The sequence below is a fragment of the Brachypodium distachyon genome, chromosome 5, assembly GCF_000005505.3.
Source record: "Brachypodium distachyon strain Bd21 chromosome 5, Brachypodium_distachyon_v3.0, whole genome shotgun sequence".
NCBI classification, from domain to species: domain Eukaryota; kingdom Viridiplantae; phylum Streptophyta; class Magnoliopsida; order Poales; family Poaceae; genus Brachypodium; species Brachypodium distachyon.
The window spans coordinates 2987975-3058459 of NC_016135.3; the positions used below are offsets into that span (position 1 = coordinate 2987975).

At 46.1% G+C, this 70485-nt stretch overlaps 5 protein-coding genes, 1 long non-coding RNA gene and 1 other non-coding gene across 12 annotated transcripts; 4 read left to right on the top strand and 3 right to left on the bottom strand.

Annotated features, from left to right (window-relative positions):
- Positions 1 to 7494: 7494 nt before the first annotated feature.
- LOC104585273 lies at positions 7495 to 12247 on the bottom strand. Of its 5 annotated transcripts, none has more exons than XR_002961016.1 (4): positions 11810 to 12247; positions 11519 to 11570; positions 11119 to 11237; positions 7495 to 7768 (listed from the first exon to the last, which is right to left on the bottom strand). It is a non-coding gene; the product is annotated as an uncharacterized LOC104585273 (long non-coding RNA). The 5 variants fall into 5 exon arrangements; XR_732872.3 differs by having other exon boundaries at positions 11131 to 11237; positions 11810 to 12244; XR_002961017.1 differs by lacking the exon at positions 7495 to 7768 and adding an exon at positions 10476 to 10753.
- Positions 8235 to 10064, top strand: LOC100845257 (putative inorganic phosphate transporter 1-13). The gene is made up of 2 exons (XM_003580962.4): positions 8235 to 8784; positions 8886 to 10064. The coding sequence occupies exons 1-2, from the start codon at positions 8287 to 8289 to the stop codon at positions 9921 to 9923; spliced, it is 1536 nt and encodes a 511-aa protein (XP_003581010.1). The 5' UTR covers positions 8235 to 8286; the 3' UTR covers positions 9924 to 10064.
- On the top strand, positions 12227 to 15117 carry LOC100820972 (putative inorganic phosphate transporter 1-13). Its single transcript, XM_024455875.1, has 5 exons — positions 12227 to 12363; positions 12939 to 13005; positions 13075 to 13196; positions 13277 to 13859; positions 13998 to 15117. The coding sequence occupies exons 3-5, from the start codon at positions 13153 to 13155 to the stop codon at positions 15039 to 15041; spliced, it is 1671 nt and encodes a 556-aa protein (XP_024311643.1). The 5' UTR covers positions 12227 to 12363; positions 12939 to 13005; positions 13075 to 13152; the 3' UTR covers positions 15042 to 15117.
- Positions 15118 to 16561: 1444 nt separating this feature from the next.
- LOC100821271 (putative inorganic phosphate transporter 1-13) lies at positions 16562 to 18344 on the top strand. Its single transcript, XM_003580966.4, has one exon. It carries the CDS (start codon positions 16578 to 16580, stop codon positions 18285 to 18287), a length of 1710 nt encoding a protein of 569 aa, XP_003581014.3. The 5' UTR covers positions 16562 to 16577; the 3' UTR covers positions 18288 to 18344.
- Positions 18345 to 18629: 285 nt separating this feature from the next.
- LOC100823123 (UDP-glycosyltransferase 79) lies at positions 18630 to 22831 on the top strand. Of its 2 annotated transcripts, none has more exons than XM_010241375.2 (3): positions 18630 to 19646; positions 19761 to 20145; positions 21476 to 22215. In XM_010241375.2, the coding sequence occupies exons 1-3, from the start codon at positions 18963 to 18965 to the stop codon at positions 21544 to 21546; spliced, it is 1140 nt and encodes a 379-aa protein (XP_010239677.1). In that variant the 5' UTR covers positions 18630 to 18962; the 3' UTR covers positions 21547 to 22215. The 2 variants fall into 2 exon arrangements, with proteins under 2 accessions (XP_010239677.1, XP_003581017.1); XM_003580969.4 differs by lacking the exon at positions 21476 to 22215 and adding an exon at positions 22222 to 22831 and having other exon boundaries at positions 18668 to 19646.
- Positions 22832 to 32713: 9882 nt separating this feature from the next.
- On the bottom strand, positions 32714 to 50622 carry LOC100821883 (putative disease resistance RPP13-like protein 3). Its single transcript, XM_024455731.1, has 7 exons — positions 50336 to 50622; positions 48062 to 48376; positions 47518 to 47922; positions 34219 to 34570; positions 33918 to 34101; positions 33578 to 33809; positions 32714 to 33047 (listed from the first exon to the last, which is right to left on the bottom strand). The coding sequence occupies exons 1-7, from the start codon at positions 50371 to 50373 to the stop codon at positions 32714 to 32716; spliced, it is 1860 nt and encodes a 619-aa protein (XP_024311499.1). The 5' UTR covers positions 50374 to 50622.
- On the bottom strand, positions 39010 to 39148 carry LOC112269639. Its single transcript, XR_002961530.1, has one exon. It is a non-coding gene; the product is annotated as a small nucleolar RNA Z247 (small nucleolar RNA).
- Positions 50623 to 70485: the final 19863 nt, after the last annotated feature.

A 70485-nucleotide genomic window follows, 5' to 3' on the forward strand; every position in this document is an offset into this window, starting at 1 on the left:
TTGAAGGCTTTATTCTTTTCTAGAATTTTCCATTTCAGCCAAAGTTTCTACCTACGAACTTGAAACTGACTACTTTCCCCAAAAAATGTGCTCAGTTTTAGCTGAAATTTAAACATTCCAATCAAGAGAGCATTCATGGCTTGAAGGATTTATTTTTTCAAGCTTTCTAGATTCCCGGTGTGACCTGACTAGTGGGCCTTCCATGTTTTTTTTCCTCCCAAACGGTTGTTTGTGTAACTAACTGAAATGCCCGTGCGTTGCAACGGGACAACAAAATAAAATGATATACTCTCTACGACCCATATTACTTGTCGAAATGTTACATGTATCTAGACGCAAACATGAATACATCCATATTTTGACAAATTTGAGACTAATGATATGGGTCAGAGGGAGTAGTACAAAATATGGCACGAAGTGTCATCGACACATGACATCACCTCTTCCTTCCTCGATCCTCGTCCGTTCGTTGCCACGGCCTTTTAAATACACCACATATTATTTCATATTAATGCATTGGAGACACAAGCTTTTCCTAGATTAATTTATGACCTGCTCTTAAGTTATGCCCAATAGTGTTAAGAAACATAGCTACTGCACACCACAGATATATAGTGTCTTCAAGCAAACCTCTATATCTCAAAAGTCTGCAAAACCGATAGAAGAGTGCTCTATTCAACCTGAGCATATTCTTACAAGTTGTGCATCTCTCCAAAATTTGTTCAAATAATCCATTCTCATCCTATCCCGCTGGTCAATTGGCGCATAACTTCTTGCTCTTCTTTTCCTTTTTCTGGACTCAACAACAACATCAGACCATATAACCAACTTTGTGTGATTGGCCATGTACAACGGAGGACAAACAATGCTCAATCAATCACCATCTCTGAGCTCTCATCACAAACAAACAGCATGCACATGATAGCAAGAAAGCAAAAAAAGAAAAATAGAGCTGCAATCAAGGCAATGAATTAAATTAGCTCCAGAATACATATCCACATTGTTCATGCCCGGAATCATGCCATGAATGAACCCATTTAATTGTCATATGGCTTTTGTTTGCTACAAGAAATCATTGAAGTTAAATTTTGCACTCATAATCTTGTTCTGTAGTTCCTCAGCTTCTTCTTGACGCATCTACTTGCACCAGTATGTTTCATCATATAAATAAGACACGAGGACTTTTCATAAGAAGCTACTTACCACTTGTTGTGCTTGCTCAACAAAAGAAAGTACATCTCCCATTCCCAAGATAAGCTGGGCCATACGATCTGGATAGAAAGGCTCAAGATCCTCAATACGTTCTCCCTCGACCGACAAACTTGATGGGCTTTCCAGACACCTGTAGAGTTCGACAATTGTAACATATATATCATACTAACAGAAAGAACAAAAGACAAAAAAAAAATTGCTATTGTAGCCATAACACACATAAACACTGATGGTTTTTCTGCTATACTGTCAATTTTTTGAAGAAAAAACTATATTGTCAAAAAGATGCAACCCCTGAGAATAAGTAGAATGAAGTCATGCCATATGAAACCTCTCCATAAATTATATTATTTTGCATGAATTTGTGATGATGACTGAACTTCGATGCCTTTTTCCAGCAGACGAGGAATCCAGAAAAGGTCGCAACAATTATAGTGCCTTTTATGCAGTACCATAAATCAGTAGTTCTCTAGAGCCAAGAATTTCTATTTGGACGAAGCAATACCAATGGAAGCATTTTCAATCAGCCAAACATGGAAATTAAACCTGATCGAGCCATTGAATATCTTCATTGCACAAACAAAATCAATTTAAAGGGCATACTGGAAACGTGATTCCAATTAATTTCACGAACAGCCATGAGAAGGAACCTGCATAGGAAAGAAGTAGATTGATTTATACTGGAATGTCAGTTACTCAACTCAATCGTACAAATTTGAAGGGCATGAAACAATATCATAATCACCCTTACCTCTTTTTTTTTTGGAAGAAGCAGAGCACGGTTCCTCAGCCGCCGCTTCCTGCAGTCCGTCGCCGCCCCGCAGTCCCCTGGCTCCGCGAGTCCCCAGCCTCCACCGCGGGCCGTCCCCCGTCGCCGTCAATCGGGAGATGGGGTGGTAGACCGGGAGGGAGGAGGCATCAGGGTGAGAGGGACTCGGAGATGTGAGAGGAGGGGAAGGAGGGAGAGGGGCGGCATTTTTTTTTGTCGTGCATGCGGGTTGACGAGGGTCGCTGGCGAAGGGAGGTTGACAAACGACGAAAACGCATGGAGAAAGAAACGGTCCGTATTTTTTAGATAGGTATAGATTAGTAAGTTCAAAAGTTGTACCCACTCTGTTTGTAAATATAAGATGATTTAGATTTGTCCTAAGTCAAAATATTAAAGTTTGGCCAAATTAATAAAAAAATCTCTCAACATCTACAACTCTAAATTAGTACTGTTTACTGCGTCATTATGTATATCTTCATAATATACTTATCTGATATTGTAGATGTTCGTACATTTTTCTATAAGCTTTGTGAAAATTTAAGAAGTTTACCTTAGAACAAAGCTATAACATCTTCTATTTAGGAACACAAATTGTAGTTTTTTTGTACATGATGCATCAATCAAAGTGTAATCTATTATTTTATTTTATTTAGAAAGTCCCCAGTTCCATTTCAGAAAACCACGCATTAGTTCCATACGGTACAGACAGTCTTAAAAACGGAAAACGAAAGTAGCAAACTGCATCGATCTAGCTTATTGCACCTAAAACAGCAACAAGCTTACAGCGGCAACAGACAGATAGGGGGGACATTCATGCGTCCAGCACATCCAGCGTGGGCCTCTCACCCAGCTTCGAGTAGAACAGGCACACAGCTTTCAGCTTCTCCTGCCGAGGGAATTTGGGCTCAGGCGCAAGGACTGACACTGGGCTGGAGTCTGGAGAAGCTTGCCCTTGAAACGAAGCTGGGGTGCACTCCCTTGTCCGCAAGAGAAAGCTTGAAGCGGAACAGCTCCCCACCAGAAGATCAGGGCTCCAGCGAAGACCGGCAGTGGAGAAGAAGGCTGCCGGAGGAGTCCAGAAATGTGTTTGTACACACTCTGAAGTATGAACCTGTTCCAACATCCATGATGGCTTTCTCTCTAAAAAAAAAAACTGTTCCAACGTCCTCTCCTTGAGCAGCAGCTCCCATTTTTTCGAAGCACTGGCTAAATGCATGTGGAACTAAACAAAGATGTGCTCATATTTTTCAATTTTATGCTAAATACGAATTCTGTTAAAACAATTACTTGACAAAGCAATCTATTATCTATAACAATATATTAAATTGGAGTTGGTGGTGATGGTACAGACGTCGCGGTCCGTCACTTCACCAAAATTGCGAATCTGCCACCGCTGTCCCCACGTGTCTTTCAATCCCGGCTTTCACAGTTCTCAAGCGCAGAGAAAACACGTACCGAAAAAAAAACCAACAGAGCCCTCCTCGCTCCTCCTCCTCTCCTACAAATCTCACCGCCACCCCCTGCCCGATCCGGATCTCGCCCGCGGCCGCGGCCGCTCTTGGTCGCCCCCACCAGCTCGTGCGCATCGGCGGCGTCCGTGTGCGGAAGGCGGCGGCGGACCCGCGGATCTGTCACGCGCTCCGATCGCCGCCTCCACCGGCTCGTGCGCACCGGTGGCTCCCCGCGGGATTTGGACGGCGATGGGATGAGCCTGAGGCCGGGATGGCGGTGGTGTCGCACAAGGCAGCAGGGATCGCGTCGGCGCGAGCCATCGGTGGCCCTTCGGACGGGAAGGGGCGCGCGGCGACCAGTGACTGGACGCAATGTGTGGCAGCGCCGCGGGCATAGCGAACGGGCGGACAAGGCTGCGAGAGGGCGCAGGCGGACGGTGCACATGTGTACCGGGCGGCAAGTGGGAGCAGACGGCGCGCGGGAGTGGACGGGCGGCGGGAATCTACGGATGGAGGCGGTGCGCACAAGCGGACGGGGGCGCACGGCGGCATGATGTTCGGTGGCGGGATGAATCAGGATGGGGAGAGGAGGAGTTTGCACTCAGGGGGGATGGAGAGGATAGTAAGAGAGAGAGCGAGAAATTGGAAGAAGAGATTTGAGAAATAAAATACGGAGTAGGAGTAATAGGAGAGCGGAGCAAGAAAAAATATAGAAATAAGACATGTGAAAAAGAGAAAGAGACCAGAGTATAACTCACGAAAATAAACATATCATAATCGCTATATACATATGTGCTCATGAAACACAACAAAATTTAATTTGACGTTTTGATACAATTTTATAGAAGGCTAGAAAATCTCAAAAAAAAACAAGAGATCTGAACGTCAAATTTTTACCGTTAGCAGATCTCAACTGTTCAATAATACTAGCCTGATCCCACCCCCTGTTGTCGTCGTGTACCCATGAAAACAACTTACGGGAGGAGCAACGCGAAGCAAACCGAACCACGTTATGCCCAAGCGCCGCCGGCCGCCATACCTGTCTTCTGCGACAACCATGGAAACCCCCAGCCCCGATTTCTACCAGCACCATGTTCTTGCCCCCCCCGAATTATGCTTTCTACAGGTTAGATCCAAACCCGAGTTACCTAGCTGGCGTGATCCCAATTTGCGGGAACAGAACAGAGTGAAAGAGGTCTGGAAATCAGATGCCCAGGTACCCCTCGGAACACCTGTACTAGGGCAGAGGCCGGGTGTATTAAGCCTAATTGCTGATCAACGTCGACGGTCTTTTGTGGAAGCCATGGGTTCTGAAGTGTTGGAGCTATTAATTGCTCAGAATCCCCATGTCTTCTTCAGAGAACTTACACGTACCCATGCTTAGATGTGTGGAGGAGATTGAAGCTCTTTAGTGCACCTAGCTGTTGGTATTAGGATCCTACTCCTCTCAAACCATTGGCGTGGTCCTCTGATCATTGATGCAGACTTTGCAGCAACAGCAGTGCACACCATACCGCTCTGGATAAAGCACACATGGACAGATCGATGCAACCATGACATCAAGGTGGGCTTGCAGCTCTTCTCAACGTCATTAGTATCAGCAAAGTGAAAAGACACAACAAGATGCTGCTCAGGAATTGGCATTAAGCTGTGCGTATGTTTTCTCATTAATTATCAAGGTGCTCTTTGTATTAAGAGCAGTGGTTCTGCCGTTCTGGAACTAGGTTTAAGACTTTAATTATGTGATCTATCATTCATTCTTTTGTCAATGGTTTCTCCTCTTCCTTGAATTTGATTTATTTTTAGATAGCTCATTTTGTTCCCTTGAGAGAACCACACAAATGACCATTATGCAGTCGGCAGTCTTCACGTCTTCGTGTTTTTCTAACAGGAAAATATGTGTTCTTTTGCAGGATAGAAGTTCTGACATGTTTGTTTGGCTCAGTTAAGATACCTAGGACTGTACATATTCACTTCAGAATACTAACAATAGTAACTGATTTTGTTAATAGAATTGATGAGGTTTTATGTTCTGAACTTGAGAATAGTAATCCTTGGAACACTAACTCCAGCTGTAATTAATGTCGTCACTGCTAGCACTCGTGATAACATGGATATAGTTCCTTCCAATACCAGCATGGATGAAGCTAGCTTATATTACTAAGAAATTGGGAGGCCCTTGATCCGAGCACTTTTGCTTTCTCCACTAGGGTAGAAAAAGTTTCTATGGTTGGTTTATCTTGTATGTTGAATTTTGTTGACAGCTTAAGTTCTTAGAAAAAAAAGTTGTATGGCCGGTATCCTTAATGGAAATAATGTATTTCCGTATTTTCTTTCTCTTAAATCTACGGGCTAAATTTACTAATTTAGATTTTGCATTGGCCAGGACTCCAATATCTCAGGTACAGCCTAGCTAGAGCTATGATACATATGTACAAGATCACGAGGGGATCCTAGCACATGGCAGATCTATGTCTCCACCACTCGTAATGTCGGTTAACAAGACTTGAGGTAACTCGATTGAAGTTTTGCTCACTTCGGTCCATTGATCTAATACTATGTCCAAAAATTTGTCTGGCTTGCAATCTGAATTCTAATTTATATATTGATGTATGAGAACTTATGGACTTCTAGATAACTTTGTGAGGATAAAATGGAAGTATAATCAAGTGAAATTGAAACGTTTATGAGGGTCAATTCATTGAGATGAAACGCAACAGAAACCCACAGTCCATACATGGTACCTCTTATTACATAGATCTCTTATTAGGTGCATAAAAATAAAACATCACCTAAGATAGCTAGCTGTTGCGAAACAAACGTTAATTAAAAGTATATATTTAAAATCATAACACATACAAATGACACATATAGTCATATGTTTTTTAAAGTAGCATAATAAGCATTTCCACGTAAATAAGAAATGTCTTCACGATATTGTATTTAGCATTATATTTGTGGTAAATAGACCCCATTATTTGAAACAGATAATAATATGGATATCCACTATAAACAAAATTGTTGTCAGCGCTTTTGGATGCGCCATAGTGCTAGTTATCTCAAAAGTGTATGTCAAACCAATCACTACAGTCAAAAGGTTGCGGTACATATATGTACCATCTTGAATGCGTGACAATCGAAGTGACTTCTAACAAGTTAGGGGTACGTAGTCTTGTTAGGTGAATGAACGAGTAAAGATTGAGGATAAGCCACCACATCTGCTTGATATCACGCCAAGGAGTATGGTTGAAAATTAAATCATTTCGATGGTACCCAAGACAGTAATTTATTATTCTTAAAGAGAAAAAAAAGATCAGGCAGCAGCAGCCCCGGAGTTCCAGATTAATACAGTCACTGCAGAGTACTCCTGTGTATACTCGTTTTCTCAACAAAATACTACTACGATAAAAAAAGCCTCTATATCTGTTCTCGATCTCAGTCAACTGCGTAAGTACTACATTAATACTAGGATACGCCAGCCTTAATCGGAATCTGGTCTGATTCCGAGGATATACCCTCTGGAACACGTAGGATCTGCTATCCTCACCAATCATTTGGTCCATGGATACGATGAACAAAAAGCGACACCTGCCGTCCAAGACTTTGGAGTTTGGACGCCCGACGACCAGCTGCAATTTCCAGCCAACTTCGTAGCAGGAATAATCGATCGACCAGGCACGTAATTTTCAGTAGATCCACTAATAAATTACTCTCTCGAGCGATCGGTTTCACGGGATATCTCGAGCCTATCTAGCAAGTCCTTCCAGGCAATACATACCCCAGGTCAACCAGTCAACAAGTTTACTAGCTTGTTTTTTTACTTCAGAAAATGTTGACAGGAATGCCTACGCTCGATCTGTACCTTTTTCCTTTTTCCGTTTGGCTGTCTTTTTGCTACGACATTTTTACCGGACCGTCCACTTTACGTTCAAAAGAAAGGGTACAAGAGCATTTTTATTTTATCGCGAATCACACCATATATGAAATGCACCTGGGTATTGATGTTTATCCTATACCCGAATATCAATACCGTAATCCTCATCAATTAACAAAAACAAGTCATTTATGGATATTGTCTCCTCATCAATTAACAAAAACAAGTCATTTATGGATATTGTCTGTTAGCATGTGCACATCTAGTACATGGTCTTTTTGCTCTGCAAGGATTCAAGATAAAAGGAATACTTATGTATTGGGAAATTGTTGACTATTCAATGTCTGCCAACAAACACATCGCATCACGCTCAACAATTTAAACTACCAGCAAGATAACTCAATAGCAGTACAATCGCTTAAAGACCAAAGTCTGGTCCGTCGACGCCCAATTCTTCATTACCTGACCAAATATAACAAACAACCGAATAAGCACAACAACCACCAAAATGTCATCAACATTCTGGCATCAAGATGCTGTAAAAAAAATAAACATTCTGGCATCGATCACTGGTAAAACTAGCCATCCAACTATAGAACAAATATATTGTTGCTTCAATTTCTTGAAACAAATTGGCATTGTAAAGATAACTGACCGGATTTCATGACCATACTCATTAATTAATTCCTCTAAATTAAGTGGGTACAGCAATAAAGATAATTGGCCTTATGTTAGTGTCTAGTCTGCACAACCATGTATATGTGCTTACAAAACAAGTTAGACAATCTGGCAGCGACGTACTGCAACATATGTCTCTCGGGAGACAACCCTGAACTGTCTTAGGAGGATACCACTTAGTTAATTAAACCTTAACTGCATGAAAGCAGCGTAGCATTAGTTTGGGGCTAGCTAGATAGTGTATATTTACCCGGGGTCCCGGAGGAGGAGATGAATGTGGAACAGCAACCAACGGCAACACAATGGCTCAGCTGCGGGTGCTGCAGGCTCTGGACGTGGCGAGGACGCAGCTGTACCACTTCACGGCGATCGTGATCGCCGGAATGGGCTTCTTCACTGACGCCTACGACCTATTCACCATCTCCCTCGTCGCCGACCTCATCGGCTACAAGTACTATGCCGGCCGGCATGACAAGTACCTCAGCGTCTCTGCTGCCATCAGCAGCATCGCGCTGTGCGGCACCGTCCCGGGGCAGCTCCTCTTCGGCTGGCTGGGCGACAAAATGGGGCGGAAGCGCATCTACGGCGTCACGCTCATCATCATGGTCTTCTGCTCCCTCGCTTCGGGTTTCTCCTTCAGCAAGCGCACCGGCGCCAGCGTCGTCACCGTGCTCTGCTTCTTCCGCTTCTGGCTCGGCTTCAGCATCGGCGGTGACTACCCCCTGTCAGCAACCATCATGTCTGAGTACGCCAACAAACGCACCCGCGGCACCTTCATCGCTGCCGTCTTCGCCATGCAGGTAACTAAACTCATTAAGCAAGCCGGATTATTAATTTGCTTGTGATCCAATATTACATGGACCAACTGAGCTGACCCGCCTTAATTAATTTGCTCGGACAGGGGTTTGGTAACCTTGCTGCTGGGATCGTGGGCATGATCGCCTCAGCAGCCTTCTTGAACTCGTCACCCGACAACGTCGACTATGTGTGGCGCATCGTGCTCATGTTCGGCGCCATTCCGGCACTGCTCACCTACTACTGGCGCATGAAGATGCCGGAGACGGCGCGCTACACCGCACTCGTTGCCAAGAATGCCAAGATGGCGGCGGCAGACATGTCCACCGTCCTCAACATGCACATCGTCCCCGAGGAAGAAGCCGTTGACGAGCTCCCCGCTAGGGAGGAGGACCAGTACGGCCTCTTCTCCACTGAGTTCCTCCACCGCCATGGCCTCCACCTACTCGGCACCACCGTGTGCTGGTTTGTCCTAGACGTCAGCTTCTACTCGCTCAACATCTTCATGAAGGACATCTTCACCATAGTCGATCTGGTTCCCGATATAGCTGAAGCAGACAATAACCCACTCAGGCGGATGATCAACATCACCGGACTGCACACCCTCATCGCGCTCGCCGGCTCGCTGCCAGGGTACTTCTTCGCCGTCGTGCTCGTTGACCGCATCGGCCGTGTCAAGATCCAGCTGCTCGGGTTCGCCATGATGGCCGCCTTGACACTCGGCCTCGCCATCCCTTACGATAGTTGGCGGGAGCACAAGAACAAAAAAGGCTTTGCCATCATGTATGCCTTGATCTTCTTCTTCGCTAACTTCGGTCCCAACACCACAACTTTCATCCTCCCAGCAGAGCTCTTCCCAGCACGGCTCCGGTCCACGTGCCATGGCATATCGGGAGCCGTCGGGAAGATTGGCGCCATCCTCGGTGTGTTCGCCTTCTCTTTCATGGAAAAGGCGAAGTTCAAGACCTTGTTGTTTGTCCTTGTTGGGTGCAATCTGGTCGGGCTTGTCTTCACTCTCCTCTTGCCAGAGACGAACGGGAAATCCCTCGAGGAGATCACCGGAGAAATGGAAGAAAGTCAGCCTCCGGATGATGAAGCTGCAGTAGCTGCACCTCATCACGACATACGCACCGTGCCTATTTAACCGCTGTTTCTGAATATGTGCTATTGCTTTCCTTTTAAATGTCTTCTTCAGACTTTCCTGGGTGTGTGTATATCTGTTACATTGATTCATTAAAATATTATGAATTTGTGATTTCCGGAATGAATTAAGAGTTTTTGAACAGGTAAATCATGTTCAGATTGTTAGTGATAGATGTCTCGTGCATTAATTGCAGCTGAAATTTCTAGGAAAGTGTTTAATTTTAAATGGTTACAAGAAAGTTGAAAAAAAAATACTGATGACAAATCTGAGTAGTTAAATAACAATATACTCCATCCGTTCACAAATAAGTGTACTTTTAGGTTTTGTCCTAAGTCAAACTTTTCTAATTTTGACTGACTTTATTGGAAAACGTAGTAACACTTATCACACTAATGTGTATCATTAGATCCTTTTTGAAATGTAGTTTCATAATATATCAATTTGATGTCATATGTGTTGCTACTTTTTTCTACGAAGTTGGTCAAAGTTAGAGAAGTTTGACTTAGGGCAAAAACTAGAAATACATTTATTTGCAGACGGAGGAGCATAAACTATTGGAACTTCAAAAATATTTTCATTTTTCAACCTGAGTTGTGAATTCATTTCGCGTGGAAGCAAGCAAAATAGATGAAAAGGTAACAGGGGATAAAAGTCAAAGTCAACTGCAGCATGCTACACAGGAACTGACATGAATTTCTTTACGGGGAAAAAAATCTTATATGATCCATGCACGAGCGACCCAGTGTTGGACCCAGCTCCGGATCGTTGGTTCACCCGATCCAATCACGCCCGAATCCCAACTGCCACTGCTGGCTCCACCGGGTGGCGGCCTGTCACTTTCGGCGTCACTTATTAATTTGGCACAAATAATTGAGATGGGACGAATATGAACTATATGATCTAAGATATCATATAGTACACGATTCTGTTTAAACATGTATATTTTTAAGTCCGTAGCAACAACACACGGGTATTGTGCCGGTGTTGGAGAAGATATAAGTCCAAGGATTAAAGCAATTTCTTGTTATGTGACTTGTGTTCAATTCAAAGAATACCAAGTGCCATTTCATTGACCATCACTCACTACTGAAAACTGTAGAGTATGATTTGGACAGGAAAAAGACAGTAACCCAGACCCCACTTTTCAGTGTCAACAAATTGTAGACATATACTGGAGAGTGGAGATGAGACACACCAAATCAGTTACCTCGTAGCTGTGTATCCAATCAAATTTCCAAGCGGGTATCTTATAAATATCCCAACCAATCATCACATACATCATATCCTTTTAGGTGTTTCGAATGTTCGATAAACCTACATGAGCATACAAATTATCAGGCCTTTGGGTGGATGTAAGCTGAACTTAAATCGTTCAGTCTATGTTCAATAGAGAAAGAATGAAAAGGAACACATTGATGCAACAAAGAGAAATCATTGTGAGAGTATGATCATATGGATTGATTGGATGCCTCACACCAAGGTATCATTCTGAGTGCATGCATGACCACCAATTCACCAGGAGCATTTGCTTAAGGAAACTAATAAATTTGGAAGCGTGAAATCAGCAGGACACTGATTCAGATAGTTGAAATTACCTCTAGTGACTCTAAACGGCCTCATGGGCTGGCTTGGAAGTTGAACCATCATCTGCAAAAGCCAAAACAATTTAGTATGAACCGGAGTTACCAGCCAGGCATACTGTCGAACAAATAGAATGCTCCGGTGAAGGAGAAAAAAAAACTGCCTTTGTGGGACTGGGGAAGGGAAACCACATGAGTAACTGAGTAAGACATACAGTTTTAGGATGTTGGTGTTCAATAAAATCGGAGGATTTAGAACCAGGTGGTGTTCCATTTGTACACGGTTGAAACTGAGTAAATACATACGTGGAGAGGCTTGTGAGGATGGGGACGACCGTCGTGGCCGTGCTGAACTGTTGATGAGAGCTTCAATCGAACGCCGCTGCGTAGGGAGGCGCCCGCAGCATCATATACACAGGGATGAAAGTGAAACAACCCTTGGTAGCATCGATTCCGAACAAGCACGTCGTCGATCTAGACTGGCTGGGCTTGCTTGCCTGGGCGGCACCGTCGATGCCTCGATGGGGTTGGCTCTGCCGGTAAAGGTGGTTTTGACCTCGCTCCTAGGCCATAGGCCACGGCTTCTTCTCAGCCTCTCAGGACACGCCCCCGCACGCCGACGCCTTTCAAAGCTGGTTCTCGCCGTCGACTCCCACCATCCTTATCTATTCCACCGGTTGCGCGCCCGTCAAGGACGTTGGTCGGTACGTGTTCCTGTTTGTTTCACAGCTTTCCCACCATCCTTATCTATTCCAGTGACTAATGCTTAATCTTTTGCTCCTACGCCTACATATTGGCTTCCTGCATCCTTTGGTCACCGTCTATCTGAGCTTCCAGGATTCCCTCGAGGATAAGTAAAGGTCAGCCGATCTTTACCTTCATAAAAGTTGTTCCTGTTTTGCCGTTTTATTTAATTTCTTGGCAGGATTGCATCGCTTTCCCCACAAGCCTTTAGTGTTCTTAACAGCACAGTTTACTTAATTATACTTCTTTTACTGTTGACAGCTGTATACAAGTCCATAATTTCCTCCCTGTTTATATTTTGTTCAAGTGTAATACTCCCTCCCTGTTTATATTACATTTGGATCCACTGCATTGTAATTGAAGTTTTTTCACTTGAGATTCTTTTTTGAGGAAGTCATTTAAATTATGCCAATTTCATATCAGAACAGTTATAGCTTCTTTAGTTTCTTCATTTCAATTTAACCAACAGCAATAAAAGTTATAGAAACCTAAGTGAATTATCTAATGTGTTATTTGAAGCCTAGGCAGATAAGTTACAATTGCAGGTCGAGTATTTGGTTCCTTTCCTAGTCATTCTGATTAAACTGTACTTGCATGATTATTAACTGTACTTGCATTGTTTATTATCTTTACTGCTATAAAGATCTTAGTTGGTTGTGACAGTCCGTCCTTCTTTTTTTCTTTTATGCAGCTTGTGTTCAATCATTCAGCTTCGAGAATGTACAAGATAAACGGAGGAATTGTTTGTTTCGAAGAAGGTACCCTTCAAAGTCCATCTCCACATCATGTATGTTCCACCGGATATTCCTCATGTAAAACAAATGAAGTCAGAACCCATGTAGTACGGTTTCAGCATCAATCCATGGTCGGGTATATCAAGATGGAGGACAACATCACCTCGTACCATGCTTATTCCTCGAAGTTTCCTTCACAAGATCAATGGCATAGGGTAATTCAGCTTACTTTTTATATTCACTTTGCATCATGTATAAAATGTGTGCATCTCAGACCGGCCACATGTACGTGTAGCAGTAACAACAAGCAGCCTACTCCCAAGTTCATCACCAGTTCGTCCAAAATGCCGATATGGCATAGGCGGCCGACACGGACGCTGATGGCCCGGAAGCAGCTCAAGGTGCTCCATGCCCTGGACGTGGCCACAACCCAGCTCTACCACTTCACCGCCATCATGATCGCCGGCATGGGGTTCTTCACCGACGCCTACGACCTCTTCTCCATTTCCCTTGTCACCGACCTCCTCGGCCGCATCTACTACCACGACGGCGTCCTGCCCGTCAGCGTCTCGGCCCTTGTTAACGGCGTCGCTCTCTGTGGCACCGTGCTAGGGCAGCTCCTCTTTGGCTGGCTTGGCGACAAGGTGGGTCGGCGGCACATCTACGGCGTCACCCTGAAGCTCATGGTCGTCTGCTCCCTCGCCTCTGGCCTCTCCTTCCACCGTTCGCCTCAAAGCGTAATTGCCACACTTTGCCTCTTCCGTTTCTGGCTCGGGATCGGCATCGGTGGCGACTACCCACTCTCGGCAACCATCATGGCGGAGTATGCTAACAAGAAGACTCGTGGTGCCTTCATCGCTGCCGTCTTCGCCATGCAGGTAGGAATGCAAACCATCGAGATCCTGCTTATGGGTCCTGCTTCTGAACTAACCTTAAATCTTCAAGTCAAATTTTGAGCAAACCTTTTGAACTAGCAAGTCAATTAAACAGGATCCCATTTGAATCCTTGCATGTAGGGTTTAGGAAATCTTGCTGCTGGCATAGTCGCCATAATCGTCTCACGGGCGTTCAAGCATGCACATGGTTATGACGATGACCCACACTGGCATGCGGACTACGTGTGGCGCATCATTCTCATGTTGGGCTCTGTCCCTGCGGTCCTGACCTACTACTGGCGCATGAAGATGCCCGAGACGGCACGCTTCACGGCGCTCATCGCCAAGAATATCAAGCAGGCTGCGTCAGACATGACCCTGGTCCTTAACATCGACATCGCTGACGAGCATGAAGAGCTAGCCGATGTGCTGACCAGAGAGTACGAGTTTGGGTTCTTCACCATGGAGTTCCTCCGTCGCCATGGCCTCCACCTCCTGAGCACCACCGTCTGTTGGTTCATGCTCGATGTGTCATTCTACCAGCTCAACCTGTTCATGAAGGACATCTTCAGGGACATTGACTGGATCGGCAACGGGAGCACGATGAGCCCCCTAGAGCAAACATACAAGATAGCACAGAGGGAGGCTCTTATCGCCATTGTCGGTACGCTGCCAGGCTTCTTCTTCGCTATCAAGCTCATGGACAAGATGGGTCGAATCAAGATGCAGCTGCTAGGATTCACCATGATGAGTGTCTTCATGCTCGTCCTTGCTATTCCACAGGTGCTATGCAATGGAATATGGAATTCTCGCTATGGCCATATTTACTTTGTCGTCATGTACTCGGCGATAATGTTCTTCATAAATTTCGGCCCCAATTCGACCAGCTTCATCATTCCGGCAGAGATCTTCCCGGCACGTTTGCGGTCGACATGCCACGGCATCTCTGGAGCTGGTGGAAAGTGTGGTGCTATCATTGGTGTGCTATGGTTTCTATATGCCAAAAGGTCTCTCCCAACTACATTGTTCGTGCTAGTTGGGTGTAACATACTTGGTATGGTGTTCACATTCCTCCTACCAGAAACCAAGAAGAGGTCCCTTGAAGAGGTCACTGGAGAAAGAGGAGACGATGTGGAGCAAAGAGGCTTATTTTCTATTGTTCGAACACCTATGTTTACTGTATAATACCAATTAAGGATGTACCATGTGGCCTTGGATGTAAAACATGCAAGTAACCAAATTTTCTGCACATGGCACCAGATTAAACAATATGCATATATGTACAAAATATTTTTTCTATGTATTGATCATCCATGTTTTCACATTTTTGTTGTACTACAAAAACACTGTTTTAGGGGGGCGTCGATGGTAGAGGTTGTAGTGGTTAGTATGGAACATACACGAGCCCTATTGGTGAGGGTTGTCACACACTCGACAATTGACACGTCGATGGTTTTATAATAGGTTTGGTCATCGTGTGGACCGCAGACTTGCTCCTACATTAGGAGGTGGAGTGAAGGATTGATCAGTTGGTCTAACCGTAGCAGGACCACTTGAGTCAAGTTTGATGGTTTCCAACAAAAGAAATTAGTTGAGCAGGAGCGAGGTTCGATTAGGGGCGGCACCCTGGGCGCCCGGGGGGCATTAAGATTTTCCTTTGCTAAATTTTGAAAGATTTTAAGGATGGGGCTTCTTTTTTCATTTCAACTTCTATCTTCGTCAAAAAATTTCTATAGAGTACATCGGCCTTGGTCTTCACTAAATCTTGTGTCCGCCAATTGGTTAGACCCCTTGGACCTTCTCGACACTAGAAGCTCCATGCCGAAACGAACTTTGGATCTTCTAAGTCCTAGCTCCTTGTTACTCCCCGGGGCTAACCTTGGAGCACTCTGGACCTTTTTTCTTGAGATTTTCAAGTGAGAAAGAACTGAGTTACACACCTCATGTGGAGATTCAGGGTATGTTTGGACTGGTTTGAGCCCAAACTTGCCCTACCTAAAATTTGGCTAGTCAAAATAATTATATTGGTTAGATTTTGGACCAACTTTGAAAATAAATAAATAGAGCTGGCTAGAAGAACAGACTGGCGGGTGCCCACCTGGCTGCCGGTCAATAGAGAAAAATTCAAACAAGCCAGCAAGCCAGCATTGTTGTCGGGGCATGTGCCCCATCTTGCATGCCTTCTCAGAGTCTAAAAAAAAAAGATTGCCACACATTCACAAATACAAATTTCCACTTCATGAAATACAAGTTTAAACAAGTTGAGATTCCAGTAATTTGAGCTTTCCACTACTTTGAAGAGATTAGTCCGACAACTTTCAACATAAATCAGGTAACTTTGTGAATTTTAATACTGAGTACATTAATTAGGCTTGGAGCCTGGAATGACGTACGTGGTCGTAGACGACTAGGTCCGACCAGCTGACCTTTGTTGTTACCGTCCACCTTTTCTTGAAACAGAGCACAGCTAGCGATGTCAGCAATTTGCTCATCCACTGCGTCAGCAAACTCGCCACCCGGATGAGTTATTCGGAGAAACTAAAGCAACATGGGCTCGGTCGATCTTGTGCGTGCAGCTGGCAATCCCATTCATCATCGCGACAGTTTAATCACAGTCTTGTCATAAGAACAGCTATATATATGAACCGTGAAGCTCTGGTTTTGGGCAGATGAGAACTTGATTAATTGGGGGCCCGGTACGAAAAATCAAGCAACACAATAATGTTGGCAGCTGCATCGTCCACGACGTGGCCGGCGAGGCGGCACGCGTGCTGCAGCAGCTCGCTCTTCTTCCACCTCAACGGCGTCGGGAGCTCCATGCTGTACCGCGTGCTGGACGCCGTGACGTCGGCGAAATGCGAGACCGGGCGGCGGGCCCGGAAGCAGCTCAAGGTCCTGGACGCGCTGGACGCGGCCCGGACGCAGCTGTACCACTTCACCACCATCGTGATCGCCGGCATGGGCTTCTTCACGGACGCCTACGACCTCTTCTCCATCTGCCTCGTGGCCGACCTCCTGGGCCACATCTACTACCAGGGCCGAGGGAACAAGCTCCCGGGCTCCTTCGCCGGCGCCGTGAGCGGCGTGGCCCTCTGCGGCACGCTGTTGGGCCAGCTCTTCTTCGGCTGGCTCGGCGACCGGATGGGCCGGAAGCGGATCTACGGGGTGACATTGAAGCTCATGGTGCTCTGCTCCCTGGCCTCGGGGCTCTCCTTCCACCGGGACCCGGAATGCGTGCTCGCCACGCTCTGCTTCTTCCGCTTCTGGCTCGGCTTCGGCGTCGGCGGCGACTACCCGCTGTCGGCAACCATCATGGCCGAGTACGCCAACAAGCGCACCCGCGGCGCCTTCATCGCCGCCGTCTTCGCCATGCAGGGCTTCGGCAACCTCGCCGCCGGCGCCGTCGTGTTAATGATCTCCGCGAGGTTCAAGAACACGGCGGCATACGAGACCGATCCGCTGGGGCAGGCCGACTACGTGTGGCGGATCGTGCTCATGCTGGGCGCGGCCCCGGCGCTGCTCACCTACTACTGGCGGATGAAGATGCCGGAGACGGCGCGCTACACGGCGCTCGTGGCCAAGAACCTCAAGCTGGCGGCGTCCGACATGGCCGAGGTCCTCGACATCGACATCGACGCCGTCACCGACAAGGAAGACGTATCCCCCAGGGGAGGACATGAGTTCGGGCTCTTCTCGGCGGAGTTCGTGCGGCGCCATGGCCGGCAGCTGCTGGCCACCACGGTGTGCTGGTTCGTGCTCGACGTCGTCTTCTACTCGCTCAACCTCTTCATGAAGGACATCTTCGCCGGCATCGGCTGGTTCGGGGACGCCGACAGCATGGGCCCGCTCGAGCAGACCTACGCCATCGCGCGCACGCAGGCCATCGTCGCCGCCGCCGGCTCACTCCCGGGCTACGTCCTCACCGTCCTCTTCGTCGACCGCATGGGCCGCATCAAGATCCAGCTCATGGGCTTCGCCATGATGACCATCTTCATGCTGGGCCTGGCTGGGCCGTACAAGTTCTGGTCCCACCCAAACATGCACGCAGGCTTCGCCACCATGTACGCCTTCGTCTTCTTCTTCGCCAACTTCGGGCCCAACTCCACCACCTTCATCCTGCCCACCGAGATCTTCCCCACGCGCCTGCGATCCACCTGCAACGGCATTTCCGCCGCCGGCGGCAAGTGCGGCGCCATCATCGGCGTGCTCTGGTTCCAGTACTCTCGAACCAGCGTCCAGGGATCGCTGCTCATGCTGGCCGGCTGCAACCTCGTCGGGGTTATGTTCACGCTTGCCTTGCCGGAGCCCAAAGGGTTGTCGCTCGAGGACATCACAGGGGAGATGGACGAAGGGAGCGAACAGCAATCTGAAGAATCTGTAGCTGTCACAGCCGTTGATTCTGAGTTCATCCACAGCGTCGAAATCTTATAATCCACAGCTGCTAAGCAACATAGTCACCTCAAAATTAATTCAAAGTATTCTCAGCCAGCTTGAACAGCTAAGCTCATTGGGTTGGCGATACCTTTGAAGCTAACGTATTTCTTGGTCATTTATTAATTGCTTTATTAATTATTAGGATGGGCTTATTTGACTGATTTTTAAGCAAAAGGTTTAAAATAGCTGTCCGATTACTATCTGGATACCATCCCCACTCTCCGTTCTTCATCGCTCGTTCCAAGTCTTAAAGCACACACCGAATCCAACGGTTTAGCAGTCAACTGATTTGGAGCATTCTGTCCACCCACACCCACAGTGCACAGTCCACAGAGAATGCCGTCGACAAGCTGCAGACGGCGGCTGGCTCGGTTGCTCAGGCTGGGACACGTTAGCCTTATCAAGTACAACTGCTTCCTTGAACTTTCGGCTCGCCACCTCTCCGAATTAAACAAAGCAGAGAAGATCACACCTTAATTGATTGAAATGGAGACGGATTCCGTCCATTAGCAAAAGGAAGCAACGACCGCGGCGTCCATGTCCTGAGGAAGCCGTCGATGAAGCTGCGTGGCGGCTGCCGGCTGGCCCGTCTACTCCAGGTTGCACTGTACAAGTAACAACTGCTCTCCTTGCACTTCCGTTCAGCCCACTAAGCAAAATTTAATCAGAATAATGGAGACGAATTCCCCGTCCTCCGCCGAAGAAGGAAGCGGCACCGGCGGCGGCGCCCATGTTCTCCTCCTCGCCTTCCCGGGGGCGCAGGGCCACCTCAACCCGCTGCTGCAGTTCGGCCGCCGCCTCGCCTACCACGGCCTCCGCCCAACCTTCGTCACCACCCGCTACCTCCTCTCCACCGTCCCGCCCCCCGCGGGGCCCTTCCGCGTCGCCGCCATCTCCGACGGCTTCGACGCCGGCGGCATGGCCGCGTGCAGCACGGGGTTCGGGGACTACGGCCGCCGCCTGGCCGCGGCGGGCTCCGAAACCCTGGAGGCCCTCTTCCGGTCCGAGGCCGAGGCGGGGCGGTCCGTGCGCGCGCTCGTGTACGACCCCCACCTTCCGTGGGCGGCGCGCGTGGCGCGCGCCGCCGGCGTGCGGACCGCGGCCTTCTTCTCGCAGCCGTGCGCCGTGGACCTCATCTACGGGGAGGTCTGGTCGGGCCGCGTCGGCCTGCCGATCAAGGACGGGAGCGCTTTGCGGGGGTTGCTGAGCTTAGAGCTCGAGCCGGAGGACGTGCCGTCGTTTGTGGCGGCGCCGGACTCGTACCGGCTGTTCCTCGACGCTGTGGTGGGGCAGTTCGAAGGGCTGGAGGACGCCGACGACGTGTTTGTCAACTCATTCCACGACCTGGAGCCCAAGGTGTTTGCTGTTTTGCTCAAGTGAAATTTCATCAGAACCCTACTGGAGAAGATGTCAATGTTGAGTTCAAACAAACCGTACAAGATGTGACACATGCCTTCTTTGTCTAAGCAGGAGGCAGATTACTTGTCATCCACATGGCGTGTCAAGACCATTGGCCCGACTCTGCCATCGTTCTACCTGGACGATGATAGGTTGCCATCCAACAAGACATATGGGTTTGATCTCTTTGACAGCACAGCACCCTGCATGGCATGGCTGGATAGCCACCCCCCTTGCTCAGTTGTCTACGCCTCGTATGGAACTGTCGCTGACCTGGACCAAGCCCAGTTAGAGGAGATAGGCAATGGATTGTGCAATTCTGGTAAGCGGTTCCTTTGGGTTGTCAGGTCCGTTGATGAACATAAGTTATCAGAAGAGCTCCGTGGCAAATGCAACGAGATGGGCCTGATAGTTTCATGGTGCCCCCAGCTTGAGGTTTTATCTCACAAAGCCACAGGTATGAACTGCTAAACAAGTTTTATTTACAATTCATTGTGCTATGGTTAAAACAATGAAAAAGGGAAGCCCGTGTAGCTAGCAGAATTCCAGATATGAACACTATGCTGAATGTGTCGTCACCGCAATGTGAACAAAGTAAGGGGAGCAATATAACCTATCGCTGTTTATGTAAGGAATTGCAAAAGGCAGTGGAGGAGTTAGGATTTGAAGTTTGCCAGGGCAAACATCTAAATTCAGATCTTCTTTTTAGACTACTAACATGGATTCCTACCATAGTTCGAAATAGATTCAGTTTCTTAGGATCCAAATACAACTACTAACATGGATTCCTGCCATAGTGCTACTTGAGCCACTCATTGGCTGCCACGAAAAGGTCCCGAAATTCTAAGAGATACCTACAAATATGTGAACAAAAAATATCAAATTTAATCTTAGCTCAAGTGTGTATAGTTTGAGGCTTTTTTTATAAGATAGTAGTATACCGTTACATTGTGGTTGTATGGGGAACACAAGATGGTTGAGGTAGATAACCTCGACGACTCCTCATGGTATGAAAACATAGTATAATCTGCTTGTCATCAATTTCACAAATACCCCTTACTAACATAGCATACAATCATATCATGCAACAATTCATCACCTATCTTATTTCGAGAGTTGAGATGTTCGCAGTAGGCAGGTACCCTGCGGTATTGCAAGGCGCTTGGTGCTTGCTGGGGTGAGCGCCGAGTGGTCAAGCTGGACGTTGGTGGGTCTTTTACTTATATTTTGTCCCAGTGCATAGGCCCAGGAATTCTTCTTCATGTCATGCTTCGCTGCAGTCTGCGAAGCAGGCCTCAAACTGGAGAGCACTCATGGTGGTGATGCTGCATCATATTAATATGTTCACTAATGGTCCTTAAAAAGTATCAAATTTAAAAAATTGTGTTTATGTAGTTGTCATTTATCAAGAATGGACCTGTGGCCTCCAAGCCCTGGTAATCCCTTTTTTTTTCCAGAACTTCGAAAGTGTATTTTCAGGTTCCAAACAATTTGCTCATGCGCTTGTGGGGAGACACCATGAATCTGAAAGTTTTCACGAAGTAATATTTTCATTTGAAGCATGTACAGAAAACAAAAATGGAAAAAGGCAAAGAAAGGCTAGTATAGGAATTAGGAAACAGTGGTGCTCCAAATTGGTTGTCTTGCAGAGCTTGAAACATGTGTCCATTTAGAATTGCACCTAATATTTCCATATTTACAAGCATAACTTTAATAATGTTCTTGGAACATAAAAAATATGTCTTCTGGAGAGCACTGCATCTCAAGGCCATTATGGATTTTTTCAGTTTCGAGCTATAAGACAATGCCAATTATTTTCTTGAGGGAAGGTTTTGACAAGGTAACATTTACAATATGAATAAATGATTGGAAACTTCCAGATGCACTTATGTGATTACAAATATGAGCTATGATTGCCGAAAATCGTAGAAGCCATGTAGTCTGGGTAGAACCTGTCTTACTTGTTTTTACTAGTAGAACTCGAGAAGCCTGCAGGGGGACATGTATAATCACGAATTTTCTCATGCCTTCCTTAGACTGTCTTCACCTCTTATGTACAAAGAAAACTGTAGGGGAAACCCCGTCAGTATAGGTAGGAACCTAAATTTGCATCCGTAGGGACTTGAACCCGGGTGGTGGGGTTGTACATCCACTCCCACTTGTGTTCTCTTAACTTAATATACTGCTGACCTTGGAGAAATGGTTTGTAATGAAATGTTAACTGGATCCTACGCACAATGCCATACTGCCCTGGCTCCTAATATTTGGTACTACAGCATAGGTAAACACTGGAGCTCTGTCTCCTTAATTTCAAAAGATATATATTCTGCACCCAGTGAAGTAATGGGCAGCTTATAGTGATGTAGTCAAAGCTGTAGCAGCGTATGTCTTAAATCCATTTCTTTCTGACATACAAACTGTAAAAGAGGTGTATATCCTGCATATTTTGTAGTGAACATATTGAGTGAGCCTTTCTGAATAACTAAGATATAAGTAGAGATGATAGATATCTCGCTTCTGGTTTCATCAACAGGTTGTTTCTTAACTCACTGTGGATGGAACTCAACAACAGAAGCAATTGTTACTGGCGTTCCACTGTTGGCTATGCCTCAGTGGACAGATCAACCAACTACAGCAAAATACGTTGAAAGTGCATGGGGAATCGGTGTGCGAGTCCACCGTGATAATGAAGGAGTGGTTAGAAAGGAAGAGGTAGAGAGGTGCATAAGAGAAGTATTAGATGGGGAAAGGAAGGAGGAGTACAGGAAGAATGCTGCTAGGTGGATGAAGAAGGCTAAAGAGGCAATGCAGGAAGGAGGGAGCTCAGACAAGAATATTGCTGAGTTTGCGGCCAAGTATGCTTCAAGTTGATGTGAAAATGTTTCTGCTATGGAAAGATATAATTTTGTACCATCAAAGGGGGAGAGTGTCAATTTTTTTTTGTTGGCAGCTTTTTGCCTGAGGGACATTAAAATTGACAGCTGGAGTAACTTCGAAATTCCGAGATGTTGTATGTAATATCACACTTATTTGTGACTTGTGAGCATATTACCAGGTCTAGCATTATCTCTGTCCAATATGTGAATATTCAGGAATAAACATTTGTGAATATATCATTCTGTATGAATATTTGTTGAGATCTCGATCGTATTGCTGTTGCACTAAATTGCAAGTTCTTTAGTTTAGCCTATCAGTTAAGAAAAGAGTGAGATGAAGACATGCATGCAAATTATGCACTTCCATAGGATATGGACACAAGTGGAACTGAAAGAAGAGTGTTTCCACTTTTCACCTTTTATGCATGATGTTATCAAATTATTATATTTGTTCATTGTATAAAAAAGGAGAGTAGATTTCCTTTCTGGAATGATGCAATAAAGTCGTCAGAAACATGGAACATGAATCTATTATGTAGATGCGTGTTTATTGGTTTTCAGATGGGCTTATTGAATCTACATGGACAAAATCTACTTACTATAAACTCTATTTTCTATACTCAACAGTCAACACCACCGATGATTAGTCATTCACAAATTACGTTTTAATGCTTCAACATTTTTCCGAAATAATATTAATTTGGAGTCAAGACATAATGACCAACTTTTACTGAGGAATATTTGCAATCCAAATGACTTTCAGCGTAGATGCTACTGTATCATAGTGTTCAGAATAAAAAGAGTGTTCTAAAACAAGGGAAAAATCTTTTATTTATGTACTTTGTGTGAACAGGACACCAAATAATCATTTTTGTGTGATTTTTTTTTGCAGATTCTCATGCTTTATTTTATATTTATTGGAACTCTGAATGCAAAACCACTATCCAAAAAGGTGCTATGGTTTGTCTGTTTGGGACAAACGGTTTCAGATTTTCAGAAAGTTGAGGGTCCATTTTAGGGTTTAAGTCATACCAAGTGCCAAAGATTGAGTGTTAAGGATGAACTTTTCTTATAGAAAAATATCGCTTAATACTTAACCAAGATGAAACTGTTTTTTTTCTCTTAATACTTAACCAAGATGATGTTGAAAAATTAGGTATTTTCGATGAATATTTAATCCAGAAAATCATGGCTAAAAACATGTAGCATATTATGTCATGCAAACTAGACAAACTAAACAGCAACGCAAAGCGATAAAACTCGTCTAATTTCACGGCATGCATAATATAACTACTGAATAAAATCAACAAGAAAAAGCACATTACGTACGGTAAGGTGCCCTTCTCCTGAGTTGTTTCCTTGTTGATGAATTTGTTGAAGTCGGTGACGAGTCCAGCGGCGTCGATCTTCACGCCGGCTGCAGCAGCCGACCTGGCAACCTCCTGGGCAGCTGCGAGCGCCTGTGCTTGCATCTGGGCAGCAGCAGTCGCCCATTGTTTGATCTGCTGCTGTGCTTAAAGTTGAGCAGCCTGCTGCTGCCGAGCTTGAGCGGCAGGCTGAGCTGCAGGATTACCGTTGTTGACCATGGTGATGAAGAAGCCGACGAGGAAGGGACATGATGAAGCGAGCAATTGTGTAAAAACGCTCCCCAAAAACCTTATCAACCGTCTCCCGGGCAGGATCTCGAAGTTCGGGGTTCGGGAGGCCTGCTCTCCCGGCGAGCTGTGCACCCAGCCGGCAGGAAAGAGTAGCAGAAGGCAGCGAACAACGATATTGGATCGTGGGTGCAACGACGGATTTTTGGCGTATTCGTTCTGAGGCCGGAAACGTCTTATTATATAGGCACGCATGCGGACGTCGGTTTAGGAAACCATCAATTTAGGAAACCTTCAGTTTAGGAAACCAACCGACGTTGATTTAGGAAACTTTCGGTTTAGGAAACCAACGGACGTTGATTTAGGAACCTTCGTTTAGGATACCAGCCAACGTTGATTTAGGAAACCTTCAGTTTAGGAAACCAAAGTCAAATCCGCAATTATCGGGATTTGTTACGCGTCCGTAACATATTTCAACTGCCAAAAGAATAAGCAACGATCCGGACCGACCGACTCGATGAATGGGCTTTTGAGATTTTCTAGAAATTTAATTTAGTTTAGGCGTTTGCCTTATCCTAAATTCCAACAAGCCCCCACAATATCTCATAAGCACATAAGAATGGTGTTGATCCAAAACTCTGTTTTTGATATACAAGTGTTTCAGTGGAGACCGGTTAAGGTTGAACATCCACCTAAACAAATAGCTACATTCATGCACAACTGAACAATGGACAAGACCTTAAATTGTCAGTTTTCTGTGTTAGAGCTTCACTAAGTTGTTGTCTGGTACAGGGCTGCCGAAAGCTACCCTGCGGTGTGGAGCATATAAGTCATTCTCCAGGCCTTTTTCATGAGCTTACTAGAGACCACCCAAGTCTCATAGACTGCGACCAACAGTCAGGCTCATATATGTGTGTTCTTTCGAGACTACTCTGTAGGATAGTATCTCTCTTGCAAATTAATGCAACGCATCAGAACACATTAAATTGAACAACCTACCATACAACATATGAGAGTAATGCATCGTCAACGGAGTGGGATAAGGATTGTACACTCTCCTCAGTTATCCTATGACTTGTTTCCCAGGTCCTACTTCATGGGATCTCCGATCACATAGGCTGGTTTACCGCCATGGTAACTCACGTGGGTCGCAACTCCATCTCCCTTGATGCAGATTCTATCACATTCCTTGATAGACCCTTCGTAAAGGAATTTGCCAGATTTTTAGCCGTTGGGATATACCCCAATGCTATTATTCCGGAATTTTTCGTTGCTCTGAGAGATTTCAGACGTCTTCTGACGTGTCTTGATGACTTCATGTTGTCTTCAGAACTGTTCACTTTGACTATCACAGTTTGATTGTCACAGTTCATAAGAATTGCCGGTACAGGTTTTTCAACAATCGGCAAGTCCATCAAGAGCTCTCGAAGCCAGCCGGCTTCAACCGTGGATGTATCTAACGCTGAAAGTTCTGCTTCCATTGTTGATCTGGTTAAGATCGTTTGCTTGCAAGACTTCCAGGAAACGGCGCCCCCTCCGAGTGTGAACACATATCCACTCGTGGCATTTAGTTCATCAACATCAGATATCCAGTTTGAATCACTATAGCCCTCAAGTACCTTGGGGTACCCAGTATAGTGTATACCATAGCTCATTGTACACTTTAGGTAGCGCATTACCCTCTCGAGTGCACTCCAGTGATCATCTCCCGGATTCTTAGTGAACCGACTCAGTTTGCTCACAGCAAAAGAGATGTCAGGTCTAGTTGCGCTAGCTAAATACATGAGCGAGCCAATAATCTGAGAATATCTCAGTTGGTCTCTTCCAATTCTGTGATTCTTGCGAAGCAGAACACTTGGATCATAAGGAGTTGGAGAAGGTTTACAATCAGCATAGCCGAAACGGCTCAATATCTTCTCCACATAGTGAGATTGCAACAGAATGATCTCACCATTGTCGCCCCTCATAAGCTTGATGTTTAAAATGACATCAGCTACACCAAGATCTTTCATGTCAAAGCACTTCGACAAGAAAGCCTTAACCTTTTCAATCACTTCGAGGTCAGTCCCAAATATTAGTATGTCATCGACATATAAGCAGAGTATAACTCCCTCACCCCCACCATGGCGGTAGTATACACATTTGTCAGCTTCGTTAACAACAAAGCCGACAGATGTCAAAGTTTTGTCAAACTTCTTATGCCATTGCTTAGGAGCTTGTTTCAGGCCATATAGAGACTTTAATAACTTAGACACTTTGTCTTCATGACCCTTTATTACAAATCCATCTGGCTGTTTCATGTAAATTTCCTCGTCCAACTCTCCATTAAGGAAAGCTGTCTTGACGTCCATTTGATGGACGATCAGACCATATGAGGTAGCCAGTGACAGTAATACTCTGATTGTGGTCAATCGAGCTACAGGTGAGTAAGTATCAAAGAAATCCTCACCTTCTTACTGGGTAAAACCCTTGGCCACAAGCCGCGCTTTGTACTTCTCAATAGTACCATCGGGCCTAAGCTTTTTCTTAAATATCCACTTGCATCCTACGGTTTTGCACCCGTACAGACGGTCAACGACCTCCCAAGTACCATTAGCCATGATGGAATCCATCTCACTACGAATGACTTCCTTCCAATAGTCTGCATCCGGAGATGCAAAGGCCTCATTAATGGTTTTAGTACTGTCTTCCACAAGGTACACAATGAAATCATCATCAAAGGATTTTGCAATCCTTTGTCGCTTACTCCTCGTAGGAGCTTCATGGTCATCCTCCTCAGGAATCTCAGCAAGTATTTGTTCAAGATTTTCAATTGGGATGGCGGGTTCAGGAGCTACATCATGATCTTGATGTTCCTCTGAACTGTCGGGTTCAGCAGGTATATCATGATCCTCTCTAGATGTGCTATGCATATCTCTCATGGGAAATATGTCCTCAAAAAATGTATCATCCCTGGACTCCATAATTGTACCGACGCTCATGTCGGGTACTCCAGAATTTACAACCAAGAATCTATAGCCGACACTCCTAGGAGCATAGCCAAGAAAGACACAATCAACGGTTTTGGGTCCAAGTTTACGTTTCTTGGTAATTGGCACATTGATTTTCGCCAAACAACCCCAAGTCCGTAAGTAAGAAAGTGTGAGTTTCTTCTTTTTCCATAGGTCGTATGGTGTAATCTCTTTATCTTTTGTGGGAGCACGATTTAGGACATGACATGAAGTCAATGAGCCTCCCCCCACCATGCCTTGGATAAACTCGCAGTATCTAACATGGCGTTAACCAAGTCAGTTAGCGTGCGGTTTTTCCTCTCAGAAACCCCGTTTGATTGGGGCGAATATGGAGCGTCCTCTCATGGACGATGCCATGTTCCTCACAGAATGAATTAAACTCATTGGAGAAATATTCTCCACTGCGGTCAGACCGCAACCGTTTGATTTTCTTCTCAAGTTGATTCTCGACTTCAGCTTTATAGATCTTAAAATAATGTAATGCTTTATCTTTTGATTTTAATAAATACACATAGCAAAATCTTGTCGCATCATCAATGAAAGTCATAAAATAACGTTTTCCACCTTTGGTTAATACACTGTTCATTTCACAAAGATCAGAATGTATGAGCTCTAACGGTGCTAGGTTCCTCTCCTCCGCAACCTTGTGAGGCTTGCGAGGCTGCTTCGCTTGCACACAAACTTGGCACTTCGAACCTTTAGCCACGGTGATTTTAGGGATTAAATTCAGATTTGCTAACCGCGTCATGCAACCAAAATTAATGTGACAAAGTCGTGAATGCCAAACATTAGACTCATTGTTAATAGAATTGACGTTGTTCACGACCTTATTACAAAAATCCGAAAGGGATAAGCGGAACAAGCCTCCGCACTCATAACCTTTACCAATAAATTGTCCATACTTAGACACAATAACTTTATTGGATTCAAACACTAACTTAAATCCGTCCTTGCAAAGGAGGGATCCACTAACAAGATTTTTCTGAATGGAGGGCACATGCTGCACGTTCCTCAGCTGCACGATCTTCCCCAAAGTAAACTTCAGATCCACCAAGCCAACACCATGAACAGAAGCATTAGCGCCGTTCCCCATCGTCACTGAGGACCTGATGGCCTGATATGAAGAAAACAAGGAAGTATCAGCACACACATGAATAGTTGCACCTGTATCAACCCACCACCAATTGGTGGATTGACATACAAAAAATACAGTAAATGAATTACCATACCCGCCTGCATTTTCATTGTTGCCAATAGTCAGATTGGCAAACTTTTGCCATATCTGTCCTGCTTTGCGCTCTTTGCAGTTACTCGCCCAATGGCCGAGTCCTCCGCACACAAAGCAACGATCCTTGTCCTTGTTGCCTCCTTTCTTCTTCTTCTTGAAAATAGTAGTGTTCTTGGGACCAGGCATGCTGAATCCCTTTCCCTTTCCCTTGTTGTTACTGTTGTTGTGGTTATGGTTGTTCCTCTGAACCATGTTGACAGTGAACGTACCGTCCACGGGATTGCCTTTGGGGCCAGCATCTTTTGCTCTCGCCTTCTCCTCAACATCAAGAGTCCCGATCAGGTTCTCCACGAAGATTTCCTGTCTCTTGTGTTTTGGAGAAGTAGCAAAGTTTCTTCACGAGGGAGGAAGCTTGGCGATGATGCCCCCGGCAACAAATTTTTCGGGTAGTGGAAACTTGAATTGCTCAAGTTCCTTAGCCATAGTCAGTAGCTCATGAGCTTGTTCGACTACAGATCGGTTTGCAACCATCTTATAGTCAAAGAACTGCTCCATGACGTACAGCTCACTGCCAGCATCAGATGCGCCGAATTTTGCGTCGAACGCATCCCACAGCTCTTTGGCATCCTGAATGTGCAGATAAGCATCAACGAGCTTATCTCCCAGCACACTGTCGGGTTCAGCAGGTATATCATGATCCTCTCTAGATGTGCTATGCATATCTCTCATGGGAAATATGTCCTCAAAAAATGTATCATCCCTGGACTCCATAATTGTACCGACGCTCATGTCGGGTACTCCAGAATTTACAACCAAGAATCTATAGCCGACACTCCTAGGAGCATAGCCAAGAAAGACACAATCAACGGTTTTGGGTCCAAGTTTACGTTTCTTGGTAATTGGCACATTGATTTTCGCCAAACAACCCCAAGTCCGTAAGTAAGAAAGTGTGAGTTTCTTCTTTTTCCATAGGTCGTATGGTGTAATCTCTTTATCTTTTGTGGGAGCACGATTTAGGACATGACATGAAGTCAATGAGCCTCCCCCCACCATGCCTTGGATAAACTCGCAGTATCTAACATGGCGTTAACCAAGTCAGTTAGCGTGCGGTTTTTCCTCTCAGAAACCCCGTTTGATTGGGGCGAATATGGAGCGTCCTCTCATGGACGATGCCATGTTCCTCACAGAATGAATTAAACTCATTGGAGAAATATTCTCCACCGCGGTCAGACCGCAACCGTTTGATTTTCTTCTCAAGTTGATTCTCGACTTCAGCTTTATAGATCTTAAAATAATGTAATGCTTTATCTTTTGATTTTAATAAATACACATAGCAAAATCTTGTCGCATCATCAATGAAAGTCATAAAATAACGTTTTCCACCTTTGGTTAATACACTGTTCATTTCACAAAGATCAGAATGTATGAGCTCTAACGGTGCTAGGTTCCTCTCCTCCGCAACCTTGTGAGGCTTGCGAGGCTGCTTCGCTTGCACACAAACTTGGCACTTCGAACCTTTAGCCACGGTGATTTTAGGGATTAAATTCAGATTTGCTAACCGCGTCATGCAACCAAAATTAATGTGACAAAGTCGTGAATGCCAAACATTAGACTCATTGTTAATAGAATTGACGTTGTTCACGACCTTATTACAAAAATCCGAAAGGGATAAGCGGAACAAGCCTCCGCACTCATAACCTTTACCAATAAATTGTCCATACTTAGACACAATAACTTTATTGGATTCAAACACTAACTTAAATCCGTCCTTGCAAAGGAGGGATCCACTAACAAGATTTTTCTGAATGGAGGGCACATGCTGCACGTTCCTCAGCTGCACGATCTTCCCCAAAGTAAACTTCAGATCCACCAAGCCAACACCATGAACAGAAGCATTAGCGCCGTTCCCCATCGTCACTGAGGACCTGATGGCCTGATATGAAGAAAACAAGGAAGTATCAGCACACACATGAATAGTTGCACCTGTATCAACCCACCACCAATTGGTGGATTGACATACAAAAAATACAGTAAATGAATTACCATACCCGCCTGCATTTTCATTGTTGCCAATAGTCAGATTGGCAAACTTTTGCCATATCTGTCCTGCTTTGCGCTCTTTGCAGTTACTCGCCCAATGGCCGAGTCCTCCGCACACAAAGCAACGATCCTTGTCCTTGTTGCCTCCTTTCTTCTTCTTCTTGAAAATAGTAGTGTTCTTGGGACCAGGCATGCTGAATCCCTTTCCCTTTCCCTTGTTGTTACTGTTGTTGTGGTTATGGTTGTTCCTCTGAACCATGTTGACAGTGAACGTACCGTCCACGGGATTGCCTTTGGGGCCAGCATCTTTTGCTCTCGCCTTCTCCTCAACATCAAGAGTCCCGATCAGGTTCTCCACGAAGATTTCCTGTCTCTTGTGTTTTGGAGAAGTAGCAAAGTTTCTTCACGAGGGAGGAAGCTTGGCGATGATGCCCCCGGCAACAAATTTTTCGGGTAGTGGAAACTTGAATTGCTCAAGTTCCTTAGCCATAGTCAGTAGCTCATGAGCTTGTTCGACTACAGATCGGTTTGCAACCATCTTATAGTCAAAGAACTGCTCCATGACGTACAGCTCACTGCCAGCATCAGATGCGCCGAATTTTGCGTCGAACGCATCCCACAGCTCTTTGGCATCCTGAATGTGCAGATAAGCATCAACGAGCTTATCTCCCAGCACACTTAGGATCGCGCTGACGACTACAACACAAGACTCTTTATACAGCTGCTCAGGAGCAACCGTTTGAGTCTTTCCGTGTTGTACCGCCCACCATGCGCCCATAGTCACAAGCCACATGTGACATTTATACTGCCACCTCTTAAAGTGCAGTGCAGTAAACATAGGTGGTTTCAAAGTAGCAGCAAATTGAACCATCGAAAATTGCCTACACATATAAGGTTTTTGGATTGTTGAAAAATTAGGTATTTTCGATGAATATTTAATCCAGAAAATCATGGGTAAAAACATGTAACATATTATGTCATGCAAACTAGACAAACTAAACAGCAATGCAAAGCGATAAAACTCGTCTAATCCACAGCATGCATAATATAACTACAGAAAAAATCAACAAGAAAAATCAGATCACGTACGGTAAGGTGTCCTTCTCCTGAGTTGGTTCCTTGGTGATGAATTTGTTGAAGTCGGTGACGAGTCCAGCGGCGTCGATCTTCACGCCGGCTGCAGCAGCCGACCTGGCAACCTCCTGGGCAGCTGCGAGCGCCTGTGCTTGCATCTGGGCAGCAGCAGTCGCCCATTGTTTGATCTGCTGCTGTGCTTGAAGTTGAGCAGCCTGCTGCTGCCGAGCTTGAGCGGCAGGCTGAGCTGCAGGATTACCGTTGTTGACCATGGTGATGAAGAAGCCGACGAGGAAGGGACATGATGAAGCGAGCAATCGTGTAAAAACGCTCCCCAAAAACCTTATCAACCGTCTCCCGGGCAGGATCTCGAAGTTCGGGGTTCGGGAGGCCTGCTCTCCCGGCGAGCTGTGCACCCAGCCGGCAGGAAAGAGTAGCAGAAGGCAGCGAACAACGATATTGGATCGTGGGTGCAACGACGGATTTTTGGCGTATTCGTTCTGAGGCCGGAAACGTCTTATTATATAGGCACGCATGCGGACGTCGGTTTAGGAAACCATCAATTTAGGAAACCTTCAGTTTAGGAAACCAACCGACGTTGATTTAGGAAACTTTCGGTTTAGGAAACCAACGGACGTTGATTTAGGAAACCTTCGTTTAGGATACCAGCCAACGTTGATTTAGGAAACCTTCAGTTTAGGAAACCAAAGTCAAATCCGCAATTATCGGGATTTGTTACGCGTCCGTAACATATTTCAACTGCGAAAAGAATAAGCAACGATCCGGACCGACTGACTCGATGAATGGGCTTTTGAGATTTTCCAGGAATTTAATTTAGTTTAGGCGTTTGTCTTATCCTAAATTCCAACGGATGAAACTGTAGCAAGCATATATTCTCTTGGCACCTGACGAAAAATGCCAAGAGTAGCTTTTGGTGGGCATTAATTCATTCATAAGCGTGGACTAAGAGTAGCAGAGCTCTGGCCTCTGGCCAAGCAAAAATATTACAGTGACATAGGTAGAACTTCTATCTCTTACTGAAAGTGACAAGGATACAACACGATCTCTTGTTTTAGTTAGCACATCTGTTTCCCTTCAACTCATGCTGCTCTTCGCCAGAAACACAGGGAACCACAGATGTCTCTATGATTTCAAGTTTCCAACTTTTCTTCGGTTCCTGACATCTTCATCCATCTCAGCTTCATCCCACATTCCATGGTAATGCTTCCTTGATGACATGGACTGTAGCAAGGCAAGGGAGGCCATGGATGCCAAAATCAAAAACGCCAACACCACCAGAGTTGATCTTTTTTTGTTTTTTTGAACTACCACCAGAGTTGCACTTAATTGAGCGGATATAGAGGCGAAGCTCCATGAGCTTCGGCATAGCCCCGTTTTCAAACATCAAATCATTGCATTCGACTGCAAACTTCTGCAACTGTTGAAATCCTCCGCTGGTGATGATGCAGGCTCCATAGACATCCAAATTGAACTCAGAGTGGGTATGTGTCCAATCATTTGAAGATCCTGTGGCTCTATCAATGCAACATAGATAGTTAACTTTTGTAGGTTGGCAAGTGTGACCAGCCATTTTGTCATCCAAAAGATTTGTCCACCAAAGAGATGAATCTCTCGGATGCTATTGAGAGCAGGGATGAATGGATCATCTCCCAGGAGGCCATCCTTTTCTCCTAAATCTAAATAGATATGTAAGGTATGAAGGTTGCATGCATCAAGTTTACAGAGGGACGACGCTAGCTTTTCCTTGTAACTTACTAATTTGTGGCCTTCTATCTCATCAGCGTCCCAATTAACTGTCAGCATCCTCAGCTTTGTCAGTTCACCAAGCTCTTGCACAAATTTCAGTGACTGCCTAAGGACATTTATGTTCCAAAGCTCTCTAGTGAAACGTGATACTGATAGATGCATCAGTCGTTGAAGCCGACTAATAGTTTCCGGAAGCGCATCAAGAGAATCATCAAATGCATTTAGTGTTTCCAGATACTGCAAGTCTCCTATTTGTCCTGGAAGCTTGGAAATTCCGGTATCATAAATGTTCAAGTACCTCAGCTGAGAGAATCTTGCAATATTTTTCAGATGATGTTCTTCCAGTCCAAAGCAACCTTCCAAGTCCAACACGCGGAGTGCATCTGACTTCAGAAAGAAAGGTATTTGCTTGCCAAACCCATACCCAAAAGCACCAATTGATCGAACATGTGACAAATCCAACTCATGAGGTTTAATCACATTACTTTCATCACCATCTCCCATCAGGGACAGCCGACGAACTTTGTTATCTGACAAATTTGTGAGATTTGAATGACTGCCTAACAAAGTACAAAAGTTCTCATCGGCACACTTAGAAATTAAGAAATCAAGGATAATGTCGTGAACTCGACAATAACATGCCTTGCCATCATATCCTATGTCCACCGGCTGTATTAAACTTCTATTAACAAGCTCATGGAAATATACATCTCCTAATTCGGCAAGATCTTCCCCATCTTCACCACGAATAAGACCCTCTGAAATCCATCTGCGCACTAAGCGCTCCCTTCGGATCTTGTAATCTTCAGGAAACAGAGCCAACTACGATAAGCAACTTCTTAAATAGTGAGGAAGCTCGAAGTAGCTCAGAGATAATATATAATTCATTGCCTCTATTTCGGAACTTTGGCCTTTTGCAAATCCAATAGAACATCGCACCTGATCCCACTCTTCTTTTGTTTGCCTAGTAGCCAACAAACTCGAGATAGAATTGATGGCCAATGGCAAACCACCACATTTTTTCAAAATATCTGCCGAGGCTTCTTTGAAGTCAAAAGGGCAGTTCTCTTCACTACCAAATATTCTCTTGTAAAATAGCTTCTTTGAATCATCTTTATTGAGTGGTTTCATTTTGTAGACAAGATCACCAATAGAAGAGCAACATGATTTAGCTACATCGTTAATCCGTGTTGTGATCATTATTCTACTGCCACATCTGTTCTTAAATAATGCACACTCCAAAATTCTCCATGTAGGTACATCCCATATATCATCGATCACTATAAGGTACCTGCATTTTAGGTTTTGAAAATCATATATTTCACATCGAATCAGTGTTCATAACATATTTGTAGTAATTTCATGAAGAGATTCATGTGCAGGGCAAGACTATGTTGATCGAATCCTATTATAGGTAGTTTCTCAAAAGAAAAGAAAAAAAATCCTATTATAGATAGCGACTTTTTTACGAGAGATAAATGATACTTTTATTGTAGTTAGAGCTAGACAAGGTGCACCGCCTTTATATTTTGCCTAGTGCAGAATTTTGACTGGTTTATTTGTGTTAAACCTTGCGCATTATACGAACTGGGCCTAGGTTTGCACTTTGTAGCACATGAATTAGCGAGATCTCAAGAAGATTGAACACATCCAACAGTGTATTCATGCTGAAGATAGTTCTGTTTGATAAAGTTCACATAGTCTTCTTACCCTAAATAAAAGTTCACGTAGTCTTTTGAGGTTAGGCCTTGGTTTATGGCCTGTTTGATTTGAAGCTACGTACGTAGTTCCAACAGGAGTTGTGGTGTGCTTTGTTTTTTCCTTCTTTCTTTCCTGTAGTACTCCTCTCTTATTATGCACAAAACTTTCGCCCAAAATTTGGCAAACTGGTGAAAGAAATAAGCACCAGGGAAATAGATTGGATCGCACAGCACATACGGCCGGCCTTGGGATCCTTTATATATTGAAGATCAGGTTTACAACCGGATTACAACAGCTCTAGTAGATAGTTAGGATTCTAACCATATGCAGATATCTAATGCGATAACAATACAAACTAACGCTACTTAATATTCTATCACCCTCCCTCTATCTCAACAGAGGGCACCAAGTTGAGATTGCGTTTACACGCCTGAAAAGCTGGAAGTGGCAGCGCCTTGGTGAATATATCTGCAACCTGATCTTTTGAAGAAATAAATTTGATAGCTAGTTTCTTCTGCGCTACTCGCTCTCTTATGAAGTGAAAATCAACTTCAATGTGCTTCGTACGTGCATGAAAGACAGGGTTTGAAGACAAGTAAGTTGCTCCAATGTTGTCACACCATAAAACTGGTGGACGATCTTCTCGAATCCCTAGTTCCTGAAGAAGAGATTGAACCCATATCAACTCGGCAGTGGCGTTAGCAAGAGCTTTATACTCTGACTCAGTGCTTGAACGGGACACCGTTGCCTGCTTACGAGCACTCCAGGCGATCAAGTTCCCACCGTAAAATACTGCATATCCCCCTGTTGATCGCCGATCATCCATGCTGCCTGCCCAGTCAGCATCAGAAAATGCAGATAACAATGAACCGGAGCAGGGCCGAAGCTGAAGACCGTGCATCATTGTGGCCTTGACATATCGCAAAATGCGCTTTACAGCAGCCCAATGTGTGCATCTAGGAGCCTGTATAAATTGGCACACTTTATTGACTGCAAAGGAGAGGTCAGGCCGAGTCATAAGAAGGTATTGCAGACCTCCTACAATACTCCGAAATCTGGTAGCTTCATCAGAAGACAGCAGGTCACCATCGAGGGCTGAGAGCTTCTCTGTAGATGACGGGGGGTATCCACCGGTTTGCACTTGAGTAGGCCAGCTCGCCGAAGGAAATCAAGGGCATATTTTTTCTGAGTAAGAAGAACACCAGAAGCTGAACGAGTCACTTCAAGGCCAAGGAAAAAATGTAGAGGCCAGAGATCCTTGACAGCAAATGCATCTCGAAGTTGGTGGATCAGCCGGTCAGTTGCAGCCGTGGATGAGCTAACCACAATGATGTCATCGACATACACAAGTAAGTACAGAGTAACACCAGGACGATGACAAATAAATAGGGATGTATCCGCAACTGAAGAGGAAAATCCCAGCTGAACTGAGCCTTGTATGCCATGCCCGGGGAGCTTGTTTCAGACCATATATTGCTTTGACCAGCCGACAGAGGTGAGTTGGACGAGAGGAATCTTCAAAGCCAGGAGGCTGCCGCATGTAAACCTCTTCATCCAAGAATCCATTGAGGAAAGCATTCTGAATGTCAAGTTGTCGAAGATGCCATCCCCTGGTGACTGCAAGAGACAACAGAATGCGTATGGTAGTAGGCTTGACAACTGGGCTGAATATGTCCTCATAATCCAAGCCATATCGTTGCTTAAAACCCTTTCCAACTAGCCGAGCCTTATATCTCTCAATGGAGCCATCAGCATGTTTTTTTGATTTTGAAAACCCACTTTGAATCAATAATATTGACACCAGACCTGGGAGGAACAAGCTGCCAAGTATCATTCTTCAAAAGAGCAGAAAATTCACTCTCCATAGCTTCCTTCCAGTGTGCATGATGAAGGGCTTGCCGATGATCAGTGGGCTCAGATTCTGGGTCTGCATGAGCGCGCGCCATGCACGTCGTGGCAAGGTAGGTGACAGTGCCGTCGGTGCGCTCCTTGATCTGTCGGATCCCACGCTGAAGACGCGTAACAGGACGATGAGCAGCAGCAGGAGGTGATGGAGGCTCGGGTGGTGGGGCCGCTGCCGGTGAGGCCGGCGCTGTAGCGGTAGAGGGCGCTGGAGATGCAGACGCCTGAGTCAGAGAGGCAGCTGATGGCATTGGAGATGCAGGTGCCGCCCGACCAGGAGTAGCAGGTGGAGAAAAATCACCATGATCAGCTCCATTATCATCATCAAGAGGTACCAACCGAGCTCCACGTCCAGGCCCTGCACCATGATTAGCAACAAGCAAGGGGGAATACGCAATATCTCCAAATTGGCCAGCCATAGGAAGGGAAGTACTAGTACTGGAAGGTTGAGGTGTGACCGAAGGAAGATTAGAGAAAGGGAAAATAGTTTCATCAAAAACAACATCCCTTGAAATATACATACGATTCGAAGGAACGTGAAGACATTTATAGCCCTTATGAATTGAGCTATACCCGAGAAAGACACATTTCTTAGAACGAAATTCTAACTTGCGATGATTGTAAGGGCGTAGGTGGGGCCAGGCACGGCCAAAGACTTTGAAGAAGGTATAATCAGGGACCTCTCCAAGAAGACGCTCAAGCGGAGTTTGCATATGAATAACTCGACTGGGCAACCGATTTATGACAAAACAAGCAGTGGAAAATGCGTCATGCCAAAACCGAAAGGGAACAGATGCATGAGTGAGCAAGGTGAGCCCTGTCTCAACAATATGGCGATGTTTTCGTTCAGCTATACCATTCCGTTGATGAGTGTGGGGACAAGAGACACGATGAGCTATACCAATATTCTGAAAGAATACGTTAAGTTTGTGATACTCGCCACCCCAATCGGTTTGGACAAACAGAATCTTGTGATTAAGGAGTCGTTCTACATGTCGCTGAAACTGAAGAAAGACTTGGAAAACTTCAGATTTATGTTTGAGAAAATAAATCCAAGTAAAACGACTAAAAGCATCAACAAAGCTGACATAGTATTTATGACCACTAGTAGAAACTTGGGCAGGGCCCCACACATCTGAATATATGATTTGAAGAGGTTTAGATGTTGCACGAGTGGAAAGAGAAAAAGGCAACTGATGACTCTTGCCCTGTTGACAAGCGTCACAAACTGCATTATTATGAAGATGTTCAGAAGGAAGATCATGACGACACAAAATATGCTGGATAATTGGAGATGCCGGATGACCGAGACGACAATGCCATTGCTCACGGGACACCTTGACACCACTGAAGACGCTCTTGACTGAAGGAACATCAAACTTATAGAGACTTCCACGCCAGCGACCACTAAGGATTGTTTCCCTCGTACCCCGATCCTTAACAAAAAGATCGTCAGGATGAAACTCAACAAGAACATTATTATCTTTTGTTAGTTTGCGAACAGATACTAGATTTCGTGTAACATCAGGAACATGAAGAACTTTTTTGAGTTGAAGGGAATGAAAGGAAGGAGTTGGAAGAATTGACTGGCCATATGTAATATGCGCATACCTGACCCATTAGCAGTGTGCACTTGGTTCTTGCCGTGGTAGTGTTCCTTGACATTGAGCTTGTCAAGCTCATTGGTGAGGTGATCGGTAGCCCCTGTGTCCGCATACCAGCCGCTGTCCACATGGTACGAAGAAGTATGTCCCTGTGTAGCAGCAGCAACTTGCCGATCCAAGTACCGGCCATCATTACCGGCTCCTAGAAACTCGCATTGAAACCGCTTGAAACAGCGAGACGCGACATGACCGACCCGTTCGCAGATTTGACAAACAGGACGATCACGGGAGTTGTTGTTGAAGTTGGAGCCGCCACCGCGGTTTTAGTTGTTGAAGTTGTTGCCGCCACCATAGTTGGCTGGAGGAGGTTTGGCGGCACCACTCGGTTTCCCTCCCTGACGAGAATCAGATCGGGAGGAAGGAGGACGATTGTTGCCGCCACCTCCAGTTTTGTTGCCGTAGGAGACCGTGTTGGCCGAGTGGATGTTGGAGTTGAACTCGGCCTTGCGGTTCTCGATGCGCTGCTCGGTGTTGAGCATATGGGAATAGAGATCACGCACGGGCATCGGATCGGTGCGGGAAGACACAACTTCAACGAGAGGATCATAGTCGCTATCCAATCCGGCAAGCAAGTAGGAGATAAACTCCTCTGGCCGGAGGGTCTGTCCGATTGTTGTAAGAGTATCAGACAGAATCTTGACTTTGTTGAAGTAGACAGCAATGGAGTCGCCGTTCTTCTTGGTAGCCGCCAACTGCGAGCGAATCTGCATCGACTTGGCAGTGGACTGTGACGAGAAGCTGCTGGACAAAGTCGACCACGCCTCACTGGCCGTGGTAGCAAGCAGGACCATGCCCAGGACTCCCTCGGTAAGAGAGGAGAGAATCGCTGAGAGTATGGCTTGATCTTGTTGAACCCAAGCAGTATGTGCAGGGTTTGGTAAAGTTGGGGAGGCATCCTTCTCCGAAGCACGAGGGTTGGGAATCATCTTGTCTGGAGGAGGGAACGTGCCATCTATATACCCCATGAGAAGATGACTCTTCAGAATAGGGATCATCTGAGCGCGCAAGAGCAGGTAGTTGTCGGGCGTGAGTTTAATGGTGATCAAGTTGGTGAAGTTGAAGGGGCCGGCCGCTGAGGAAGAAGAAGTGGAAGACATGTTTGGTGTAGATCGGAAAGCTCTGATACCATGAAAGAAATAAGCACTAGGGAAATAGATTGGATCGCACAGCACATACGGCCGGCCTTGGGATCCTTTATATATTGAAGATCAGGTTTACAACCGGATTACAACAGCTCTAGTAGATAGTTAGGATTCTAACCATATGCAGATATCTAATGCGATAACAATAAAAACTAACGCTACTGAATATTCTATCAACATCACCAATGAGCTCCTCCTCGCCTCCCCCGCGGGAGGTTGCCACCAGCCTCACGCCGGCGCACTCCCCCCGTTCCGTCGCCTAGCCCCGTCCCTGCAGGTGAGGATTCCATCTACCGCGTCCTTAACTCCCTGACCCCATCCCCGCCTAGCTCTTGCAGGGCTAGCCCCAACTCGCATGGCTTGTCACCATCGCTCCAGATTCTCCGCCGGTTGGAAATCCCCGCTGCTCGCGCCCTGCCGAGGGCGCAGATTCAGTCCTTTGCCGTGGTGTGAAGTCGCGTCATTACTCCCGCCCGGGCCAAGGCTGTACGCGTCGCAGGGCGCGTGCCCGGGCCAAGGCTGTTGCGGCTGCTGTGTCTGCTGCCCCCAACGTCAACAACATTGATGAGGAAAGCCAGGGATGGACGCTGGTCTCCCCGAGGCGCCGGCGCGGCCCGGCTGGCTTACCCCGTTCCCGCCCAGGCAATTACGCTGGCCAGCGCCGGGCTGGTGAGGCGTTAAATGCCGCCGGGCGTGGCTGTGGCTATAAGAAGTGGTTCAGGGGAGAATGCTTCCGGTGTCTTCAGCCCGGCCACCGCAAAGTTGAGTGTAGAGATCCACTTCGGTGTATTGCTTGCAAGCTGGTTGGGCACCTCGCTCGCCAGTGTCCTTCTAAGCGGCGGACTGCAAGCGGTTCTAGCAACATGGGCTCGCGTGGCCTGAGTTTGCTGGGCGCTGCCTGCTCTGGGGACCATCCCGGTGAGGCGCACCGCAAGCCGCTAGAGGACTTTGCTGTGATCACGTCCTCGCCAGCCATGGGAGAGATGACCAAGATGCTGCGGGCTACGGCTATGGTCATTACGGCCCATGGTGGTTTCGCGCACCTCTCCAATGTGGCCATTGGGCGTGCTCTCGCCCAAGATCTGCATCTCCGGCCGGAGGTGGTGGCGGTGAGCCGTTTTGGGCAGGGTGACCTGATGGCGCGTTTTGCCAAGCCTTGGCAGCGCGATTTGGCCAGGGACGCCGGCGTGTTCACCTGCCAAGGTGCCCCTTTCACCCTCTCTCCTTGGACGCCAACCCAGGATGGCACTCACTGCCAATGGAAGTATTACTGCCGGCTTGCGGTGGAGAAGCTGCCGCTCCAGGCGTGGAACATGCGGGCTCTCCAGGAGCTGCTGCGCGGCAAGTGCCTCGTCGACTGCATCGAGGAGCAGTCCGAGTCCCTCCACAACACTGAATTCTGCTACATTTGGGTCTGGGCCTTTAACCCGGATCGGCTGCCGCGCGTCCTCTACACCGACATTGTGGACACCATTGCCGAGCCTCGCGCTCGCCATGGCCAGCCGGTGGGCCACCCGCGGGATGATGGCCGTGACGGCCCGAAGTTCCGCGTCCTCGTCCACCTCGACACGACTAAGGACTTCTCGCCTCTGGAACCCCTCTCGCCGGTCAGCGTGGCTTCCGGCCTGCCTTCCGGCTCCTCGGAGGATTTTCGGCCTTGGCCGGTGGTCGAGCGGTTCTCCTACACCAAGCACCTCATGGATAGCATTGAGCCGCCTCCCCCGTTCCGTGCCTCCGTCCACTCTAGGCTCGGTGCTAGGCGTCACGATGAGGATGCGGATTGCGGAGGGGACGGTCGCGGCTTGTCTCCCTGCCAGTTCCGAAGCTGGCGTGAGGCGCTGCGGCGCTCGCGCCGACGAGGCGGTGGCCCCCACCAGAACCCGGGGTCAAAGCGGTGGTGGCTGTGCCGTCTCTACGGTGGGCCCCACCGGTGCTGAGGCCCGTGGCACCTGTGCTGAGGTAGTGGAGCCCGCCTGTGCTGAGGCGGTGGCACCCCTCCACGTTGGGGCGCAAAGCGACGACTCCCGTGAAGCGGACGACCGTCAGGACAGCTCGAATGTCGCGCCGCGACGCAGACGTGGGCGTCGATCTCGCCCCAGCCGCTCTGTCTCTAGCGCCCACTCCTGCTGTCACCCTGCCCCTGTCTCGGTCCTTGTGGAACAAGCTTGGAACCCTGTGGATGTCGTTTTGCCACCTGTGGTGCAGACAGAGATGCCCCTGGCGACAGTCGTTAGCCCCTCTTGAGAGACGACGCTGGGTACGCGGCCGCCCCCTTTTCTGGAACCCTGCATGCTCCCTTCCAGGTCCCCCGTGCAGCAGCTCTGGGACGAGCTGACGCGCACCGACCCGCTCCGCGTGGAGGTGGAGGCCACCAGGCTGAGTGCGGAATTTGGAATCTTCAACCACCATTCGCTTGGAATCTCGCCGCCTAGGGGGCGCTCGCCTAGCTACTCGCCTGCCGAGTCCCCTTCCGTGCTGGTGCCTCATCTGGGCCGCAGCCCAAGTTATGAGTCTCCTGGTCCTACCGTGGGCTCCCCACCTCGGGGCTCGAGGACTTCACCAACTTCAACCTGGCCGGGCCGGATGATGGGCCGGATGATGGGCCGGCTGCTGGGCCTGCGCTCGCGCACCCCCCCCCCCTTTGCTGTGGGCCGTCCCCGGAGCCAGGATAGCCTTGGAACATCTGAGTATTTCGGCCAGGCTTCCCCCCGGTGGCCCAGCTCAGGCTTCCGAAGCTCGATTGCCCTGCTCGACACCACCATGCAGCGCCTCGAGATTGATGGCTTTGCCTCCCTGATGGCTGGCCTCCTCTGCCACCTTCCGCCTTCTATCCTGGGACCCGCGCCGCTCGATCTGCCGGTGCCGGCTGCTTGGCAGGCGGCCACCCTGGTGGAAGCTACGCCCGAGGTGGGTGCCCCCACGCCGAGGCGTAGCCGCCGCCTCGCGGGGGCTGCTTCCTCCCCCCTTACAATCGAGCAGCGGGCCCAGGCTCGGATCGCCCAGCAGATGGAGGTTCTTCACTCCGCCAGTGAGTTCGGCGCCTCTACCGACCTGAAGATGAAGGAGAAGTTCGCCAGCCCGCTCTCTCCTCACCTCGTGAGGAGGCTGGCCCGTGTGACCCGCGCTGAGTCCTCGGCGCGCATCGATCTCCCAGATGGCGAGCTCCAGCAGCTGCTGGAGGATCCCGCCTAGATGATGTGGCCGCCTGTCGCGCCGATGCACCACCTGTTCCCGATGACTGTCGCGATTACCTCCCCTGCGTGTGAGTGTTTGTTCTTCAAATTGGCCGTCAGTTGTCCTGAGCGGCCTTGCTGTGTTGTTGTTCTTAGGGATTGTTCTCCAAACTGGCCGCCAACTGTTCTGGCCGGCCTTGAGTTTGTTTGCTGGTCCTCTTGGACCGGTCTGTCTGTTGCTGCTGCTTTGTTCCTAACATGAATGAAAATCCTAGAATTCTTAACTGGAACATACGTGGTCTCAATACCCTGGCCCAGCGAGCGTACACTAGGTGCCTCATTGACCAGCTGAATTGCTCGGTGCTCTGCCTCTAGGAAACGAAGCTTGCGGTAGTGAGCCCGGCGTTACGTTTGGACATCACTGGCCCCCGGCTCTCTGGCTGTGCAGACCGGCTCGCTGCGGGCACTAGAGGTGGGATCATGATCCTTTGGGACCCTGACCGTTTCCACGGCACGGTGGTTGATGTGGGAGAGTTCTCTCTCACGGTCCAGCTCGCGCCTTGCACTGGGGAAGCGCCCTGGTGCATCACCTCCGTTTACGATCCCAACAACGACCCCTCTCGGCTGCGTTTCCTTCATGAACTCAGGCGTATCCGCACCTTGTTTGCGCTGCCTTGGCTTGAGGTGGGGGACTTCAACCTGATTGTCGCGGCGGAGGATAAGAGCTCCACCAACCTCAACCGTAGGATGATGCGGCACTTCCGAGACGCCCTGAACTCTTGTCTTCTCAAGGAGTTGAAGCTGGTCGGCCGGAGGTTCACCTGGACCAATGAGCAGGACTCCCCGGTCCTAGTGAAGCTCGACCGCGCTTTCTGTGATGTTGCGTGGGACATCCGTTTCTCCTCGACGTGTCTTGTTCCCCTTGCCACCTCCCCTTCCGACCATTGCCCTCTGGTCATTCACTGCCCTGAGGCCATCCGGTGGAAGCGGCCCTTCAGGTTCGAGGCTTTCTGGCCGCATGTCACCGGGTTCATGGGCATCGTCCAGAACTCGTGGAGCCGCCCCTGTCCGCTCAGCTGCCCGGTTGCGGCCCTGAATTTCAAGCTCGGCCGGGCGGCGGCCGACCTCTCCGCCTAGCATAGGAACCAGATTGGGAGCACCAAGTTGCAGCTCACGCTCACCCAGGAGACCATCCTCCTACTTGATTCGGCTCAGGAGGAACGGCAGCTCCTTCCGCATGAGCTCAACCTGTGGAAGAGCCTCAAGAGTAGGGTGTTGGGCCTTGCCGTCATTGAGAGGATCCGTATCAAGCAACGGTCACACGTCAACTGGTTGTGTCTTGGGGATGCGAACTCCAAGTTCTTCCACATCAAGGCTAATGGCAGGCGCCGCCGCAACTGCATCTCCTCCATCTCTGATGGGCAGCGTGTGGCGGTGGAGCACGATCAGAAGGAGGGGATCATTTGGAGGTTCTTCCAGGGCCTGCTGGGTGCCCCCTCGGATGCGGCCCACTCCTTCGACTGGGCCGCTCTTGGGCTGCCGCAGGTGGACCTGGAGGGCCTTGACGCGCCTTTCTCAGAAGAGGAGGTGTGGCAGGCCATCAGTGACTCCACCTTGGGCCATGCCCCCGGCCCAGACGGCCTCTCGGGCTCTTTCTTTCGGGCTGTGTGGCCGGCGATCAAGGGGGACGTCCTCCGCGCGTTCGGCCAGCTGTTCTTCGGCAACTCCTCGGCCTTGGAGTCCGTTAACACGTCGACCATTGTGTTGCTTGCCAAGCGGGCTGATGCCTCGGAGGTCAGGGATTACCGCCCAATAAGCCTCATGCATAGCGTGGCCAAGCTGTTCATGAAGGTTTTGGCGTCCCGTCTAGCCAAAAAGATTGACCTGCTTGTCTCCGCCTCGCAATGCGCCTTCATAAAAGGTCGGTGTATTCAGGACAATTTTTTGTTCGTGCAAAACCTTCTGAAGGATCTGCATAGGAAGAAGAAAGCCGGTTGTGCTCCTCAAGCTCGACATTCCTAAGGCGTTCGACTCCGTGTCTTGGCCCTATCGATATGCTTAGGGCGCGGGGTTTTAGTTGCCGCTGGACGGATTGGATCTCCATTCTCCTCTCCACGTCCTCCTCCCGCGTTCTTCTCAATGGGGTGGCTGGGCCATCTATACGGCATAGGCGCGGCAAGGAGATCTGCTTTCCCCCTTCCTCTTCATTCTCGCCATGGAGCCTCTCCAGTGGCTCATCAAGCTGGCTGCTGATGCTGGTGCCATATCCTGGATGCCCGGTAGGCCGGAGTACTCGCGCACCTCCCTTTATGCTGATGACGCTGTTGTTTTCCTCAACCCCATCAAGAGCGAGATGCTCGTGATTAAGGAGATTCTTGAGGTGTTTGGCAAGGTCTCGGGGCTGCAGGTTAATTTCTCAAAGTGCGCAGCCTACCCGGTGCGCTGTGATGGCTTGGACTTAGCAGACATCCTCCAGCCGCTAGCAGTGCCGATTGCCGCGCTCCCCTGTACCTACCTCGGCATGCCGCTTTCCCTCCGGTGGCCTAAGAGGGCGGAGCTGCAGCCGCTCCTGGACAAGATCGGCAAGAGGCTGGCCTCCTGGAAGCATGGCCTGCTCTGAGCGGCGGGGCGCCTGGTGCTCCTGCGTTCCGTACTCTCAGCCATGCCAATTTACAGCATGACCACGCTTCAACTCCCGGCATGGTTCATTAACGATTGTGATCATCTCCGCTGGCTGTGGGCAGCAAAGGACTCTGCTATTGGAGGCCAATGCAAGGTGGCCTGGCGCGCGGTTTGCCGGCCGCAATGCCTAGGCGGTCTTGGGGTGCTCGACCTGGCTTTGCTCAGCCGCGCCTTGCGCCTCCGCTGGCTGTGGCACGAGCGGGTGGCCACTGACAAGCCCTGGCTTGGCCTCCCGGTGCCTTGCTCGGACATGGATCGCGAGCTCTTTGCGGTGGCCACGCGGGTGACCCTCGACGATGGCAAAACCGCCTCCTTCTGGCACAATAGCTGGCTTGGCCATGCCTTCGCTCTTTAGGCTCTCCTCCAGGAAGAACCGGTTAGTTGCCAATGCCATCCGTGGCGGCAGGTGGGTTTTTGACCTACAGGGCAGAATCTCTGCCGAGGAATTGGGCGAATTCGTGGAGCTGTGGGCGCGTGTCAACGAGATTACGCTGACGAGGGAGCGCGACCTCTTCACCTGGCGTTTCTCCCCTTCCGGCCAATACTCCTCCAGATCCGCGTACCGGATTCAGTTCCTCGGCGCCGTGTCCACGCGGTTTGTGGCAGACATCTGGCAGGTCAAGGCCACGTCCAAGAGCAAGTTCTTCCTCTGGCTTCTCGCGAAGGACCGGCTGCTCACGGCGGATGTGCTCTTGAGGCGTGGGTGGCCGAACTGCTATTTTTGTCAGCTTTGCCAGCGAAGCCTTGAGACAAGTTCTCACCTGTGCTTCGAGTGCCATTGGGCGAACACGGTCTGGGACCTGGTCGGGGTGCGTGTCCGGCTGCCAAGCCTCTGCCATGAAAATTGGCCGTCGTGTCGCACCCCGTTCGAGTGGTTCAAGGGACTGTCCAGGTGTCGGGCCGCCGATCGCCCTAAGGCCAAGACGATTGCCCTGACCACTCTATGGGAGATCTGGCTGGAGCGAAACCGCCGGATTTTCCAAGGCGTTGAGCTCTCACCCGGCCAGCTCGTCTCCCGTATCCAGGAAACGATGGGACTCTGGAATCTGGCCTTTGGAAGTTCCCGGATGCTGCGAGAGTAGGCGTGCCCTCCGCCGGCCTGCCCGGCCCTTTTTCTTTTCTTCTTTCTCCTTTCTGCCTTCTTCGTTTTGTATTTGCTCCCCTCGAGCGCCTGTGCTGTATTTTTCTCCTTCTATGAATGAAAACGGCAGCCCCACCTGCCAGGCTTTCAAAAATATTCTATCAACTGGTGGTGATCAATATATACATTGTGAAAAGTATGGAATAACACAGGTGAGATCATACAGAATAGTCTGGCATTAGTTGTGAAGAGAAGATTTTCAAAGTTCAAAACCAAAAATTAAAGTACTCCCTCCATCCAATAAAGGATGTTTCAACTTTCACTAAATTTGAATGCATCTATACACTAAGTCATGTCTAGATACATCCAAATTTTGACAAACTTGAGACATCTTTTGTTGGACGGAGGGAGAAGCAAAGTTCATAAATAATGTTCATAATTAAAATGCACGTAGTCAAACTTCTCTAAATTCGAATCAGGATATCATTAGATCATCATGAATGTTCTTTATAAGTTTTTGCCAACATATTCGTATGAGAAGTTCAGGTCGAAGTTTCATGTGATCGTACTCATATGCAAAACATTATTTATGCAGGAACGGGAGGACGGAGTATCAAACTATGGCGGTGCAAGTAAGGCTGTAATCTAATATTAAAAATATAACCGTACAAATTACTAGTTTTAGGCTTGTAGCAAACCAGTAGGCCAACACTAAACGAAAATGCTACTAATTCAATATTCTCATAAAAGTGTTCTGTCAAAAACTTTGAATCGAAATTATGTAAATAGCTCTAGTTTATAACAGTTACTCTCTCCGTTGCAAAATTCTTGTCGTGGTTTTAGTTCAAATTCTAAAAGCATGACAAAAATTTAGGAACGGAGTGAGTACGTACCATTTATTTTCCAGGAATTCTCTGATCTGGCTGATTTTGGCTTGTTGATCCCCTGACCGGCCATGAATCTTTCCTCCGTTGCTGATTTGAGATAATACTGAACTCAAAATCTTGGTCATGTCAGGATCTCGTGAAATCGACACCATAGCCTGGCATTCAAAGTTTGCTCCAAGCTTTTGATAGACTTGGTTGGCAAGAGTAATCTTGCCTAAACCTCCATATCCAACAAGGGAGACAAATTTCAGGTGGCGTGTCGATTCATCACCGTCCTGGCCCAGATACCTTACAAGCTCATCTCTTGGGCCATCGATGCCAACAAGCTCTGATGCATCTTTAATAACAGCCATGACTCGGGGGTCAACTTTTGCATTTCTAGGCTTGGCAGAGAACCCATCAATGGTGTACCTTTTGTTGTCGATCAAGATATGAAGGATCAAATGAGTGATAATATTTGATGTAGGGCCATATGTATATGAAATGAATGGACAATGGTTATAATAAACAAAATGGGAGCATGCCAAGGCCACTTCCTGTTTTCATGTACCTTGCATATCTCTCGCTCACTTCCTTGACTTGGTCCTTGATGTGTTTCACCTCCTTGGCGATCTCATGACGGGTCTTGATATCTTTTACCTTTCTCTTGCATTTGCTAATAAGGTCCATGAAGCCACTATCATTAGAACTGGACTCAGGTTCAACGAGTTGCATGAACTTGTCGATGTTGTCCTCGATGTCATAGGACAGGTCTCGCACAGCCTTCACACGGATCTTTGCTTGCTCATCGGGTTGCTCCACGTCCGACATCACCAGAAGGAACGCATGCATGGCCTCGAGCTCTTTCCTCAGGAACTTGATGTCACTGTTAGTTTAATATTGCCTAATCAAAGTTAGTGCACGTAATAGCAGTGTCCTAGTTGTAATCGGATCAGAGTCTTTAGTGTGTCCGTGTACAAATATAGCTAGGAGTCTAGGTTCAGGTTACAGCGTGAATTGGTGTCCGATTAGGACTAGTAGCCGGTCGTTGTGTGTGTATATATACACACGTATAGGGCTGCCTTGTACTGGGACGTCAAGAGGGTTGTAACATGAGATTTACAAGAGAAATAAAGAGACAAGGCACGATAAGTGCCTATGGCCATAATTTGGTGATCCTCGTGTGCGTCTTCATGTGATTGATTTTTGGGCAAACCCAACAGTCACCGTGGACGCCTTTGAGCAGCTTGTATTCATCGCTCAGCATGGCGGATAACTTCCCCAGAACGGAGCCCATGGCCCCAGTGGATGTGCTCACCATGACATCGGCCATTGTTGTATGCTCAGCTAGCTCGCTCTGTTCTGTCTCTCTGTTCGTCTGTGTTGGTGGGTTAACTCAAAATGATATTGCCAATGCAGTGCTGGCTTCTTTGGTGATAAGGTCAAGCAAATTAATGTACCTCTACAGTTGACAATTTACAGATCTGGATCAGTTTCTTCTGCGCATTGAATAACAGAGCACTGGCAGGCATCAAACAAGTATATCCTCTACGCATTTCCACGCTCTGCACATGGATACTTGTTATGAAAATGAATCTCCAATCTCGATACTTGTCAGAGCATCTGCAAGTGTACCTATGGCTTGACGCCCTAGGTCTGCTTCCTTTACCCTTAATCACTCTTGGTATTTACTTATTATTTTTTACAAGGTTCCAGATTAGACATTTTAATTACACGCATTCATGTTTCATGAATTAGAAGGGGAGCCTTGGCGCAGCGGTACAGCTGTTGCCTTGTGACCATGAGGTCACGGGTTCGAGTCCTGGAAACAGCCTCTTGCAGAAATGCAGGGAAAGGCTGCGTACAAAAGATCCAAAGTGGTCGGACCCTTCCCCGGACCCTACGCAAGCGGGAGCTACATGCACCGGGCTGCCTTTTTTTATTCATGTTTCATGAATTGTGCTATAACTATATGCTTAATTTACCGGCTACATCATATTTGTAAACTAATTCGACAAGGTCGAACTGCTGAAGTGTTTTTTTTTCAATTGGTGAGCAGGCATGTGTTGTCTAAGTCACAACTGATGTGCAAAGTGGTCAAAGGTCACCACTGACGAGTCACTAAGTAGAACTGTCAGTGGAGTGGTAACTAGGTTGGCGTTGCGTCATCGTCATCTCAGGGTGGCATCCTGAGTCACTGCTGAAGAGGGCTTATAAAAGACCCGTCAATGTTGCCCGTCATCAGTGAAGGGTCCTATACTCCTATTAGTATTAGGCAACCGATAAGGAGGCCACGCGCCTCGCCGGAGAGGCGCAACAGATCTTGCAATCGACCTCTATGGCTGTACTTTGACTACACCATGGCGCTATTTAATTTCTCTCAGCAGATGCTGACAATTCTGTGCGCCACATCAGGGTGTCTGTATTGGCTTCGATTAGTTGAATACCATTGGAACAAGTTCTTGCCTAAGACATCAATTGTTTCTACACGTCAGGGTTCTTGGAATAGGTTAGGGTCAATTGATGTCTTGTGCACTTTAGTACTTCACCAGCGACTTTACATCTTTTAAGCTCGTTTGATTATTTGATAGCTAGAGCGAACCTGGATTGTAATTGAATCCAGTTAGTCTCATATTCTGCATTTACCTGTTGAGCATGAAGTACCCGAAAGTTTTGAACCAGAAATAAGTTCTCGACTGCCCGTGAGTTGATCCGAACCTTCATTCTACATGAGGAACAACTGAAATTTAAGAACAAGAAGAATGCAGGCAACCCCGTTCGCCCGATTTTTAGCTTTTAATTTCCCACGTTTAATTTTGTTTAGCAGATTTTTTTTCTAACTCACCTTGGCCCGGCGTTGACTCCCTCCATCGACGGCAGCATCCCCGGTGGTCTCCCGGCCGGCGCCCAGCAACTGCGTGGAATCCCGGCCGCAACGCGCGGCGGCGGATCTCGTCGACGGCGACCCCACGGAGGCACCACGGGGAGAGAGGACGAGGGCGGGGGATTCGGGGCAGAGGAGGAGGCGCAGTGGGTTCGGGACAGAAGAGGGACTAGGGAGCGAGTTCTATCGAAGATTGTTTTTCCTTTTTCTTTCGGGTGAGCAGTCGCCTGGTTTCTGCATTCAAAACAGTCGCCTGGAATATGTATATAAACCAGTCGCCTGGTTTATGGCGTGAAAACAGTCGGCGTGAAAAACAGTCGCATGGTTAGTTCTGGTTACACAAGGCGACTAACCAAAAATGATAAGATTTCAACTAAGCAGCAGATCCACGCCTAAGCAGCAGCAGCAGTGTGATCAGATTTCAAAAACAGGCAAACACCAAAAATGAAAATGAAATGGTAAAGCCATTTGCACCTATGTTCTAGATATATCACAGATTGCAATTTGCAAGTCCGGATCGGGTGCAATTGCGTTTCGCGATGTGCTCGATTGCGCTTCTGAATCTACCCCAAAAGGTGCTTGCAATTCAACCGAGCAAAAAAAAGATTCAGAAAAATGGAAACATTTTTAAACAAATTGCAATTGAAACAAGGATCAGGTGCAATTGCAATTCACGATGTGCTCGATTGCGCATGTGAAGGAACAGAAAAAGGTGCATGTAAATTCAATTGAACAATTTTAAGCCAGAAAATTTGAGAAAAAATAGACAACCCCAACTCATAAGAAACATGTTGCAGTAGCAGGTGCACATTACAGAATTTTATCCATTGATTTTTCACTACAGCTTGCCAAATTATTTCTAGAGACAATTCAGAATCAGCAAGGAATTTTTTTTTGCAATCCCTAGCAAAAGCCCTGCAATTACGTCTGACAAGACAAATGGATTGCACTAGTTAAAGGTGCATGCAATTTGGTGAAAAAACAGTACAAATAGTGTCGGAAGGGCAAGAATATCGGTACCTCTACAGAGATCATCGAAAAAATGAGTACCCCCCTGACAGTGTGTTTAAGTAACAGCAGAAGACCCAGACCCTTCTAGGCATCACGCAAACCAAACCCATATATACCTGGTTTTAACATGAAAAAAAAGAGTAGATACAACACATGAACATAGGGTTAGCATTCACAGTTAAAAAAAACAGCTTCCCCCTGCCAAACAACAATGTATCCAGAAGTAAGCAATACTGCAAGCACCATGGCATTCAAAGTTGCATTAATAGTGTATATTTCCACGAACAAACAACCGAAATCACAAAAATCCCGAGTTTTAGTTAAAGAAGCACATGATTTGGCCCGATGAGTAGATGCAGAAAATATAGATGCTCATAACTTCAAAGCACACACTACTAGGCGTGACATTTCCTTGAAGATGAGAAAAGAAACGTGGTCCTTTTCATTGAGACCTGCTTTGACTAGAAAATCTCTCCACATGGTAGAGCCTGCTGTTGCCAAACGTCCATTAGAATCGATGCGAAACTTCATCTCGGTTGCGACCTCAGGCTCTCTTGTGTAAATAAGGATATCGCCTTTAGTGGATGTCCTAAGGCCACTTGTTAGTGGTTGTGGAAATTTCTGAAATAATTAAGAAACCAAAAATTATACCTATGTAAAGGTTTAAAGGAAAATGAACAGAACACAATAAAAAAAGCAGGGGACGTCCTCTGATATGAACATGGGTAACATAGCCAAAAGCAATACCACAGCAAAAATGCAACCAATAAAGAGCATGCAGATTACCATTCCTCCCTTCATGTTGGTGTAGCTTAAACAATGGACAAGGAATGCTACTGCTCCAGACCCGACGTTCACAATACGATGCTTCAAATTATTTCTTTCCTCATCAGAAAGACATACACCCTTTGTGTAGACAACATCTTCTAGCTTGTAATTCACATTTGAGTTGAAAACTTCATAAGGAACTGCAGGTGCAGCAAAAAGCATCAGAAGTACAAATAAAAAATGGATTGCTAACAAAAAAAAGAACATATAAAGGAATGCTTTGTTTAATAAAAGAGACAAAATGAACCCACCATTGCTGTCAACATGAAACTTATGCTTGGAACCCTTGCCAAAGCATTCAACATAAAAGGCGTGGTTGTTCTCATTTGGAAATGAAAAAAAATAAGATTATCACCCAAAGTGAGACCATAATCAACAACAAACTGTTGCCACATTGGTCCACACAAGACAGTGACGGTCTCACGGACATCGACTACCACTGTGTATAGGTAAGAATCATAATTTATGATGGTGACCCTGCTAGACATCAAGTTGTTAAACTGATCCCGAATGTAGCATGGGACAGTCTGCACAGAAATAAAAAGGAATTAAACCAACCAAAAAATGAAACTGAATAAAAACAGTCCAGAAAACTGACCAAACATACCACATGGTCCTCAAAGAGCTCAATGAGATCAATGCAAAAGAAACTCTTCTGCCTTGGTTTTATCTTGCATGGCCCGCTTGGCTTCCCACAAACATCACAAGGGCCCTTGCGTACAGTACAAAACAATACGATTTTTAATATAACCTATTTTAAGAAAGAACCAAAGAAAGAAGAAAGGGATAGGAGTACCTGCATAGTTCCACTTCCGGCACACACTATGTGCCCTTCCCTTTGAATAACCTAGAAATGCAAAAATACATAGTTAGTACAGTGAAACTAGGGCTATATATATGGAGAAGCTACTTAAAAAAAATTTAACTAGCAATTGCAGTTGGGTATGCTTCGGATTGAAATGGAAAAGTTGTTGCAATTAATGGCATAATGCATTGCAATCAGAAAAAATGGAACTCAAATTGATGTTTAAAAGTGTAGCAATCACCAAACGTTCAAATATGACAAAATTAGGATTGCAAAAAGTTTAGATACCGCATCTGAATTTCATGGACAGTGCGCAAAAATTGACATTCATAATTATTATATGGGAAAAGACAAATATATAGCAGATGCGATTCATATACGTTTCATTTTAAAAAATCAGAGATATTGTTCCCATGGTTGTAGCTAAGTGATACGCCACTTCCCGACATGTCCTTAACCAAACCCTAACACCAGGGCAACCACTTGAATCAGGGGATTCTCTAGAATCAACACGTATGGGTATGGCCATCTCAAGTAACTAAGCTTAACTGAACCCTATCCATGAAGCAGAGAAGTAACTTAATTCATCAAGGATCAGGCACAGATAGGAACCTAACCCCCATCAAAACAGCACAAAACCATACAACAAAAAATATATCATGGCTGTAGCTAATTACAAAATTAACAAAAATATACATTGCTTAACATTGTTCTAGCATAACTGACACATAATACAAAATTCGTATAGCGTGCTTAATACCAACTGCCTGACACCAGAAGGTAAAAAATAGAATTGGGCTACTGGTGATTAGATCATGGCTGCTCCTTTTTGGAATGCAGAAGAGAAATATAAATTTACATGATTGCGCTTAGAGCTGTCCCTTTACTCTAAAAATAAGACTGAAACCTATTGATCACAACTAATTGAGTTATCAGCTGAACACACTAGCACGGCTCGCCATGAACAAAAATGGATAACAATAACAAAAAATCCTAGTCAAAGGGTATTGACTCAGAAGCTAAGAAGAACCTATATGAAGAAAACAACAACAAGGGGTTGGGCAGACCATATCAGATCTATAGTGGCATGAGCAAAAAGTAGCCTAAAAATGAATGTACTAAAAAATGCAGACATCAAAACAGATCTGATGGTCCCCAACACCCACAACCCACCAATTGTCATGCTTAACCTTGTGCTGACTAAATCAAGAGGGGGTATGACAAAAAGATAACAGGGCAGAGCAAACAAGTACATAAGAAACACACCTGGTACCACCCCCCCCCCCCCCCTTACCCACACTCCACCAATTCACTTTAGGGAGAAGAATCGATGAAGGAGGTAACCTCCCTGGCCTGCGCATACAAGAGGAGCAAAACAAGAGAGAGGGGAATGGGAGGGGAGGGTGGAAACTGAGTAATAAAAGCGGGCAGGAGTGAAGGCTAGTGAATGAGGGCAGATGAAATCAAGAAAGAGACAGGGAAACTAACTACAAACAAAAAAAATCGATTTAAGTAACATTACTTTTGGTTTTACTTTCATTGGAATTTAAATTCATAGCCGTCGACTCTGGTTGGTCAGGTCTCAAAGTTGCAAAATGATCAGATCCATGAATAGCGCCAGATTTATTGCTTTCATTGAAAACTTCATCGTTCCCAAGATTCTGAGATATTCCTTTCAAAGAATGATCTAGTAAAAATAGTGGAGGAAATTTAAATGCTAGCTAACAAAAAGAAGTATTTGGCCAAAAAAGCAATTGAGATCCCAGCAACGGTGAACGATCGAGTACATCACAGAGGGGGATGAATGTGACTAGTTTTAAGTTTTCTTCAAAAATGAAGACTGAAGACAGTCACAGGGGTTCAACATCAGAGATTTTACTTAGCAATTTTAGAGTAGCAGCGGAATGAAGAAAGATGAACAAGTAAAGCAGTAGCAGCGAAGACAAGAACAGTAAGAAGAAAAGTACTTCAACAGAAAGTATAAGATTGACGAACGATATCACCAAAACACAAAGACACAAGGAATTTGTTTTCCGAAATTTAGATTGTTGGCACAATCCTACGTCTCCGTTGAGGGTGCTGAGTCACACAAGACTCGCGAACACACAAGTCCACCCAATCCTCCTGAGCTAAGACCAAAATCTTGCCCAGTTACTCGTGGTAGATCTTGAGGTGATCTCCGGACCTTCACAGACTGGTTGATGGCGAATCACAAGCTTCGATTGCTCTTCAACACTGACTCCTAGCCGTCTAGGTGATGCCAATCACCAAGAGTAACAAGTTTCAAGTGCTCGGCTAGAGAGGGGATTCCATTCTTCACGCTCAGTTCAACTCTAAATGTTTTATCAAGTGTTCTTCAAAACAACTCTCTGGGGATCACCACCGAACCCGTTCGGGGTGGGTCGTCTTATATAGCCTTGGCCATGGCCGATATAGCCGTTGTGACCCGTTGGATAAAGTGATCCCTGAGACTCCAGTTCACACTTTATCTCTTTGCCTCAACGGTTGGATTACGTGGTCAAAACGTAAAGCGACAAAGTTTTTCAAACACATTTGAAATCAGAGTGAAGACTTCACGCGGAAGTTTCTGTGAAGCCTGAAATGCTTCATTCTTCACTCCGACGAAAAACACACACATAGAAAATGTTTTTCGCCTAAGTTGAACATGAAGAATAGGTTTCACCTGAACCAGCTCCACACTTCAAACCCCTCTTAATAGTACGGCGTTCCTATACTCAAGTGAAAGAAAAAGCTATGGAAAGACCTATGAAGAAAGCTACGCTTCACATTCTTCACCGAGTTCTTCATACTTCAAGCCAGTACATGTACTTCAATTTTTAGGTGTCGTCAATGCTGGTTAAACCAACTCTTCTAAGGAACTAAAATCTGAAACACTCCGTGTAACTCATTAGTTCCTCAACCATGTTGTCATCATTCATCAAAACCCATACATGGGCAATGTTTCCCTTTCAATCTCCCCCTTTTTGGTGTTTGAAGACAACACTGGTTAAAGCTTCAAAGATGGGAAAAATAAATGTGAAGGTTTTAGCTTCTGAGTTATGTGAAGACTCCCCCTGAAAATATGCACTATTTAAGATTGCTTTTGAATGCAAGTGCAAAGAGCTTTAGGAGTGTGAGGAAATTCTTCATATTCTTCAGAAACATGGGTGTGCATCGTGTACAAGGTTAGAGCAGCAATAATAAGAATTCATACATGCTCATAAATTGAAGTAAACAGATGCAACACTAACAAGTATTGAAGTAAACATGCATGCATGAGGAACGAAAATGCATGAAGATTAAATTTATTACAGGCATTGGAGAATTCTCATGCAAGAGGCAATATTAATTGTACTTCAACACAACTAAAAGTTTCAAACCACGGACGGATAGGACTGTAGGACTTATAGTTTTCAAACAGCGAAGAAACGAAGAACCAGATAAAAAGCAAACTCCCCCTGAGTCAAATAAAACGCGAAACCCTCCCCCTGACTTCTTCTCCCCCTTTGGCATCAAGACGCCAAAAAAGTTGAAGACTAATGGCTTGGAGTAGCTTCGCTGTCTTCTGGTCTTGTCTTCACGGGATATCAGCTTCTTGATCAGCACTTCTTGATTCTTCACAAGAGCTGCCTGCTTCTCGAGCAAAACTTGCTGATCGTCAATCTTTCGGGAGAGCTTGACTACCAGGTTCTTCAAAGAACCATCCGTGCCGGAGCTGGTCTCAAACTGAGAATCAAATGGATGAAGTGATTGCTTCAGCTGCGGTTGTGACGGAACTGGCTGTGATGACTCCTTAGACGGGCGGTTAGACATTGAGGTATGAGGAAGCACATACGGCTCTGGGTCTTGAGGCTTCAACAAGAAGTACCTGTGCTGATGTTCCAATTCAAAGCGTTTCTCAGACAACTGCAAAATGATCTTCATGATTTGAGGTGCATAAGGCAGTGCACGCACACGGTCGGCAGAGGCATGAGTTTTCGTCTGAAGAATGTAATCTCCAAAATCCTTCTAATCACCCTTGAAGACTACAAGCAGCAGATTGCGGTGAAGACCGGCAATTTCACTTGAGCTGCCTTGCTTGGGAGAGAGAGTGCAACGGAGAATGTCATTGAGAATTTTCACTTCAGGTTTCAACCCAGAAAGTCCTCCGAAGGCGCCTGAGAATCCTTCTTCATAAAGAATAGCGATATCTTCATCTGAGGCAACCTGCTCTTCATGTATCTTGGGCTGGCCATCGAACTCAGCAAGACCAAGAAACTCTTTGAAGTGCCGGGAGGTACAACTGTGCCTATCTCCATCAGTCATCCAGTAAATGTTATAGCCTTTGGAGTTGTCTTCAAACTTACAGACCTTCCTGCCAAATGTAGCATAGAACTGAAGAATCAGTTCGTCGTTCCAGTTCTGGCAGGTTTCAACAAACTTCAACAAATTCAGATCATTGAGCGCATTGGCTGCTGTCATGACACCACTCTGACAATTGTAAGCAAACCAATCATCATTCAGATCCTTCATCTTTGCAAAGTGTGTCCTGGGCAGAAGAATCTGCACTAAATAATCCTGCTGCTCAAAAGACCAGAATCTCGGGTCTTCAGTTGATCTGTCCTCCTTGTACTTCAGTCCATTGTTCAGCCTTACAAGGCGAAGCTCAGCGTTCTTCAGGGCCTTGAAGTAAACTTTCTCACGGTCAGAGGAGACTGGCATTTTGGGCTTCGGAGACAGTAACTCCCGGTTGTCCTCACACATTGCTTGAGATCTCATGAGCATCCGCGAGAGTCTCCTATCCTCACGATCCTTTGCCACTCCAGATCGCTTCTTCTTTGGCACAGTCTTCAACAGATCTTCCGGCAGACGGTCAATCTCCATCAAATCATCAGACTCTTGCGTGGCTTCCTTTTCCTTTTCTTCCTTCTTCTATTCTTCCTCCTCATCACTTGAGGAGCTTGGGTCTGACAGTTCGGACGGTGCGACATTCATCATCACAACTTTCTTCACATGGACTTGCGGCGTTGGCATGGGGGCATCTACATCAGTCTCTGCATCATTGACGTTGAGGTCATGGGTGGCTTCAGCTTCAAAGTCACAGGTTCTTCCTTCTTCAGCAGAGGCATCCACAGACTCTGTTCGAGGCAACGAGCTGCTGGTGGGGGGTTCTTTAGGATGAGCGAGCTCTTCCTTATTCTGCCCTAGCACCTCATCTCCTTCTTCCTGCAGGGCGGTTTGCTCAGACAGTATTGTTGGTCATGAAGTAGCTTGTTCTTGTTCCTCAAGGAGTGAAGTAAGCTTGACATTGGATGTATCTGGCACAGGGGTGTCAATAGCTTTCTGAAGGGGCACGTAGAGATAAACAAAAACTTTTCCTACGCGAACTCCCAAGATCTAGCCGAGGTAGAAGGCCACGAGGATTACCACTAGACGCGCAGTTGCGGATTATTGATGCAGCGCCTTGATGCAGTGCAGTCCCTCGATCCGATCCAGCCGATCCAATCCCGCGATCGTCGAAGTGCTGAACGTACAGCACCTCTGCCGGTATCCACACGTGCGAGGAGGAGCTCCGGCGGCGGATTGCTAGGTCCGGTGCGACGGTTGAACTGAATCGGGCTAGGGTTCTCAACGCACGAGAGTGGAAAAACCGTGCCCTTTAGGCATCCCACGCCCCTGCTTATATATCAAGTGGAAGTGGGCTCCAAGCCTTGTGGCCCATCCACCCTGCGAGTCCAACTCACATTGTCAGCCCAATTCCAGTTCGGGTCCAACCCGACCAAATACTTGCTCCCGCTCTTAAGTGTGTGACCCCGCAGGCTCATGGCGACTTGGACACGATTGGAGTCCGACTCACAATCGATCAATCGGTAGCGGCTCGTAGCAGAACGTGCCGACTCCCAAGTACCATCGAGTCATGACGACGTACCTTCCAATGTGACATACGTCTTAGTCCCTTTTGCCTCACGATATACCTTGTCGAACTATAGGCGATTAATCGTCGTCCCTTTAATAGTTCAACTCTCTTCTCGATCTGTGATATACGATTCATCCGACTAACTCTTAGTCGATCGACCCGGTTAACAGTTAACCAAGTCGCGCATGGCCATGCTTCCCGAATCATATCACTCGAGAGGGCCCAGAGAATATCTCTCCAGTCGGAGGGGCAAAATCCCATCTTGGTTATCCACATCACACAGCTTGATTCTCAGTCAACCCGAACTCTGCCTTTATAACTGCCCTGTTACGGAACAACGTTTGACAGAACCTAAGTTGGTGATCCACAACTCGGATTGTGCGATAACCTCAGGTCTAAGGATTACATTGATTAAGACATGCAAATGACGACCTACTCGTTGCATCTCAATATGGGTCAGTCCGACCCGCTAAACTCTTTAGCCGAGTCCGTGTAAGCTGGAATGACATCACCATGCCCATGACAAGTGGAACCGAGTCATCAGCCAACTTTCACATTAGTTTAGGTTATGTGTCCAGCACAACCTCAATGACTAAGGACAATTTAGTATGAACAACATGAATACATAGTTCCACAATCAAGTCACATATTCAATGATACTTATCAGATGTTCAAACAAGGACAACTTAATAATATATATGAATACATTGGGAATTACATCATACATGATTGCCTCTAGGGCATATTCCCAACACTTTCTTCTTCCGAGGATCTGCCACAGACGATGAAGTGGAGGGACTTCTTCCAGCAGGAACTTTTATTCTCAAACCAAACTCCTTGGCAGTCTTCTTCACTTCCGCAATCTCTGACGCCTTGCGAGTCATGGTGATCTTCTTCGGTAGGACTGGCGCTAGTAAATCCTAACTTTTTTCAATGTCCGAGGGGGCTGCTGGGTCATTTCTGGCCTTGAGACCGATCTCGCGACAGATCTCACGAGCGGCATCCCTCGTTTTCTCGTATCCAGTCTTCTCTTTGTCAACGTCTTCATTTCCGTCTTGTTCTCAGGAGATTTCTCCTTGGCGGCTTTCTTCCTGGCATCGCTCTTGGCTTTATCAGCCTTAATTAATGCTCTCAGCTGCTTGCTTCATTTGCTCAGCGAGCAGAGCCTTCTTCTTCTTCTTCTCAAGCTCAGCCTGAGTTTTCAAAGCGATTTCCTTTTCTTTCTTCAGGGCGATGAGGTCAGCCATTTTCTTCTCCTCAGCTTCCTTCTCATCTTTCTTCTTCTGCAATTCAGCAGCTTTCTTCTCTTCTTTTCCCTTTAAGGCAGCTTCTGCATTCTCTTTCTCGACACGAATACTTTGGTTCTGCTCCCATTTTCAGCCTGAGCCTTGGCCACAATCAACCCTTCAACATGGCTCATGAGGTGATCTGGGAGTGATCCTTCCTCAAAGGCAGCAAGAAGAACGGGGTCGATGTGGACGACTTGAGGAGGATAGGGAATCTCTCCAAAAGCCATGGCGGCAGCATCCGCAGCATCTTTCGATGAAGAACCGGGTCCAACAGCTGAGGCTCTCTTGGCTTTTTTCAGATCCTTCTTGAATTGTTGCTCTGAATCTTCAGAGCCCTTCCTCTACTCAGGCATCTTTACCTTGCCCTTAGATTCTTCACTGGGCTTGTTGCGAGGCACTTGAGGAGGCAATGAAGAACCTCTGAGCCTAGACGCTCTGGCAAGACCACGCAGCTCGACTGCAGGTTCAGACAGGAAAACATCACTGTCTTCAGCATCTGAAGCCTTCTTGGACTTGGGCTTCTTGGAGATGTCAACATAATTTATGTCTCTGATGATCTTCAGAACTTTCTTGTTGAAATCCTCACGGTGAGGTCCTCCATCCTTGCGGACAATCTTGAAGTGTCCCAGCTTGGGAGCAGGAAAATACATGTTGGCATTCTCTGCTTCCTTGACTCTTCTTCGGATTTCAGCTGCGAGCACATGGGAGTGCTTACGAATGATGTGCTGGAGACGGTGCTTTCTCTTCATCCTGGTCTCCCCTTCAACGTCGTCTTCTAACAAATAGAAAACGAAGATTTCTTCAGCAGTGGGAGGTGGCACATCCTTGAATCTCTTGGCCTTTTTCTTCTTCTCAGCCTTGGGCTTCGTCACCACTTTCTTTCCACGACTGGGCAGTACTTCACCAGGCCTTGGGGAGTTGATAGCATACTTCAATCTTACTCCGAGAGAGGGTGTCACTCTCAGAGGAACAAGTTCCTCAATTTCTTCATCCGAGTTTTCAATATTGACATGCGGAGATGCAGGTGGTGAGGGTGCAGGCGTTGAATCAAACATATACTAAGCCTCTCTCTCTGAGTCATTGCTAGACCGGGTTGAATCAGACATGGTGACACCTGTGAAATAGAGGGTACGAAGAACAGGCGAGAAGTACACAAATTCTCAAAAACAAAACAAGTTTTTAGCTGAAGCAAATTGACTACGTTTATGAAGAATGACAGCTCAGTTCTTCAACGAAGACAGCTATATAGATTAAAACTGAAATTCTACAAGAGAGCTTCAACCTAGATTTGATTTAGCTAGAATTTCAGAAATTTAGAGTAAATCATTCTTCGCAAACATAGCAATCTACAGAACAGTTGAGGATTCATCTAATTTAGGAATTAAATGAAGACTTGAAGTGTACCTAAGATGAGCTCGGTGAAGAACAGAGGAATCACCAAAACCCTAACCGCAAAGCCCTAACTTGGCGAAAGCAGTCAATCTACTGCAGCAACCGGAGATATCAAGATATGTTTGCTACGCGGAATCGATCTAAGAGGGGAAAAACGATGCATGCCTGCAATTCCCGACTCGAATCGATGTAGATCAGCGACAGCGCTGAAGAAGATTAGGGCTTGAAGAACTCGTCCGGGCAGGAGCAGTGTCGCGGCGAGGAGGAGACGCGAGAGCTTCCGGGCGAGAGAGAGCGGTGGATTTTTCGGTGGAGGTGATTTTCCGGAGGAGGGGTAAGGTGGCCTTCTATTGGGAGGTGAAAAAGAGAGGATCTTACCGGTATCTTTTTATCCCAAAAATTCCATTAGGGTTTCGCCGTACAGTTAATTTTCCTTAGGGATAAGATTTTACCGTTCGGAAAGATTCGTGAAGACTACGGCTAAAATAGAGATTTCGTTAAAGTAGCATTCTTCAGAACTTTGAAAACTTACGGTTTTACCAAAACAAAACTCATTTTTGAAGAATGAAAATTCTTGCATCACCGACAAGGATTACGATGATAATGAATTACGATGAACATATTTTGTGTACAGATAAGAAATAGATAAGATAGATGGGTTCTAAGATGTCCTTAGTTTCATTTTCATCTGATAGTAAGAGGCAAATGCAGTGACGAACAACTGCACAGATGAATTTGAAGAAAAAACCAAACAACAGGCTTCTAAACCTACTGAAGACAAACGAAAAAAACGAAGAACAGATAACACAAGCCGAGGAACGAAAATACTGAAGACAATGCAGGTGAAGTAAACATGAATGCAAGAGTATTCACAAGTATGCAAGTCTTCAAGAGATATTCCGGGAATCCAAGATGTTTAATTCACTCAGCTCATAGAATCTGATTTTGTCAAGAGGTTTGGTGAAGATATCTGCGAGTTGTTTGTCTGTCCTCACATGGTTTAGGCAAATTTCTCCTTTGGACACATGATCTCTAAGGAAATGGTGTCGAATATCAATGTGCTTCATGCGAGAGTGTTGGACGGGATTATTGGCAATCTTTATGGCGCTCTCATTATCACACAGAAGAGGAACGGCATCCACTGAGATACTGAAGTCTTTGAGAGTTTGCCTCATCCAAAGAAGTTGGGCACAACAGCTGCCTGCTGAAACATATTCTGCTTCAGCCGTCGACAAAGCAACAGAGTTCTGCTTCTTTAAAAACCAACTCACTAAGGATCTTTCGAGGAATTGGCAAGTGCCGGAAGTGGATTTTCTATCAACCTTGCAACCAGCATAATCTGAGTTTGAATAGCCAACAAGATCGAAAGAAGCTCCTTTGGGATACCAGAGACCAAAGCATGGGGTGTAAACTAAATATCTGTGGATTCTTTTCACTGCCATGAGGTGATAGTCTCGGGGATCTGCTTGAAACCTTACGCACATGCAAACACTCAACATGATATCTGGCGTAGATGCACAAAGATAAAGTAAAGAACCAATCATGGAACGAAAAACCTTTTGATCTACTAGTTTACTAGTACTGTTGAGGTCAAGATGACCATTTGTTGGCATTAGAGTTTCAATTTCCTTGGCAAATTTCATCCCAAATTTCTACAGCATATCCCTGATGTACTTCGTTTGAGAGATGAAGATTCCATTCTTCATTTGCTTGATTTGAAGACCGAGGAAGAACTTCAATTCTCCCATCATGGACATCTCAAACTTCTCCGTCATCATCTTTCCAAATCCTTCGCTGAAATCAGGGTTAGTGGAACCAAACACAATATCGTCCACATATATTTGACACACAAAGAGATCATCATTCATTTTCTTTGTAAAAAGTGTTGGATCAATTTTACCAATTTTGAAATCCTTTTTGACTAAGAACTTTTTGAGCCATTCATACCAGCCTCGAGGTGCTTGCTTCAAGCCATAGAGTGCCTTATCAAGTTTATAGACATGATTATGATGTTTTGGATCTTCAAAACCAGGAGGTTGTTCAACATAAACAAGTTCTTCAATTTTTCCATTTAAAAATGCACTTTTCACATCCATTTGATATAAAGTTATGTCATGATGATTATCATATGCAAGAAGAATTCTAATAAATTCAAGACGTGCAACAGGGGCACAGGTTTCACCAAAATCCAAACCTTCAACCTGAGTGAAGTCCTGTGCAACAGGACGTGCTTTGTTCCTCACGACGATTCCGTCTTCATCTTGCTTATTTCTGAAAACCCATTTAGTGCCGGTGACATCTTGCTTTGGCCTTTCAACAAGGGTCCAGACTTGATTTCTCTTGAAGTTATTCAGTTCTTCATGGATAGCCATTACCCAATCCGGATCCAATAATGCTTCATCCGCTGTCTTCGGTTCAACTGAAGACACAAAAGAGAAGTGCTCACAAAAATTTGAAACACGTGAGCAAGCTTGAGTACCTCTTCTGATATCTCCAAGGATTTGATCGACAAGATGATCCTTCCTAATTCTTTTGCAGATCATCGGATGATGTACTTCACCACCAGCAGTGCTAGGTTGTGCTTCATTTGAAGCAGCAATTTGTTCTTCAGCCGGGGTGGAAACTCCGGTTTGGTTAAGTTCTTCAGCTTGTGAAGCACCTTCTTCATTATTGATTCCGGATTCACTTTGGTTGACTTTTTCTGGACGAATATCACCAATGGTCATCTTTTGAATATTTCCTAAAATTTCTTCAATATCTACAGACATTGGCAATTGCTTTTCCTGGGAGCCGTTAGCTTCATCGAACTGCACATCCTTAGCAATTTCAACAATTTTCGTGGTGTTGTTGAAAACTCGATAAGCATGTGCATTCGAGGGATAACCCAAGAAGAAACCTTCGTTACATTTAGAATCAAACTTAGCTCGTTTATTCTTCTTGTTGAGGATGTAGCATTTGCTTCCGAAGACTCTGATATATGACACATCAGGTTTGCGGTTGGAGATGAGCTCGTATGGAGTTTTCTTCAGGAGTCGATGAAGATACAAGCTTCGCACGTCCTTAATGGTTACTTCAAATTCATTCTGGGCTCTTCATGCAAACTTCTTGAAGATCTCAACTACTGTGCTCTTATCATCCAAAAAGAACACCCAAGTGAAACGTGAATAATCATCAACAATCACAAATCCATATGAGTTACCTCCTATACTCATGTATGTTGTAGGACCAAACAGATCCATGTGAAGCAACTCGAGAGGTCCAGAAGTAGACATGACATTTTTTGCGGGATGAGACGCTCCGATTTTCTTCCCAGCTTGGCACGCACATAAACGATCATTCTCAAAGGAAACGTTCTTCAAGCCTCGGATGTGGTCGCCTTTGACAAGTTTCTTTAGATTCTTCATGCCCACATGTCCGAGTCTTCTATGCCAGAGCCACCCTAGTGAAGATTTTGCAACTAGACACGTAGGGGGTGAGTATGAGGGGTCTTCAAAATTTACTAGAGATTACCCTTTCTTCGCCCTCTGAAAACAAAAGAGTTATCCTTTTCTGAAGTAACATACACATATGGTCTTGTGAAGCAAACGATTAGTCCATGATCACATAGTTGAGCAACACATAGAAGATTATATCCAAGTGATTCAACAAGAAGTACTTCACTGATAGACAGGTAATTTTCCTTAGAAATAGCAACTTTGCCGAGACTAATTACCTTTCCCTTACCATTGTCACCAAAAGTGATGTTCTCATGATGTTGAGGACCAAGTTCTAAAAAGTTAAACATTTTATTCTCACTGGTCATGTGATTCGTGCATCCGGAGTCCACGACCCACTCCTTTCCTCCGGATGCATATGCCTACGAAGAAAGTTAGGCTCGTTTAGCCACCCATGTCTTCATGGGTTCATGCATGTTAGTAGAAACTGAAAAACACAAGGCATCACGGAAAAATGCAATGACAGATTTTGGCACCCAAATTTGAGGTTTTGCATGTTCTCCACGCATTATGGTTCTAGTGAAATTAGTTCTCACTTTGTTATCCTTACCCATCCTCAGAATATAAGATTCATTAACATGGAATATCGGGTAAGCAAGTGAAGTATTGGGATGCTTTGAAGCATCCTTGCGAGAATTCAGATTTCCCACGAATGTAAAAACCTCAGCATACGTCCCTCTTCCCTGGACAAATGTTGTAGGGGGATATTGCTCAGGGAGTCAAGCATCACCGTTAACATTGTACTTCATCTCAAAACCGATACCATCCTTGCGTCGACGAGGAATTTGAAGACCAAGAATCTGGTTCAAGGTTTCAATCCCTTGGTGACACTTGAGGATACCAGCCTCAATCTGCTTTTTCAACTTAGCATTTTCTTCAACCAGTGAGAGATCACTAGGTGAAGAGTTAGTGATAGCAGTGCAAGATTCACCAATAGAAGTAGTAAAGCTAGAAGCAATATCGGATGAATCAATTGAAGCAGGAAAATCAGTTTGAGTCACAGCATTTGAAGTAGTGATTTGAGGAATGTTGTTCAATGAAGAATTGCATTTAAAACATACTTCAGAGGAATTATCGTTTTGAGGTAAGTTGACTAACTTATCATTGAGATCAAGATTCACAGATTTGAGATCTACATAAGAGTTCTTCAGATTATCATGCTCGAGTTTGATCGAAACATAGTTAAGACTAATCTCAGCATGAACTTTCTTCAGATCCTTATGAGACTCTTCCATGGCTCGAAACTTAGACTTGAGTCTTTTGAGTTCATTAGCCATATTAGTGTTCTTCTTGATCTCAGTGATAAGCAAGTCTTCTTGCTTCTCAACAATGAACTGAAGTTTTTCATATGTCATGGGTTCAGATTTTTCATTACCAGTTTCATCATTATCACTGGAATTCACTTCAACTTCACTATGAGATGATACCTTAGAGGATTTTGCCATGAAGCATGATGGTGAGTTGCAATCGTCTCTGGAGGCATCTTCAGATGATGAATCTGCAGAGTCACACAGTGAAGTCTTCTCTCTGGCAGATGAAATAGCTATGGCCAATCCGGCGACGCCGTCTTCAGACTTAGAATCAGATGATTCTTCAGCCGATGAAGAATCTGAGTTCCATTCACCAACATGTGCTCTAGAGTAATACTTCCCCTTCTTCTTGTGTGCAGAGTCCTTATTCTAATCCTTCTTCTTGTGACGGTCATGGCTCTTCTTGTGAGAATGTTTCTTGAATCCCTTCTTCTCCTTGTCTTCATCAGCTTTTTCGGGACATTCAACGATGAAGTGTCATTTCTTACCATAGTTGAAGCAAGCTCTTTTGGCCATATCAGATTTTTTCTGATGAGCAGATTTCTGATATTTGGAGGAGCTGGATTCACCTTGAAGCTTCTGTTTGTTTCCAAACTTTCTTCCAAACTTCTTATTGAACCTCTTCACAAATAGAGCAAGCTCATCACTGGAGTTGGATTCTTCATCAGACGAAGATGAGTCTTCAAATTCTCCACTGGAGCTAACGATCTTCCTGGATGATTTTTGGCCTTGAGTGCAATGTTCTTCTTCGAACTGGATCCAGGACCATGGATCATCTTATTTTTTTCTTCCTGATCAAGCTCATAGGACACAATTCTTCCAAGCACTCAGGTAGGGGTTAACTCTTTGAAGTCTGGCCGATGCTTGATCAATTCACAGACAGTGGTGTACTCCATGGGAAGAGCTCGAAGAAATCTTCTGTTTTGCATCAAGTCAGTGATATTGTGATCATCAAGAGTATTCAGCTCATTCACAATGGTGCTCATGCGATCATAGAGTGAAGAAACAGTCTCATTGGGCTCAAGCACAAGTCTGTCAAACTGACTGATGAGGCGAGTAACTCTAGAATCTATAATAGTGGTTGTCCCTTCATGGACTTCAGTGAGAAGATCTCAAATCTTCTTGGCATCAACCAGGTTACTGATCTTGTTAAACTCAGCATCACTGACAGTTGAGAAGATGATATCACAGGCTTTGGTGTTCGCTTGATACTTCAGATAAATAGCATCATAACCAAAGATGGGTCCCTGAGGAACAACATAACCATTTGTGATTGCTTCCCAAGCACAAGGGTCAGTAGATATGATGTGAGCTGTTGGGAATATGCCCTAGAGGCAATCATGTATGATGTAATTCCCAATGTATTCATAAATATTACTAAGTTGTCCTTGTTTGAACATCTGATATGTATCATTGAATATGTGATTTGATTGTGGAACTAGGTATTCATGTTGTTCATACTAAATTGTCCTTAGTCATTTAGGTTGTGCTGGACACATAATCTAGACTAATGTGAAAGTTGGCTGATGACTCGGTTCCACTTGTCATGCGCATGGTGATGTCATTCCAGCTTACACGGACTCGGCTAAAGAGTTTAGCGAGTCGGACTGACCCATATTGAGATGCAACGAGTAGGTCGTCATTTGCATGTCTCAATCAATGTAATCCTTAGACCTGTGGTTATCGCACAATCCGAGTTGTGGATCACCAACTTAGGTTCTGTCAAACGTTGTTCCGTAACATGGCAGTTATAAAGGCAGAGTTCGGGTTGACTGAGAATCAAGCTGTGTGATGTGGATAACCAAGATGGGATTTTGCCCCTCCGACTGGAGAGATATTCTCTGGGCCCTCTCGAGTGATATGATTCGGGAAGCATGGCCATGCGCGACTTGGTTAACTGTTAACCGGGTCGATCGACTAAGAGTTAGTCGGATGAATCGTATATCACGGATCGAGAAGAGAGTTGAACTATTAAAGGCCGAGTTTGTCTTTTCTTAAGATTTGGGGCTGTGAAGCATTCGTCAAGCGACTTCAGTCGGACAAGCTCACGGCCAAGTCGGATAAGTGTATTTTCGTGGGGTATCCAAGGGAAACCTTAGGGTACTACTTCTACAACCGAGAAGAGGGCAAAGTGTTTGTCGCTCGGAACGGTGTCTTCCTTGAGAAAGAGTTTCTCAGTCGGGGAGTCAGTGGGAGCACAGTGCAACTCGAAGAAATTTTGGAGGAACCTGCTAGAGGCGAGTCGGCTACAGTCTTGGAGGCTGAGCCGGTCGTGGTATCTATGCCGGCAAAAGCACCAGAACCACGGAGATCTGCTAGATTGCAAAGTGCTCGTGAAGTATTACTGTTAGACAGTGATGAGCCGACAAATTATTCGGAAGCGATGGTGGGATCTGATTCTGAGTCATGGCTTGGAGCCATGAGATCTGAGTTAAAGTCCATGGATGAAAATCAAGTTTGGACCTTGGTTGATCTGCCAGACGGTGCAAGACCCGTCGAGAGCAAATGGGTCTTTAAGAAGAAAACTGACATGGATGGAAATGTTTCTGTCTATAAAGCACGGCTTGTCGCGAAGGGGTTCCGACAGGTTCAAGGAGTTGACTACGACGAGACCTTCTCGCCCGTAGCGATGCTTAAGTCGGTTCGGATCATGTTAGCTATAGCAGCCTATTTCGACTATGAGATATGGCAGATGGATGTCAAGACGGCTTTCCTCAATGGAAATTTAACTGAGGACGTGTATATGATACAGCCCGAAGGTTTTGTCGATCCGGCTAACGCTGCCAAGGTATGCAAACTTCAGAAATCCATTTATGGACTGAAGCAAGCATCTCGGAGTTGGAACATTCGCTTTGATGAGGTAGTCAAATCGTTTGGCTTCATCAAGAGCGATCATGATTCTTGTTTGTACAAGAAGTTTAGTGGGAGCAAAGTAAATTTTCTAATCTTATATGTGGACGACATATTATTGATGGGAAATAATGTCCTAATGTTGCAAGAAACCAAAGAATCATTGGAAAGGAGTTTCGCAATGAAAGATTTGGGTGAGGCAACTTACATACTGGGAATCAGGATCTATAGAGATAGATCTAGGCGGCTCATTGGATTGAGTCAAAGTACATATTTGGACAAAGTGTTGAAGAAATTCAACATGGAATCGTCTAAGAAGGGATTCTTACCGATGTCCCATGGTGTAAAGCTTAGCAAGACTCAGTGTCCTTCGACAACTGATGAGCGAAATCGGATGAGTGCGATCCCGTATGCTTCGGCAGTCGGATCCATCATGTATGCCATGATTTGTACTAGGCCTGATGTTTCCTATGCTCTAAGTGCAACAAGCAGATACCAGGCTGACCCTGGCGAAAGCCACTGGGTAGCAGTTAAAAACATCCTTAAGTACTTGAGAAGGACTAAGGACATGTTCCTAGTTTATGGAGGTGAGGATGAACTCAGTGTAAAGGGTTACACGGATGCGAGTTATCTCACCGACTCAGATGATTGTCGTTCGCAATCTGGATATGTGTTCGTGATGAACGGAGGGGCTGTGAGCTGGAAGAGTTCCAAGCAAGATACTGTGTCTGCGTCTACAACAGAGGCTGAGTATATTGCTGCCTCAGAGGCAGCAAAGGAAGCCGTTTGGATAAGGAATCTCCTGATTGATCTTGGTGTGGTTCAGGACGCGTCCAATTCATTGGACGTATATTGTGACAACAATGGTGCTATCGCACAAGCCAAGGAACCTAGACAACACCAGAAGAACAAACATATACTCATGCGTTACCACCTCATTCGCCAGTTCGTCGAACAAGGTGATATCAAGTTATGCAAGGTACACATGGATGCAAACATTGCAGATCCGTTGACAAAGGCGCTACCACAGCCTAAGCATGAGGCGCACATGAGAGGTATGGGCATTAGATGTCTAGACATATGATGTCAAGATGATTGACTCTAGTGCAAGTGGGAGACTGTTGGGAATATGCCCTAGAGGCAATCATGTATGATGTAATTCCCAATGTATTCATAAATATTACTAAGTTGTCCTTGTTTGAACATCTGATATGTATCATTGAATATGTGATTTGA

Coding starts and splice junctions, on each gene's coding strand:
- LOC100820972 (XM_024455875.1), top strand. CDS start 13,153: ATGCTTATTCCTCGAAGTTTCCTTCACAAGATCAATGGCATAGG. Junction 13,197..13,276: donor CACAAGATCAATGGCATAGG/GTAATTCAGCTT, acceptor ATGTACGTGTAG/CAGTAACAACAAGCAGCCTA. Junction 13,860..13,997: donor CTGCCGTCTTCGCCATGCAG/GTAGGAATGCAA, acceptor CCTTGCATGTAG/GGTTTAGGAAATCTTGCTGC.
- LOC100821271 (XM_003580966.4), top strand. CDS start 16,578: ATGTTGGCAGCTGCATCGTCCACGACGTGGCCGGCGAGGCGGCACGCG.
- LOC100823123 (XM_003580969.4), top strand. CDS start 18,963: ATGGAGACGAATTCCCCGTCCTCCGCCGAAGAAGGAAGCGGCACCGGC. Junction 19,647..19,760: donor TCCACGACCTGGAGCCCAAG/GTGTTTGCTGTT, acceptor TTGTCTAAGCAG/GAGGCAGATTACTTGTCATC. Junction 20,146..22,221: donor TTTATCTCACAAAGCCACAG/GTATGAACTGCT, acceptor TTTCATCAACAG/GTTGTTTCTTAACTCACTGT.
- LOC100821883 (XM_024455731.1), bottom strand. CDS start 50,373: ATGCTGCCGTCGATGGAGGGAGTCAACGCCGGGCCAAG. Junction 48,377..50,335: donor GGAGTCAACGCCGGGCCAAG/GTGAGTTAGAAA, acceptor TTAAACTAACAG/TGACATCAAGTTCCTGAGGA. Junction 33,048..33,577: donor GCAAGATTCTCTCAGCTGAG/GTACTTGAACAT, acceptor TTGCATTGATAG/AGCCACAGGATCTTCAAATG.
- LOC100845257 (XM_003580962.4), top strand. CDS start 8,287: ATGGCTCAGCTGCGGGTGCTGCAGGCTCTGGACGTGGCGAGGACGCAG. Junction 8,785..8,885: donor CTGCCGTCTTCGCCATGCAG/GTAACTAAACTC, acceptor TTGCTCGGACAG/GGGTTTGGTAACCTTGCTGC.